At 47.2% G+C, this 64,772-nt stretch overlaps 19 protein-coding genes and 1 non-coding gene across 20 annotated transcripts; 13 read left to right on the forward strand and 7 right to left on the reverse strand.

Annotated features, from left to right (window-relative positions):
- The first annotated feature begins 787 nt into the window (after positions 1-787).
- EDB91DRAFT_201166 (uncharacterized protein) lies at positions 788-1,895 on the forward strand. Its single transcript, XM_041326404.1, has 4 exons — positions 788-885; positions 950-1,518; positions 1,576-1,712; positions 1,762-1,895. Exons 2-4 carry the CDS (start codon positions 1,104-1,106, stop codon positions 1,777-1,779), a joined length of 570 nt encoding a protein of 189 aa, XP_041169780.1. The 5' UTR covers positions 788-885; positions 950-1,103; the 3' UTR covers positions 1,780-1,895.
- On the reverse strand, positions 1,758-5,293 carry EDB91DRAFT_201137 (uncharacterized protein). Its single transcript, XM_041326403.1, has 14 exons — positions 5,126-5,293; positions 4,921-5,073; positions 4,727-4,873; positions 4,529-4,670; positions 4,289-4,477; positions 4,120-4,238; positions 3,963-4,072; positions 3,673-3,908; positions 3,406-3,606; positions 3,039-3,357; positions 2,901-2,986; positions 2,586-2,846; positions 2,407-2,537; positions 1,758-2,358 (listed from the first exon to the last, which is right to left on the reverse strand). The coding sequence occupies exons 1-14, from the start codon at positions 5,234-5,236 to the stop codon at positions 2,011-2,013; spliced, it is 2,553 nt and encodes an 850-aa protein (XP_041169781.1). The 5' UTR covers positions 5,237-5,293; the 3' UTR covers positions 1,758-2,010.
- A 108-nt stretch (positions 5,294-5,401) lies between these two features.
- Positions 5,402-6,990, reverse strand: EDB91DRAFT_1351311 (acyl-CoA N-acyltransferase). Its single transcript, XM_041326125.1, has 4 exons — positions 5,966-6,990; positions 5,818-5,917; positions 5,631-5,767; positions 5,402-5,580 (listed from the first exon to the last, which is right to left on the reverse strand). The coding sequence occupies exons 1-4, from the start codon at positions 6,929-6,931 to the stop codon at positions 5,503-5,505; spliced, it is 1,281 nt and encodes a 426-aa protein (XP_041169782.1). The 5' UTR covers positions 6,932-6,990; the 3' UTR covers positions 5,402-5,502.
- Positions 6,991-7,057: 67 nt separating this feature from the next.
- On the forward strand, positions 7,058-9,296 carry EDB91DRAFT_1351312 (Hsp70 protein-domain-containing protein). The gene is made up of 4 exons (XM_041326126.1): positions 7,058-7,226; positions 7,282-7,362; positions 7,418-7,500; positions 7,554-9,296. Exons 1-4 carry the CDS (start codon positions 7,104-7,106, stop codon positions 9,136-9,138), a joined length of 1,872 nt encoding a protein of 623 aa, XP_041169783.1. The 5' UTR covers positions 7,058-7,103; the 3' UTR covers positions 9,139-9,296.
- Positions 9,177-9,940, reverse strand: EDB91DRAFT_201205 (cytidine deaminase-like protein). Its single transcript, XM_041326405.1, has 4 exons — positions 9,618-9,940; positions 9,542-9,555; positions 9,299-9,479; positions 9,177-9,247 (listed from the first exon to the last, which is right to left on the reverse strand). The coding sequence occupies exons 1-4, from the start codon at positions 9,867-9,869 to the stop codon at positions 9,215-9,217; spliced, it is 480 nt and encodes a 159-aa protein (XP_041169784.1). The 5' UTR covers positions 9,870-9,940; the 3' UTR covers positions 9,177-9,214.
- Positions 9,941-11,394: 1,454 nt separating this feature from the next.
- On the forward strand, positions 11,395-11,498 carry EDB91DRAFT_t115. The gene has a single exon. It is a non-coding gene; the product is annotated as a tRNA-Met (tRNA).
- EDB91DRAFT_1088002 (uncharacterized protein) lies at positions 11,441-12,671 on the forward strand (the record flags this gene model as incomplete). Its single annotated transcript, XM_041316328.1, has 6 exons — positions 11,441-11,642; positions 11,740-11,812; positions 11,873-11,913; positions 12,093-12,184; positions 12,246-12,428; positions 12,570-12,671. 6 exons carry the CDS (start codon positions 11,441-11,443, stop codon positions 12,669-12,671), a joined length of 693 nt encoding a protein of 230 aa, XP_041169785.1.
- A 1,569-nt stretch (positions 12,672-14,240) lies between these two features.
- On the forward strand, positions 14,241-15,883 carry EDB91DRAFT_1174146 (uncharacterized protein). The gene is made up of 6 exons (XM_041320325.1): positions 14,241-14,385; positions 14,432-14,639; positions 14,693-14,865; positions 14,922-15,420; positions 15,475-15,525; positions 15,577-15,883. The coding sequence occupies exons 2-6, from the start codon at positions 14,553-14,555 to the stop codon at positions 15,589-15,591; spliced, it is 825 nt and encodes a 274-aa protein (XP_041169786.1). The 5' UTR covers positions 14,241-14,385; positions 14,432-14,552; the 3' UTR covers positions 15,592-15,883.
- Positions 15,884-18,220: 2,337 nt separating this feature from the next.
- Positions 18,221-20,535, forward strand: EDB91DRAFT_201295 (auxin efflux carrier). Its single transcript, XM_041326406.1, has 8 exons — positions 18,221-18,507; positions 18,555-18,642; positions 18,695-18,767; positions 18,839-18,979; positions 19,037-19,140; positions 19,189-20,018; positions 20,085-20,118; positions 20,169-20,535. The coding sequence occupies exons 1-8, from the start codon at positions 18,446-18,448 to the stop codon at positions 20,307-20,309; spliced, it is 1,473 nt and encodes a 490-aa protein (XP_041169787.1). The 5' UTR covers positions 18,221-18,445; the 3' UTR covers positions 20,310-20,535.
- A 101-nt stretch (positions 20,536-20,636) lies between these two features.
- EDB91DRAFT_1230500 (uncharacterized protein) lies at positions 20,637-21,596 on the reverse strand. The gene is made up of 2 exons (XM_041321053.1): positions 21,404-21,596; positions 20,637-21,354 (listed from the first exon to the last, which is right to left on the reverse strand). Exons 1-2 carry the CDS (start codon positions 21,560-21,562, stop codon positions 20,803-20,805), a joined length of 711 nt encoding a protein of 236 aa, XP_041169788.1. The 5' UTR covers positions 21,563-21,596; the 3' UTR covers positions 20,637-20,802.
- Positions 21,597-23,272: 1,676 nt separating this feature from the next.
- Positions 23,273-24,189, forward strand: EDB91DRAFT_1273197 (uncharacterized protein; the record flags this gene model as incomplete). Its single annotated transcript, XM_041324609.1, has 4 exons — positions 23,273-23,355; positions 23,396-23,520; positions 23,557-23,624; positions 23,782-24,189. The coding sequence occupies 4 exons, from the start codon at positions 23,273-23,275 to the stop codon at positions 24,187-24,189; spliced, it is 684 nt and encodes a 227-aa protein (XP_041169789.1).
- Positions 24,190-26,207: 2,018 nt separating this feature from the next.
- Positions 26,208-29,317, reverse strand: EDB91DRAFT_1273202 (uncharacterized protein; the record flags this gene model as incomplete). The annotated part of the gene is given in 8 exon segments (XM_041324610.1): positions 26,208-27,004; positions 27,047-27,332; positions 27,352-27,451; positions 27,507-27,845; positions 27,880-28,343; positions 28,396-28,714; positions 28,757-28,849; positions 28,899-29,317. The coding sequence occupies 8 exon segments, from the start codon at positions 29,315-29,317 to the stop codon at positions 26,208-26,210; spliced, it is 2,817 nt and encodes a 938-aa protein (XP_041169790.1).
- A 1,701-nt stretch (positions 29,318-31,018) lies between these two features.
- On the forward strand, positions 31,019-32,418 carry EDB91DRAFT_1174175 (uncharacterized protein). The gene is made up of 5 exons (XM_041320326.1): positions 31,019-31,452; positions 31,506-31,667; positions 31,727-31,879; positions 31,931-32,106; positions 32,161-32,418. Exons 1-5 carry the CDS (start codon positions 31,078-31,080, stop codon positions 32,294-32,296), a joined length of 1,002 nt encoding a protein of 333 aa, XP_041169791.1. The 5' UTR covers positions 31,019-31,077; the 3' UTR covers positions 32,297-32,418.
- A 355-nt stretch (positions 32,419-32,773) lies between these two features.
- On the reverse strand, positions 32,774-34,629 carry EDB91DRAFT_1255908 (cytochrome P450; the record flags this gene model as incomplete). Its single annotated transcript, XM_041324064.1, has 11 exons — positions 32,774-32,900; positions 32,950-32,974; positions 33,028-33,084; positions 33,137-33,326; positions 33,385-33,398; positions 33,464-33,569; positions 33,621-33,733; positions 33,792-33,943; positions 34,006-34,191; positions 34,244-34,373; positions 34,434-34,629. 11 exons carry the CDS (start codon positions 34,627-34,629, stop codon positions 32,774-32,776), a joined length of 1,296 nt encoding a protein of 431 aa, XP_041169792.1.
- Positions 34,630-35,175: 546 nt separating this feature from the next.
- EDB91DRAFT_201486 (uncharacterized protein) lies at positions 35,176-36,668 on the forward strand. Its single transcript, XM_041326407.1, has 2 exons — positions 35,176-35,385; positions 35,436-36,668. Exons 1-2 carry the CDS (start codon positions 35,326-35,328, stop codon positions 36,588-36,590), a joined length of 1,215 nt encoding a protein of 404 aa, XP_041169793.1. The 5' UTR covers positions 35,176-35,325; the 3' UTR covers positions 36,591-36,668.
- Positions 36,669-37,034: 366 nt separating this feature from the next.
- Positions 37,035-38,013, forward strand: EDB91DRAFT_1255910 (uncharacterized protein; the record flags this gene model as incomplete). The annotated part of the gene is made up of 2 exons (XM_041324065.1): positions 37,035-37,139; positions 37,198-38,013. 2 exons carry the CDS (start codon positions 37,035-37,037, stop codon positions 38,011-38,013), a joined length of 921 nt encoding a protein of 306 aa, XP_041169794.1.
- Positions 38,014-42,928: 4,915 nt separating this feature from the next.
- EDB91DRAFT_1033151 (uncharacterized protein) lies at positions 42,929-43,141 on the forward strand (the record flags this gene model as incomplete). Its single annotated transcript, XM_041312757.1, has 1 exon — positions 42,929-43,141. A coding segment is annotated over one exon (213 nt), but the record flags the coding sequence as incomplete, so codon positions are not given.
- A 5,394-nt stretch (positions 43,142-48,535) lies between these two features.
- On the reverse strand, positions 48,536-50,503 carry EDB91DRAFT_1255913 (uncharacterized protein; the record flags this gene model as incomplete). The annotated part of the gene is made up of 6 exons (XM_041324066.1): positions 48,536-48,548; positions 48,605-49,540; positions 49,593-49,724; positions 49,782-50,061; positions 50,117-50,150; positions 50,204-50,503. The coding sequence occupies 6 exons, from the start codon at positions 50,501-50,503 to the stop codon at positions 48,536-48,538; spliced, it is 1,695 nt and encodes a 564-aa protein (XP_041169796.1).
- Positions 50,504-52,020: 1,517 nt separating this feature from the next.
- EDB91DRAFT_1255915 (uncharacterized protein) lies at positions 52,021-52,801 on the forward strand (the record flags this gene model as incomplete). Its single annotated transcript, XM_041324067.1, has 3 exons — positions 52,021-52,100; positions 52,161-52,340; positions 52,396-52,801. The coding sequence occupies 3 exons, from the start codon at positions 52,021-52,023 to the stop codon at positions 52,799-52,801; spliced, it is 666 nt and encodes a 221-aa protein (XP_041169797.1).
- A 166-nt stretch (positions 52,802-52,967) lies between these two features.
- On the forward strand, positions 52,968-56,486 carry EDB91DRAFT_1240183 (uncharacterized protein; the record flags this gene model as incomplete). Its single annotated transcript, XM_041321973.1, has 13 exons — positions 52,968-53,312; positions 53,419-53,580; positions 53,632-53,707; positions 53,745-53,968; positions 54,060-54,374; positions 54,468-54,594; positions 54,622-54,665; positions 54,706-54,840; positions 54,910-55,063; positions 55,113-55,289; positions 55,342-55,480; positions 55,529-56,175; positions 56,260-56,486. The coding sequence occupies 13 exons, from the start codon at positions 52,968-52,970 to the stop codon at positions 56,484-56,486; spliced, it is 2,772 nt and encodes a 923-aa protein (XP_041169798.1).
- Between the last annotated feature and the right edge of the window lie 8,286 nt (positions 56,487-64,772).

A 64,772-nucleotide genomic window follows, 5' to 3' on the forward strand; every position in this document is an offset into this window, starting at 1 on the left:
AGCCCCGAATGAGATACAAAGGAATTCGTCACGTTGTCAATTTCGCAGTGCGCGAATCCGTCTGGCATTGGGTCGTCGAGATATTCCGGAGCAGGTGAGAGCACATCTGAAATGTGGCCGTCCTTCAAAACCACCGGGTCGTTGACATCTGGGCCTGCGAGGACGTTCAGAATATCGAAAGTTGCGTCAGCTGAGCAAGACAAACTAGCGACAGCCAGCTGCATAGCCGCGTCTTCGTCGCCGGGCGAGTTGTGGGATTTGCATTCGAGCAGGAAAGTGTACACACCTGAGGCTTCCGCAGTTTTCTTCTTCTCTGATGGTCGAACGTCCATAGAACTCTGCGCTGCGGCTTTCAGTGCTTTTTTCTCGAGCTTGGCAATCCTCTTTTGCTCTTTCTCCAACTACCGGTGCTCCCGTTGCTTCCACCTTGGTAGCCTCTTCCCTACTCCAGGGCACTCGTCAAGACAAGGCCGGCAGTTGCAGTGAACTTCGAGAACATCATACTCATACTACCGGTGATCAGTCAGCTGTTTTTCACTTCGAATAAAGAGATTTTACTCGCTCGTCCCTTTGCTTTGCTCTTTGACTTGCTCGGACTTGTCATGACGAAAAACGGGCGAGGGAAAAGGGTAACAGCAACAGGACTTGTCTCTTTTTTCCCTCTAAGTTCTCGACCGTTGCAAATCCCTGTTTACAACGAGTGTAATTGCGTTCGAGGATATATACTTACATCAAGTTTCCAAATGTTACTACAGGGCGTGCATGCATGGCATCAACAAGAGGTAGAAGATACGAACATAGCTCTCCTACCACACCTGGACTCGCGCCAACGGTCCTGCATTCGCGATGGTATTGTATATATAAGCAGAGAGGACATTGTCGTATGTAAGGTGAACATCTGTATTAGGCATAGGGTTGGCTTACACATGAATCCTCCGTATCCACACAGATAATCGCGCTGTCTAGAACCAGGCAAAACGCAGTGCTGTAGTGCCGCAGCAGTCGCAACAGTGCCACATCATTTTCCTCGTGCCCCCCTAAGCCGAATTCTAAATAACAACCAGCCACTTTATCCCAACTTCATCCAAAACAAACCCGCCACCATGCTCCCCGAGGAAACCAACATCACAACTATGCCAGTAGAGGACATGAATACTGCTATCACGCCTTCGGAGCAAACAAACCCTACTACTATGCCCTCAGAAACAACAACACCCGGACCCACCACTACGTCCCAACAGACAGGCGGGATAAAACTCATCAAACTCATCATCTTCACGTGGTTGATCGTCCTGGTGGCGGAAACAGTGATGTCTTATTCAACCTTGTCCACAGTGGACATTATTGTCGGTATGGGAGTGACCTGGTTGTTGGCAATCGGTCTCGCAACAACATCAGATGGCCGCATAGCTCTTAGTGACGACAGTGCCAGTCTCATCCTGCTATCCTTGGCTTTCTCCTCGCTATGGGTGGTTGGGGTGTCCAAATATGACCACGGCAACTTAGAGAATGGCGGAGGCGAGTCAGTGACAACATGCTCAGGAACCATTTACTAACGCTGTGGGTCTATCACAGGTATTGTGCGAGCAGCGATAGGTTTCATAGGTTTCATATTCTGGATAGGAGCATTTGGTGGGTCAGTTAGAGCCTGCAGGGATTGGAAGAGGCACAACCCACAGCAGCCTGGAAGTAATTCTGGATATGATGCCATAGTAAGCAATCTTATTCGTCATCAATGTCCAAGTTAATAATTCACTCAAGCCACAGGAAGTCATTTAGACTTGTCCAAGTGCACCCGGGCGAGCCGAGGTCTGCTGAGGAGAGTGACATTTCAAAACGCTGGTGGACCGATCACAAAGATCATGAGCGATTGATCCTTGACTGGTCTGAGGTGGTAACGAGGACCGCCTGAGGATAACTCTACATTCCGATCCAGCACGTGTAAACTAGAAATACACCTGAGCATTTCGTCTTTAGCACAACTTAGCTTTCGCCTGTTCACATCTTCTTTCACGCCCTCTCGAAAACATACATATACGCCAATTTCTTCAAATCCTCGACGCTCGTTCCATCCGCTCGCACAACCTTCTCGTCGTTGAAAAGAACCCAATCTCCACCACCATCATCCACATCCATCGCATCGCCTCTCGGCATACGAATGTGTGCAACATAGTGTCCCGAATGAACGCTTGGGCCTTTGTGTGATATGAAGGCCTTCAGCCTGTATCGAGCAGGCAAGCGGGATGAACCAGGTGGTGCCTTTGTGGCTTCTGAAGATGAAGTGGCGGGCGAGGTATCTTCACCAGTGTCATCGGGATGGTTAAATAGCCATTCGACGGCGCGTTCTACATCTCCGCCCTATGACGTTTTCAGAATGAGAGTCGAGACGAACCAGAAGTAACTCACAGTCTCCCTCAACGCCTTCTTAGCTTGCGCACTCGTAAAGCCCATATCAGCAAGCATCGCTACTTGCTCTGCGGGTGGTTCTGGTGCATTGCCATTTCCAGAACCTGATGTTTGGATGGGTGTGTTGATGTCTAAACATTCCGTTAACTAAGTTTCCGAGTGGGTTCATTTTGGCGCACCTGGGTCCTCCATGTGCATAATTAACCATTCCATGGCGACTTCAGCCCCAGCGTTGCCCGTTGAAATGAGAGCGTTCTGACAACTGACGGTAGGGAAGCCCATAGCCTCAAGCTGAGAGAGTGCTTCGGCGTCAACTTCGGGCTGTGAAGGACCTGAAGTATTGGAGCTATCTGGTAGCTCCACTTCGCCAGGTTGAAGTCCATGACCGAGGTAGTTATCGAGATTAAGTTCGTCATTCTCGGGAAGGATCACAGGTATATCTATGGTTCCCGGATGTTAGAATAATATCAAACGCCGGAACTGTCGGAGCTCACCTAGCTTCGTGGGGACCCAGTTCACAAGCTGGAACTTCTTTGCGTGCAACACCAGAACGTCAGGGAAAGTAGTAAACTGCATCTGCCTAATCCCACCAAAATTCAACCTTTGAGTGAACCAAATGCCATACTACATACCTGACGGCATGTACTTTTCCGCAGCCTCCCTCACACTGGTACTCCAGAGCTTCTTGTCCACTCGGTCCGAGCAATAGGTTCAAGCACTGCTCCAAAGAAACGGAACGGTACCGCTTCTTTCCGGGACCATCTTCGTCTGGGGTGCCTTGTTCCACCGCTCCCGGACCCGTATCCGCTTCGCCACCCGCGAGTTCATGAGCGGGTACACCAAGACTAAGGACATCCATCGTGTCCACGCGATACCTAACCCTGTGGCAGGACTGGCACTGAAGACGTTGCTCGAGGCCAAAGGCAAACGTTTCGGTTGGTTCAGATTCTTCTATACAAAAGTTAGCGAGAAGTGATGCTTGGGACAGCCCTTTGGTACCTGATACGCCGCGAGTATTTTGGTGATTGAATCGTCTAAGTACCGTCAATAGGTGACCGAAGAACTCTTCCGCATCCTGCTGGCGCATGGTGGCGAACTCAGCGTGTCCCTTACCAACGAGAGCCTTGAGTCCTGCTGGCTTCAGGCCCGCCTGCCAAGACGTATGTTCAGGTGTTGGGTGTGCGAGAGCGTTAGTCGGAGCTATGTAAACATGCGTCAGATGTCATGCACAGTCTACAATAGGATTGATCTCGTCTTTCAACATACCCTGTTCATGATCTGAGTGAGGCTTAGAGTACCGTCCGCTGAGTAAACCATCAGCAAGCTTGAACATCTGACATTCCAGGCAATCTGCAGGGAGGGCTTGAGTGCAGTTCGCCCAGTGAGTGGCTGCTCTCGGAGAGACATAAATGGAACTCGTGGCGGAAGGTCCTTTACCATAATAACGCATTTGGAAAAGGGGGAGTGAGAACAGAGTTTGGAGAACCGAGGCCATATAGCAACTGTGAGAAACGATCGTTGTAAATAACACTTCTTAAAAATCATATGAAACATGCCTGTTTCCGAGGTTACTGAGACCCGTAGCACCAGCACCAAAGATCGGCTGAAGCGCAGAACCGTCCTCGGCCGTGAGGGAGAAGTCAAACAGGAGATTTTGATCGATTTGCTGGTTTGAGAGTCAGATTTGAAATGAGAGCTTTAGAAGTTACTCACAAGTTCAGTCATACTCTTCTCAGTTTTCTTCTGTGCCGCTATATTGATACCAAAGGTATCGAGGTGGGTTGCAAGCTCTGGGTCGACACGGGCATCATTACATGCGTAGCAGTATACGTCTTCGAAATCTAGTCAGACACATATCACAAGGGCGCATAGAATGACTGACCAGCTCCGCCCTCAGGCGTAATAGTTCCAAGTTTTACGCATACAGGATGTTGGGTCACATTGAAATGTGCCAGCGCATGGCCGTTACCACCAGTGCTACCAAATTGGGCACGACCGCATCCAAGAGCACCACAAGTAAGGCAAAGCCAGAGATTTGAAGTGAGCTCGCAGGAGGCGCAATGAGCTAGACCTATGAGTTGGAATGAAAATACGCCCTTGATCGGAAGGAAAGTGTGATTACCTTCTTGTGGTATAGTCCCGCTCTGGAGCTGCTCCAGACAAAGTGTATGTTCGCAAGCGGTGATCTCCTCTTCCCATGCTTTAACTTCAGATTGACGTGCAGATGAAAGCGACAACATGACACCATCAGTTAGACGCTTGGTCTGTAGTAGTAATATCAATTGTGTCGATCAGACAAGTAGCAAGAGAGTATACTTGCATTTGCACCGTCGATCGCTACTTCTTTTCCATTTTGCAGATCACACTTCCAACACTTGAACACAGAGGTGTGCTCGTATTTGTCCTCTTCGCGCTCCTCATTTATGGCAAGCCTTTTCATTTTAGCCGGTGGCTCTTCTCCATCAGCCTAGCACGGTTATAGTGTACGTTGCACATAAATGCGTTGTCACTCACGCGATTCGAAACCTTCTTCTTCGGGGTACGCTTCACATTCAGAGTGAATGAATGTCCTGATCGGAGGAAATGGGTACGCGTATGATGACGATCTGAGTCGAGACATGATCCGTTAAAGCACAGCAAGCAAACATCGATGCCCGTAGGGCCATCCTGCATAGACGTGAACTCCGAATTTGTGTATCAGCCTCCTTAATCGACCCACCTGATTATCAAAGCATTGCGTACATTCCTCCCTATGAACTGACTGGCTTAGTTTTGGCTCTCTCAAGGCAGATATTTCGCGAGCATGAGGACAACTTGCAGAAGTTGACATCGTAGAAAATGCCCGTGTTCGTGGTCACTGGTGGTCGATTTGAAAGGTCAGAACTCGCAAGAGGTTTGGGACTTTGTCACGTGACCATCGCGCGTCAAGGGATTGTCGCAAGAGTCATTCCCACGATCGCGTACCATCTTGCGACGCTCTTCATACAGCCATACATGATCTGAAAGAAGGCAATCCTTGTTCTCGTGTTCACCAAACAAATAGTCTATCTCGACTAAGCCCGATTTCTATATTTACAGGATGTTTTACCAACATCCTCACAGTAAGTCTAGCCTGAAGAAGCGCTCTCTGGTTACGCACGTGAGTGCGGAGCGTTTATAGGGGAAGTCAAAGATCTGGACCTAGACTTCAGCAGACAGTTACAAGATTCTATACTCCGACTTACTGTTGCAATATGCATGGCAGAGTCAAAATCCACTTTGAGGATGGAAGCATTATCTGCTTTAGGCTCCCCCATGACATGTTCGGTGCGGGGGTCCGCCAAGAAGCAGTAGTGTATCAAAGCACGGTGCCACAAGTTAGCTAATTATTCTTGATAAGACCCCTCTTGCACGCAGTAGGATACAACTTACTTCGTTCGGTGCCACGGAACTTATCCTCTCCAACAAGGACATGGAGGCCCCTGTCCCAGTCCCCAAGACCGCCGGGAATGTAGGCCGCCACATGATTTTCCTTGCCTGCCATGTAAGCCCATTTTAAAGGAAAATTCAAGAAGCCCACCTTTAAATACGTGATCTCCGCATACCCCATGTGTTCGCCGTTCCAACTCATCATTACAGGCAAAACAGCAGGGTCATTCATTACGTTCGTGATATATGTTCTGTGCTTCTCCAGCGATCCGCGTTCTCCCCAGCCCCTGTTCACTCGCTCTGAATTGTGCCAACGATGAAACACATCCAGATGCTCTGAAGTTTCCGAGCCGCTCCTGAGATCAAAGTACTTGAACTCTAGAGTCTCTCCTATAGATGGACAAAATCGCCTTAATATTATCTCTCCCGGTTCGGGCTTCTGGGGACGGAGAGGGTGCACGGCAATGACGGTGGGTGTGCGGGTGAATGACTGGATATAAGGAAAGGGTGCAACTGAAAGTGGCGATATCGACGAGGGAGGTAACCAACCACGAGGGTGGTATCCTTGCGTTCCCGCACCTTGCCAGAACGTAGCTCTGTGCAAGTACATTTCCTCCTTTGAGGCTGTAGGCGCATGTGCCGTGCGCCCGAGACCAGATCGAAGTAAATACGAGCATAGCTCCTCGCAATTACTAATTTGTTGAGACAGTACGACCGGGATTGTTTCTTGAACGTGGTACAGAGTGAAAAGTGCGTACACAGTCGCCCACATATCTTTCACGGATATGTCGTGTCTAGGCGTCTGCGGCAAGCCGGATGAGGAAAGGAAGATCTCGATCACTGGGAAGGTTGGCACATGTGATGCTGTATGTTCGAATTCCGTACCGACAGCTGAAATGACGAGCTGTGCGGTTCGATCTAGAATACGATACTCACACACAACAAGACCATCGATATAAACCAATGTTGTCTGTGGTGTGGAGTCCACCAAGGCAGAACGAACCGTCATCACTGCACCATCTGGCAAGATAAACTCGTCCACCTTCTTGTCCGCGCTGACAGGATTGTCTGTGAGCGCATTTTGGATCGCTTGCAGACGTCGGACTGCGTGAACCATGGGGCCTTAGTATCCCGTAGTCAGAGCTTGAAAGAAAGAAGACGGTTATACGTTGATCTGATAAGATAAGTGTGCTAAAATGGCGTTCACACGTGACAGATTTTTTCTCGCCATGTGCCCTGCAAAGGATTTTTATCAGACCGTCCTCATACCCTTGAAACCTGCGTAGATCATGGCGCCCAACGGACTTATTCCCAATGGAACTGCAGAGGCTCCGATAGAGGTCCCCGCAGTGCCCTCTATTGTTGGCATCAATTTTGGTAATTCATATGCATCTATCGCAGTCTTAACCAAGGTGCGTTTGTTCCTGCTGCATCCCATAAAATCTTGGATACATTTTTGGACGACAGGAAGGTCTTTCTGAGTGTATAGCCAACGAGGATGGTGAACGCCAGATCGCTTGTGCCATCGCGTTTCATGGAGAGGAGATGGTATGTGGTATCCTATTTCGCGCTGATGCCACTTGCCCAAGTTTTGTCTTTTCAGTATATCGGAAACCAAGCAAGGCACCAGCTAGTCAAAAACTCTCAAAATACTATCACTGGATTCCGCAACCTTCTGGGCAAAAAGTGCGTTGTTTGACGATATCCATCATTGTACCCAGTCTGAGGGCATATGACAGGTTCTCCGAAGTACCACAGGCAGCTTTATCTGTCTCTGCGCCTGTCATACAACACCCTTCCATATCCGACACGCCAGCTTACAAGGTTAAGGTCCTGCAACCTGCACCTTCACCTCTTATAACTACCGCTACCCATACACCTGCGGCATCACAAGTTGCCACCCCACGCTCAGAGCCCATCGAGGTTGAGCGTATCCTAACTGTGTCCGAAGTGGCCACGATATTCCTCGGTTCGCTAGTGCAATCTGCAGAGGACTTCCTTGGGAAAAAAGTACTCGGTGCCGTAATCAGCATACCCTCGTGGTTCAATGACACCCAGAGAGAGGCGGTGATAAAAGCTGCAGAAGATGCTGGAATTCACGTTCTTCAGTTACTTGATGATGCAGGTGCCGTTGCCGTGTGCGATGCTGCAGGATCAGACGAGGTCCCCTCCGACCGAACGCAGCTCATCGTCGATCTTGGCGCATCATCCCTCGAACTGTCTCTCCTTTCTATCCGCGAGGGCCTCGCGTACTCACTCGCATCTCTCACTGACTCGTCTGTCGGTGGAGATGAGATCGATTCCAAGTTGATCAGATTCTTTGCAAAAGAATTCACCAAAAAAACCAAAACACCATTGGCTGTCGCACCAGCTTCAGATCCCCTTGATAAGCGGGCTGAAGCCAAACTCAGACTCGCAGTTGAGCACACAAAGCGTACGCTTAGCGCAAGCCCTGGCGCCGCTACATGCTCGGTGGAGTCGCTCAAAGATGGTCTCGATTACACCGGCTCCATCAACCGACTCCGATTTGACATGGAGGTGCGCTCGGTGTACAACAAGGTCTACACAAAGGTGAAGGAGCTTGTCGCGAGTGCGGGAATGGATCTATATGACGTCGACGAGATCGTGTATATCGGCGGTTGCGCATGCTTGCCGGGCCTGGATGCGACCTTAGTTGAAGGTTTCACCGAAAACGTCATCACGCCCTTCAAGGCTGGCACGGTCGCTGGCGGTGGCACTGGTGACCCAACCACTATTCTGGCACGTGGCTGTGCCCTCCAAGCGCAACTACTTGTCAACCTTGCCGGAGAAACAGAGGAGGTTCGCCAGGCATTCATCAAGGGTAATGGGACTAGCAGCGTCAGCGCTACGAGCCGCACTATCGGCCTTTTGGTCCCTCAGGTATCTGCAGAAGAGGGCAGCATGGGTGGAGTGTGGGTTCCTCTCATTTTGAAGGAGACACCCTTGCCATGCAGGCGCACTATCATTGCGGAGGTGAATGTCAGTGGGTCTGGAGATCAAGTTGGTTTCGAGCTCTGGGAAGTGAGCGAGGGAGTGAGGATCGATCACGTCAAGCCTCCAAAGATCGAAGATGATGAAGACGAGGACGAGGAGGAAGAATTAGAAGAGGTTAAAGAGAAGACCATCTCAAAAGAAGCTTTCTTGGCTTCATTGTCACTTTCGCCTTCCAACATTTCCAAAGGCAAGACGAAGGTTCAGGTGCAGGCAATCATTGGCGGCAATGGTGCTGTAGATCTCAGCATACGGGAGGTAACGAAGAATGGAATGGGAGAACCTGTGACGGTGACAGTTGGATCTTCATAATGGTACGTCTTGTGAGATTGCTGCGCCAAGGCATATGGACGTATGCATTTCACCAGGCAGGTGTAGACAGACTTTTCTACTGGATCTCACCGATATCCTCGTTCCATTCCTGCATATAGATCAATCATCGTACACATAATAGAACATTGTGACAACACACCTCCGGTTTTTCGACTATGAATTTCCCCATGAGTTCCTTGCATTCCGCATTATTAATCACAATGACCTCAACGCCTTGGCTTTTGAGTAGCTCTTCTCCGCCCACCCAGTTCTCGTTCTCTCCGATAACGACACGTGGAATCTTGTATAGTAGGATTGCGCCTGTGCACATACTACAAGGGCTATTCATCCGGTGAGTTATGAGTAATTAGTAGAGCTAGCACCGGATAACGATCATTCGCACCTCAAGGTCGTGTACTTCGTTCATACAAGCACCAACAAGATATCAGATATCGAATCATTCACATCAGAAGCCTCACCATCGTGGATCCTCTATACACTTCTGCCTTCAGTCTCCCTGCATCCTCCAGTGCGGCTATCTCTCCATGCAACGTAGCGGACGACTTCTGAATGCGTGAGTTGTGCGAACATCCCAGAACAACAGCATCTTTTGGATCCGTTGAAGACCCATGATAGACAAGGGCAGCGCCAATCGGGATCCCTCCTTCTTGATAACTCTTACGTGCCTTTGCTAAAGCTGTGGAGAGTCCGAGCTTATCTATACCGTCCATTGAGTGGTCTTGGAGTAAGGTGTTTGCGTTCCGTGTCCCACGTCCTGACAGGATGATTCATCGATGAGTGCTCACGGGACCTCGAGTCAGGGGTTAATTTCGGTCCGATGGTGGCTTGACGGTGGCAACAATTGTGTTGGTGAATATGGACATGCTTGCCTCGTCCTGCCAATGGAGAAGCTCTTCAAATCTGTCGTCTTTGGTTTGGTCGGGGTAGGACTTCTACCCTGAACCTTGTAAGACGGGGAATACTGCGTTCCTAATACCCAGTACATGATCACATGACAGTCATCACTTCTTTCACACTTCATAGTATTCTCTTTGGATGATGCTCTTTGGCAAGGATGGATGTGTCGTATCGTCTGCGGCTGCGGCACGACGGCTGATCACCGAATGTCCAGCATCTCCTGGCAAGTCGGACAGTACAATATGTAATAAATACAGCACATATACAATCAATAATACGATGTAGACTATATTAGAGCACTTGAAACTGTATCTCTGACCCCAATACATATATATGTTGTACATTCGAAAACTATGTATGGGTACACGCTGGAACACGTCATGATGGATATATAACTGGAGACACACCTCCGTCGTTACAACGACGCTACCATCCTCGCCATGACGTTCACTACTGCTCTGAACTCTGAATATCCTCCCGTCTCCGTGATGTCGGATGTGCACCTATCTTCAGGAATATCAGACACATTATCTGGGAATACTACATACCCAGTGGTTGCGTGCAATGTGTAGAAGGTCATCCTCTGTCCCATCGCACAGATACCACCATGAAGTCTCGGCAGGGTGGGGCCTGGCTCAAACGAAAAAAAACCGATCCTGGATCTGTTGATCCGCTCTCACACTGTCTACGAGGTTGTGCGTATGGCCGGTGGATTTTATTTCGAGGAAGAAGACGAGTAGGCGGTGATGTGACATCAGGTAGGTCACGAGGGGTTCTTCTGGAACAAAAGACTCCCTGGGAAGGCGAGGAATGGGACACTATGGCGCGACGGCATACCCATCTGACGGGCGAAACACTGCACCCAGGAGCTCGCCATACGGGCCGTAGAAAAACCTCTTGTCGACGATTGGGTGGCGATGAATATAAGTAAACTTGGTCAACCAAATCCCTGGGTGGTGTATTGGAGGCGCCATAACGTATCCCGAACCGCAGTAATAAACGCTACATCATGGATCGGACGAGGGAGTATAGCCAGGGAATACTCAACTGCCAAGCAAATATTAGGTCACTCGCCTATTAGAAAGGATATGAAAACACTTGACGGTGGGATTCTATTTAGGAGTAAGTATTGGAACGACTCAATTGTATTGGTATGTACGTAGACAATAAATATGTCGCTAGCATCTAGGCAAGAAAGAAGAAAAGAACAGACTCACCCTCAGGCCTCAGTCGTCGTGGAACGAATTGAGGGGAAGTGAATATTTGTATCCAGGTGACGTCATAGATGAAATAAAATAGTTTTGCATGGATTGAAGGATATATATTCTCTTTACGACAGCCCTGATGGCTCAGTTGGTTAGAGCGCAGGTCTCATATGTTAAATATGACCGAGGTATCTTCGGGCAATCCTGAGGTCGCAAGTTCGAACCTTGCTCAGGGCAGCTTTTTCTTCTGTTATGATCAGTTTTTGCCCCCAATTGGCGGAGCGCATATCGTTCTTTCGTCCATTCCCAAACAGTCAGGCCTAGCAGGACTCAGGAGACCAGGAAAGAGTTCGGGGTATGCGACGTCAAGATGGGGTGAGGGTTAGGCTGAGTACAGAATGCTCGCCCCCCATTTCAACCCTTCAAGTTATTTTTTGTACCAAGGTAAGTAGGTAATTACGGACTTGACTGACGATAGAGCAGTTTACGAAGCGAAAGATTAATCTAGCCCTTCCAGACCGAGTCTTTGTTTACGAAGACGGTGTTCTGAAGTGAGATAAGCTTGCCTCTCTTGTTCCTCCCGGTCTTGAAGTCTGGTATCGAACGGACAGCGTCAATTTCAATACCGTGTACATTACAAACGTATTCTTCGGTACGTTACTATAGGTTCAAGTTCGTTCAGTCAACAGTAGTCAGCGGACCATATTTGACTCCCCCAACCTCTGGCAACTACACCATTAAATCCTTGGTCTCAATCGCAAGGGCAACTGGTCAACACATGGACGGATGCGCATTATAGTTGTTATTTGGTCGTACACCAACTTGCCACAGTACCTGCATTTATGGTTCCAGCATTTCTTCGCAACTTCCCAACCCTCCGTGTTCCGCACGGTGGTTCCCATAGGTCTCTCGTCCATGTCTATGTACATGGCAAACTTCAACGCATGCCATGGATGATGGTCTATGACCTGGCGACATGCACAGCCCTGCGCGCTGCTTCCACTAGCGCACTTCATTGTCGATGCCCGTCACAAATGCGTCTCGCCGCAGGTCTATGACTCGGAGAAGATCATCGGTGGGTATACGCTTGAGAATCTGAACATGATCTTGCTGGTGGATGGAGATGGGAAGGCACGCTTTTACTGCGTGTCGGGGCTCTTCTTCCCGGTGATACCGCGCAGCAATGGCATATATTCATAAGGGATCTGCCAGGAAGAGAGGCAATGCGATAAGAGAGCGTATGACAGACATAGGTCCTAGCGTGTCGTATTTCTCGGCGGCGTAAAGCACACCCTCCATTTCCTTCAGGGAGTTCCGGCAGGGAACTTCCATTCCGCTAATCATACGGGAAAGCTTTTCGAGCACGCCGTCGTTCTCAATCAACCCGATGGGACTGGCCTCGGATGGTAGATTATAGCGCGAGCCGCTATCATCGACATTGGCCAGATAGAGCATAGATTAAAAGAAACCGCGTAACACGAATGAATGCATCCTTACAGTGTGTTCCTTCACTGGAGCGGTATACCACATCTGCCCCTGGAGAGTTGAAGAGAGGATGGTAGCTGACTGCTTGACTAGAGACATAACTAAAGTACCTCCATAAGTTGGCGTAGTCAGCCATTGAATTAGAATCGTTTATCGTTCAATAAGACGCAAGCATGTCAGAAGGGTGTGCTGAAGGTGGAAAAGTGTCAGAATCCTGCATGTTACACGACGACGCAAGGAAGAAATATGTCTACCGGAAATACAAAGGTGGGGAAATAATAAGTCAAATGAGAGCAACAAATCAACCTTACCCCCATGCTCGCACCAGACATGAAGATAAATGGCTTGTGTACGATGTTCATAATCTGCCCTGCAGCAATAATCCTTGTTACCAGCACTTATCACCGGGCAGGCAGAGAGTTGATGATCGGGTGAGGACAATACATATGGAAGGGTTGGCAAGGATGGTCGTGCTGAAGGCTGGACAACGGTGAGAGGGGCGTTCCATAGGACGCCTACGTGCTAAAGGTGGAAGACATGGGTGTGGCGGGTACCGACACTGACTCTGGAGAGTCGGAACGCTGGGAATCGACACTGCGAGGAAGGGGGCGAGGAAGATTAGGAAAAACGTGATGTATATCGTCGTCCATGCATGCAGCGTTGGGGTGTCATCAGCGGATCAGGTCAAGACCAGCGGTTGTGCCAGCACTTAGAACTCTTAGAGAGTGCAAAGTACTACAAAGTAAAGCACAGGCTTCAGAGCAGAGCACGAAATGTAAAAAAAATACATAGATGCACTACTGGCCACAAGTTCGCCGAACGTCCAACAGGTCTTGGCTCGGTTGGACCTCGCGTTGTCTGAAAAACTAAAATCACATTTTCGATATGCCCTGTCTGATGAAATCATGCTACGACTTGAACCTCTGTAAACAAGACAGACTAGAGGAAGAATATTAGACTCCCACAGCACGCGTTATTTCGACAATAATATCCGACAATCGCGTCAGAAGCGAAGCCGCAAAAGACGTGAAGAAGTTAACAAGCAAGCCAACGGAAATCCCAAGTGCAAATGGGGGAGACAATCCGAGGACATCGATATGGTCTGTCACGGTGAAGTGAGCCGTATGAGAAGGTCGCGTCGATCCAGTGTGAATGACATGTGCGAGGGCCAGTACTTCCCGCTGTAAACAAGTCTTTCGGGCATTGCCGATCACGGTGTACCAAATCTGACCACCACGACTTCAATTGCATTTTTTACGCCTGAGGTCCTTGTATCTGCCTTAGGGATTCGGAAATCTGGTAGATACAAGGAGCTCCTCACTTAAACAACGGTTTCCGCTGCTCAGCCAGACTGTACAGTACAGCACGTATCTTGTTTCATATTCCATATTCTGACTCATCTCGTATTGTAAATGTCTGGTAAACTAATGATCAGCGCGTCCCTTTAAGGCAACAGTCCGCAGCAATTGAATGAATGAGATCACACATGATCACCTCGTGTTTATGCTGTCTTGTTTTTGATTCAGCTCCATGGATGTGATCCAGTGGCGGAACAGGTCACGAATGGCCTTTCCTTCCTGAGGATCTTTGTCCGAATCAACGGACACAAGGCTTCCAAATCCTAGGATTACGGGACTCGGTGCGTGTTCCAGCTTATCATCCCTTGATATTTCTGAAGGAACTAGAGTGGCCGATTTGGTCTCCAAGCGCTAGAGTCGCACATAAAATGGCCGCGTCGTCCCCGCGAACTCAGACCAATTTTGAAACTATCCTCATACGCAATCACCACCTACACTTGTATCCACCATGACAACTAACGGCTCTCAGAATGGTGTCTCGCGGATGGTTCATCATCCAGATTATTATTTCAAAGACGGTAATATCACCTTTCTCGTACGCCACACTCTTTGTGTCTCTCGCTCGCATTGATCGCCACATGCGAACAGGTAGAAGACACACTCTTTCGTGTTCACAGGCACTTTTTCGAGTGCGAATCGCAATTTTTCATCAAGGAGTTTGCAAAAGCCCCCCAGGCAGGAACATCTGATTCCAGCGCATTTCGCCTCAACAAAGTGACCAGCGCCGATTTCGCGAAGCTGCTGTGGGTATGGTACAGCCCGTAAGTCTTTATTTCAATTTCATCCCACAGGCATCATAATTAACCACTGTATGCAGGACGTACAGACGCGAAAGCAAACCAAAAGACCATTGGCTCGTCGTCCTCGAACTCTCCACAACCTGGGAATTCCCTGAAATGAAGAAACTAGCCGTCGACGAGCTCCAAAACCTCGACATCGAACCCGTTGAGAAAATCATTACGTACGACAAATACAACATCAACAAATCGCTGCTCTTGCCTGCATTCAAGCTCCTGTGCAAGCGGCCGAACCGAATGTCAACCGAGGAGGGTGAGCAGCTAAAGATGCACACTGTCCTCGGGATACACGAGGCTCGAGAACGTGCGATCAGGAGAGCAGCGGAGAGCGGGTGTCTTAGCCCGACCTCCGCTGATGCAGATGACGAGGAGCTAGAAAAAATATTGAATGATGTGTTTAATCTCAACGCTCACGCCACTACTAGCCAGGGCACGCAGCCGCAGGAGCAGGTGCCTATCATTAACCCTCCGAAGCCAGGTGCGAATGGAACCACGACTAAGTCATCTGCCTCAGGTTCGGTACGTAAATGTCTTCCGTTTGAGATCGTGTGTTGTGCAACTGACCGAGGATAGTCGACTCAGGATGATAATAAGCAGAAAGGAGCCGACAATAACAAAGGGACGGTATGTTACGTGATTTACTAAACGTTCTTCACTGATGCTCGAGAAATATAGAAAAAGACCAAATGAGCGAGGAGTCGACATTGAATGATGATAGTTGCTCGATTGAACTCTGGACTTGCGCGATGGAGAAGCGAGCGGAGCGCGCGCTGGCCTTTTTATTCATTCCCACCTTCATCGAGTCTGTCATAACAGCATTAGTCACGTATATCGTCCTCTTTGTATGATAATTTGATTTCTTGATTCTTAAGCGCATGACAACCGTGACTGTATACTCTTCTGCATTACCGTCGAAACGCCACTCTGCTTTCGGATGTGGTCATTGAACCGTACACCCACTGACAGCACTGTGTTGCAAGCAGCTCTCTTCGTCTGGACACGAAAGTCAGACCAAGTTCAACGAGGCTCTCGTGGTCTCAGCATTGCTCGCAGTGTGTCGCCTATCCCCAATAATGACGTCTCGTTTCAGTTCTCTATTTGTACCATGCTGTGTTTCAAGGCTATTTTTTTTTGGTAAGCTTTGTAGTCCTGCAGGAGCTAGGCTCCCTCTGTCAGGAACGTAGTCGTCGGTTCTGCCTCAAGCGTCTTCGTGCTACCTTTCCCGCGTCCGGATCTCTCTGACCACTCAGAAACCTTGTGTTCTACTCCGAAGGCTGGTAGGTTTCGCCAAGTTCCAGTTCCCTCATGTACTTAATGTGCCTCCGTCATCGGCAGCTGACGACTTCCAACCTTCCAATCCAGTGGTGTTGCGCAGTAGAACCCTTCCACTGGCCAGTACTTACAACGCATATGTTTGCAGGCAACTTAACGTCACCAGATCCAGCTCGGATTTCTTCACAGAATGCGAGTTCCCGCAGCGGCAACGTCATAGTTCCCCTTCTACTCCGTCGGAGATACTCGTGTTGTGCATTCAGAAGATTCAGCGCAGGTGTAATTATAAACGCGAATACGGTGCCAGTAGACGCCAGGTATGAGTCTTTAACGCGCTGGGTTCACTCCTTCCACTCCTTCCAATTGCTATGCGCCATCATTTTGTTCTCCTGCGGAATCCTGACAGCCAAGCACACCACCCCAATCAAGATTCCCAATTCTCGGAGCCCGGAACCGGGAGCACCGTACATCAAACAGGCGCCAATGGAAGACATGGCTAGCTCAATGTAGCTTGGGTGTCTCACCACTGAGCACAGTTTGCTTCTTATGAGCTTGTGTCCGTCTCGGATAGCTAGCTCATACGTGAAGGAACGACCCAGTGTTCTGTAGCACTACCAACGAATGTAGCCCGACACCACAATCCGAGTTATCAAGCTCCCAAAAACCGATTCCGTAGTGAGTTTGCTTGCCCTAGTTCCCCCAGGGCACCCACGACTCTTGGTGGTATGCAATGCTGGCAGGATATAACGCGTCAGAACGATTGCAGTCTCAGCAGCAGCCACTAGCCATATTGTACCCTAACTGTTCGTCACTGGGCTCGCATCCGCTCGAATAGGCACAGATTTCACCTTCAGAAAGCGCAGCACATTCGGGTGTGCTCAGAGAAGCCTCTCCATTGAATTTGGGGTCACCTACCCGATCTCCTTTGGCGGCATCTGGAGCGGTGAAAACCAATTGCAGCTGTAAAAATAAAGGGGAGCTTTGCGAGGGATGTCACGGGTGATCGAGAAGTGCTTGCCAGCCAATCAAGTTGTATGCCATCAGATTCATAAGTTAAGCGCTTGCTTAGCATGTTCCTGCATTCAATATTTTTAACATCAAAGTCGGTTTGCAAGCGTAAGACTCTACTAGTCGACGCCACTCGAAGGGAGCGTTGTGTTCAGTACCAGCAGTGCTCAGCTTTTGACTGGAGTCGACTTTTATGACAAGACATAATCCTGAGTATTCTGACTGGGTGATACTTGAGTAGTAGGCTGATAGTATAAGGTGAAGCGAAGTTGAAACGTACGTACGTCAATCCGGCTGGAAGCGGCTTTGCAATTTGAGTCTCCATGACTCGCTTTAGTTCTCTTTCATTACTAAGCTCCTGCCCAGCGTACTCCAACTCTGAGGCAACACTAATACGGTTCAACCCCAGGAGCGCTTTGGTTTGTGACTCCTGTAAAAACCATGAAAGAACTGTGCGGTAATAAGCGCTGTGGATAAACAGCCAGGTAAAACCTCGCGCTGGTCATGTGTAGGCCTCGAGGCAGACTGTCACCTGAAGCACTGGCAAGTCAGGTAAGTGTGCGTAATACACACCATCTGGATTAATGACATTGCACAACATGATCTTGGAGGACTGAAGTAGGTTTGCTAGGGTCGCTTCAGCTGAGACAGGCGCCAGTGAGGCCTTCCACGTATGATTGCATTGCGAAGAGCAAATAAGAGCACGAACGCCATTAATTCTGTCGCGCGGTCCACGCATTGCAAGTTTATTCGACAGGCTGATACGGCCAGGTCGGAAGGAGGTGACAGCAGGTTCCACGAATTTCGACAGCATGTATTGTCACTGCATTCGCTGGATGCTGGGTTCTAGTGCTGACCAAGTGGCGACTTGTGGGGGCTGAGGGTGCTTCCAATGGCCAATGGTGCGCACGGGAGCCTCACGAATCACATATTGGATCGCGCGAGTGAATATCACCTACATGCCATAGACAGACTCACAGTCCAACCGCGTCACCGGTCCTCCCGCCTTCTCGAGTCCTCGTGCTCATTTCCGTAATCACTGGCCGCTCACCCTGTCTCTTGCTCCGCAACTTCTGGCTGATGCATTTGTTCATGATGGCTCAAATTACCGATTCATGTCAACAAATAGAGGTCTTTGTATGTCTCCTAGCATGGGTATCCGATCTATGCGGGACTTCCTTTACGCGATGACAAGGCTCTATCCATGACAATACATAAGAAACCTCGTACGAAGATGCTGATCTGAATTGCGCAACATCTACCTATGACTGGCAGCATACCTTTCGGAACTTTGTTATGGGTAGCTGCGAGACCTCTTCTCAGACTGTGGGTTTGATTACCTTCCGTTTCATATTGCGCTGAATGTTCGTTAGTTTCATATGCGTAGCGTGTGGATATGGCATTACAAAGGCTGATTGTTTTTCTGCAAATGCGGCTCGTGGCGCTGGGCAAGTGGTTTTGGTCAGTATGTCCCGTTTTTTCTGGAAGAATGGAACTGAACGACAGGATCCAGAACATTACTTTGCCTAGCATGATTTTCTCGAGGGCTGCATCCGTTTTGAACGCGGAGAATGATAAAGCTTTGGGTTCGTTGTTTTCCTAAAATGCGCTGTCATATTACAGTTGACGTATATGCACATGCGCACGATTTCTTCAGGACCGTTGTTCGTGATCGCGATCATCTACATGGCGATGGGCTTCGCGTTATCTCTGTCTATCAAGAAATTTTTCTGGGTTCCACACCGGTTTCGGTACGGTGTAATTGTCGCAGGAGGTTGGGCGGGTATCGGTGACATAAGTAGGAACACATTTTTTATATTTCGTGACATTCGCTGACTGTGGCATCTCGGGATAGCGAATTCGGTCATAACGGACATGATGGCCTCCTTCCCCTTCGACGGAGAACACGACCAGGACCTCGCAGTAGCATACAGTAGCGCGTTTTTTCTCATCTTCTACGTGAGTTCTGCATAGATTTTGTTGTATACCGCTGAATTGCACCATAAGATATCATTATTTACGTTCGGGCGCAAGCTGATCGAGATGGATTTTACTGGGCCTGACATAGATGACAGGGAAGTACAGCAGCTACGTTGGGCCAAACGTTGCGAGCTGCTGGCGGGTTTTTTACGTCATGTAAAATGCCTTCTCGGCGTACCCTCTTCCGAAAACGACGCGGAAGCGGGGGGAAAATATGACCTAGAGGCACGCAAGGTAGATGTCTACAGTGATCTAATGACCGACAAAAGTCTCCCGCCGCAAATATTATCGCTGGAAGATTCGCAGGCCGTTTCCGCTCTAGCGTCGTCACCCACTGTGCAGCACGACATGCTGTCGGGCCGACCCAATTTGGCCATATGCGATGAACTACATATCATACCACCATCCACAGAGAACTCCTCGGCAAACCAACCCCGCCCTGTCATGCAATACACGTCCAGGTTCCTTAACTATCTTTTATCCCCTGTCTTTTCGTCCATGGTCGTCTCCCTCATCGTGTCTAGAATATCGGTTCTGAAAGCCCTATTCATCCCTAATGTATCAGGAACAAACATTCCGCCAGCTCCTGATGGGCAACCACCACTGGCATTCATCATGGATGCAGCAACATTATTGGGAGATGCCAATTCTCCTCTTGGAATGATTATTCTTGGATCTGCACTTGCGAGGATGAGTATTCCTCGCAGACGCTGGACTTCACTACCTTTTGGTGCCATTACAGCTCTTGCTGTCGGCAAGCAGCTTATCATGCCAGCCTTCGGAATTCTTATCTGCGACGGCTTTACTCGGACAGGGTTCATTGACCCTGAAGATAAAGTGTTCAGATTTGTATGCATGTTCGTCTAATTTTTCTATGCGCTGCATATGCTTTTAGTTGACCGGGTCATAATGTCATATAACAGTTTCGTATCATGTCTACCCATATCATCAACGCAGGTGAGATCTTAACAGAATGTCTCTTTTGTATGCTAAGGAATTATTTCCAGTTTCTCCTGATGCAAGCATGCTCGGACAGTGACACAAGTACAACAGAGCACCTCGTTGCATTCCTACTGGCACAGTATATTCTTATGTTTTGGGTGACGACCATGTTGATGGCCTTTACAATCAACCTTCTCTTTGGCTAGACGGCTACTTTTATGCCTGGTGCACACGAGTACTGTACAGGAGGTACTTAACCCCTTAGATGATAAATATCTTACTGCACTGTTGAGGCTGAAAATTTATATTAATGTATTTGGACATATACGACGGCATGATACATCTAGATTTCATGTGCCGTTGGTAATTATGGTGGCCTCGAGGGATGAGCGCTGGCGTGTCATGCAATGCCAATTTGTAGTTCTTCAGGAGTCATATAGACGAAGTTTTCAGTTCTTTTTTAAGTGTCCTCGTGGTTTCCCGCGTTCTGATTTCTTTGTTCTGTATTTTATGTGCCCGGCAACTTCCGACCTTCCAATCCAGCAGTGTTGCCTTGCCTCTGGCCAGTACAATCTCCTCCAGAGTGCAAGTTTCCTCAGCAACGCCATGGTTCCCCTTCTTCTCCGTTGGAGATACTCCAAAGAGAGTTGTGCATTCAGATGGTTCAGCTCAAGTGTAATTATGAAAGCAAACATGGTGCTAGTAGATGCCGGGTATGAGTCGATATTTCACGCGCTGGGCCCACTCCTCCCACTCCTTCCCAATGCTCTGCGCCATCAGTTTGTCCTCGTGCGGAATCCTTACAGCCAAGCACGCCACCACGATCACCATCAACGCTGTCCATATCTTCGCAACTCCACTCACGAATGGCAGGCCGAGAATTCCTGATTCTCGGAGCCAGGAGCCAGGAGCACCGTATGTCAAACACGCGCCAGCGAAAGATATGGCTAGCCCTGTGTAGCTTGGGTGTCTCACCACCGAGTAGGGTCCGCTTGTTATAAGTTTGTGATCGTCTCGGATAGATAGCTCATACGTGAAGAAGCGTCCCAACGTTCTGTAGCACTTCCAACGAATGTAGCTTGACATCACAACCATCAAGCTCCCCAAAACTGATATCGTAGTGAGTTTGCTTGCGTCAGGGGTCCCTAGTTTCCCCAGCACATCCGCGATTCCCGGCGATATGTGATGCGGCGGAATGTAACGTGTCAAAATGACTGCAGTCTCAGCAGCAGTCACAAGCCATATTGTACCCTAGCTAGTCGTCAAACTCATGTCTATTTCGAATATGCACGGAGCTCACTTTCAGAAAGCGCGGCACGAGCACACTAAAGGGTGTGAGAAGTCTCTCTATTGCACTTGGAATCACGACCCGATCTCGTTCAGCGGCATCTGGAGCAGTAACAGAGATATGAAAACCAACTGCAGCTACAAAAATTAATGGGAGCTTTGCGAGGGACATCGTGGGTGATCGGTGAGTTAAGTGCTTATCGTGTGTCATATATAGGGGAACACATAGCACGACCCTGCATTCAATATTTTAAAGTACTACCAAAGTCAGTTTACAAACGTAAGATTCTACCAATCACTTGAAAGGAAGCGTCGTGTTCCGTGCCAGCCTGCTAAGCCCTTGACTAGACTTTCTATGATGAGACAGAATCATCCAGAGTATTCTGTAATTACCACCTAGTAGTAGACAATGGTGCATAACTGGGCACAAAGACCCGCTAATATAGAAGATAGCCGAGAAGAGGATCGGGTTAGAAGCTCATGGAGATGGTGAGTTGTCCCACCTGGGCGTGATATACGAACCATATATAAGCTGGGAGCGGCTTATCGTCATGACTCGTTTTACTTCTCTTCCATTAGCTCCAGTCCAGCGAACTTGAGTTTTTAGCCTGCACTGATATGACCCTGTTTGACCGCGGGAGCGATGTGGTTTGCGACCACGATGATCCATTCAGACGTCGCAGCCCTGTAAGCGAATAAAGAGCCAGGTAGAGCCTCGTGCTGGTCATGTGTGGGCCTCGAGGCAAGACCCTGAATCAAGAATACACACCAATCGAATTGGTCGAAGTTCCACTCTCAAAGTGCTTTTGAGCAGTTCGCTTTTGGTTTAGTTCGGGTTTGCATTCGTAAGCACACATTTTTGGTTATGTGTTCAGCATCTCCACCAATCGCATAAGTGCGCTACTGAAGTCGTAAGCGTTCATTTCAGTGGTTTTGCAGATGGCGTCATGGGACACAAATTTATAATTTCCTTTACTCTACCAATATGAGTTTTGTGTGTTCGGGCTTCGGGACACGCCAACAGATTCTGCAACAATTATTGTCATCTGAATGAAAGCTGAATGAATAAAACAGTGAACCCGCCCCCTCAAGATGTTGCAGCCCCTGCTAGGGGCGTCCCCGCATGTAGCTTCCCCATTTGCGCCACCCAGCCCCCACCACCCCAATATTACCATTGCCGGTGTCACAGTCTCCCCATGGCGTTGGAGGCTCTCTTCATGGACGCATCGGAAATGCTATGAAGAGTTTCGGGTCTCGATCAAAGAGAGAAACTGTGGGCGCTGTCGGTCAGCAAGGGTCAGCATGACGTCGACGAGAACTAGTACATACTAGTATGGATTGAATTTAAGAGTTGAAGCTTTCCACGTAGGATTGCGAAGAGCAGATGAGAACATCACATCGAACGCCTGGCAGTTCTATCGCGAGGCTGTCAGTGGCTATGCCAACGTTAGTATGCACAGTACACAAGGTAGGCTTGAAGCTTGAAGATTGAAGATTGATCCGGTAAGAGCGAGCGCAGAAGAAAACGAGGTATAATTACGTAATAGGCTGATGGCGTAACTTGAAATTTTTAAATGGTAAGTACACTTGTTAGGAGTCGTTGCTTACCCATCCAGCCTGCAGCCTTAGCCACTAGTACTAACGTACGCGCGCGCTGGGCAATACTGTCCTGTCTACTAGACCAGATTCAATTACGGTGTGTCTCACCAAATTGCTCTCACGTCACATACCAATAGATTTCCTATGTCCTTGGTGTATGCTGACCTCGAGCCACGAGCGCTGCATGCTCGGTAGCGGTCGCCTTAAACCTGGTGTTGATACACGCAGCCACGTCGTTATGTAAAGATAACAGGATGAACAGACGTGTCCTCTCAACTTCACCATGACCTTCCTAGTACACTTGACTATCCTGTTTCTACATTGCGGCGTTTGTTTGCGCCTCACTGCCGAGTCTCAATTGTACAAGTATCCGTATACTCGACGTCAGTGACTGTCCATCCCGCAGTAGCACCAGAACCTTGTGGGACATCATCTGGAGCTGCGCCGCAACTCTGTTCGCATGTACTTGGACTGTGATTCATCCGAATATTCCGGGTATGAACGAGGGGAAAGTTGCCATCACCTCTCGTCGTTGATTAATTATGGTCATGGCTTTGATCGCACCAGAACTCATAATCACCTGGGCTGCGCGGCAGTTTTTCAGTACTCGTGCAGCTGCAAAGGACTTCAATGATGTCCTTTGGTTCAGAGCTTGCCCAGGCCCACGCCGGCAGTCTGAATATATTAGAGAGTACAGCTGCATCGGTTGGTGAAATTCCAGAATCAAATGAAAGACACAGCCGAAGCCCAAGCACTCCTGCCCAAACCTTCAAGGTCTAGAGGTTAGTGAAGTACATCCTCGGACTTGTCGGTCAACGCCGAGCGGCAACTGAACATTCGACCGATGCCTTCGCAGGATGGACGGTGGTACATGGATTCTTCGCGTGGACGGGTGGATTCATGCTTTATGTCGCTAATAAGCCTCGAGCCACTCTTACACCTGATGAGCTTCTGCAATTTGTTCGTGGAGGATCCGTGGACATGCTTGTCATCACAGAGGCAGACATAGAAGATCGAAGCAAGAGTGATATACTATCTAAAGGCATCACTGTGCTTCAGCTGGTGTGGTTCGTTCTCCAGCTTGTCACCCGTTACGTCCAGAACCTTTCGATAACACTGCTTGAAATCGACACCCTAGCGGTAGCCGCTCTTACCTGCATTGCCTATCGTTTGTGGTGGAAGAAGCCTAAGGATGTGTAACGTCCTTATATCGTTCATTGGAAAATAACAGTATCATCATGCAGTTTAACCTACGAGCATGTCATCAGTGTTCTTGCCTGAAATTGCTCTGATTCGCATGCATTCTAGCAAGGCATTTTCAGCATTCTCCAAGGCAGGCTGGCGTCTATGTTTGCTATATCTCATCCGTCTTTTTTCAGTCTTATGGGTGGTGGTGCGGATATTTCTCCCCATGCTGTCCGTTCACGTCGGGTTTCATTGTAGGTGGCTACGGTAAATATAATGGTGACATCACACTTCTCATTGGATGTTTTAGTGGGATGGTGTTTCAGATGCACGCGGAGTAGATATTATGGCGTGCGGCTTCTCTTGTGATGGCATGTGCACCGATATACCTGTTCGGCTTTACCTTGTTCGATGAGCATGCGATATGGAAACATGCGTTGGGGCAGCGAATCGACCGCTCATTCCTTTGGCAACATATTCTTCCATATTGCTTTGCAAGTACTGCAGTTATCAGCTGTCTCGCATATGTTGCTGCACGTGTTACATTACATAAATCAGTATCCAACGACATTAATATTGGTCTAACAACCACATATCTTTCCCCACGCAGTATATGTGAGCCAAGGTTGTTTGGTGTCCAATTCAAGTGCGTTGCCCAAAAATGGCAAGGGACGGGGACCAGGCGGCAGAGGTAAAGGGCAGACACGTCTGCGAGTCAGGCGCAAAGCGGCAACTATGGCAATAACACACGGGATTCCTAAAGCGAGAATATGACTTAAGAACATCGGGAGGGATTATAGTCGACAACATGACATGTTTGTTCGTTCGCCTTATAAAGGGGTTTTCAATATCCGACAAAGTAAGTTAGAGGTCAACGTTCAACGCCATCATACCCAAATCATGCTAGGCAGTATTTATCAAGTACTCATGTACCCATCTATGGCTAGAAATTTGTAAGGACCATATTCGCTCAAAACAGGTCTAAGCTGTTCACCTATGAGATGCCGTGCTGTCTTCGATACATCCTTTGTCTCACTCCGGGACAAGTATAGCCTTGTCGTTTCGCTATCTGCAATCTCTGTCGAGAAATCATATGCTCATGCCGTACATACCAGGTCACAAACCTCAATGCAGAAGCCATGATTTTATAGCAATCAGACCGCTGTCTGCATACTAGTAGGCCTTCATGTGGCGTGTTTCATTATGCACGATCATTTCATAACGGAGTCAGGGTGTTCAGATATTCCCACCACTTACCACTGTGGTATGTATCCTTGAAGATCATGGGAATGCTTCGCCAGTTGCATCGCTCTGCTACACATCTAATTGTGAGGCATCATCCGAAGAAGGACCTGCACTCTTCTGTGACGACTCGTTCAATGACATGCTTCATAAGGCGGAACGGGCCTACTTCGATTTTTCGATTACGGAGACGAAGCACTGTTCAATCATATGTCGTAATAGATATCGAGAATACACCACCAAGTGTCTACTTCAAATTCATCATCGCTCGAAGCTGCTCTTCCCTCGCTGTATTCACGCTTTCAAACGAGCACCGAAAAGGTTTCGGTTGACTTCAGACTCAAAGTTAGCCGCAGGTTTCGAGCATACATTCTAGGTCACTTACATCACCAAGCCTGTGGTAAATTCCGGTTTCACCTCAATCCTGTCTCCGTTAGAGTCGTTGGCATGATCAATGCGCAAGACGGCGAGTATGGCAGCAGTCGCTGTCCACAGACCGTTCTCCGCAAACCAACGACCTGCCAAGGGTATATGTAATTCCTAATATTACCAGATGAACCATTAGCCTACCAGGACAAATGCGCCTGCATCAGTAAAAAACCCTAAATGCCATAGCCCGAGTGACAGCTATATAGCACTATGTAGGCACAGTAGCACTATGTAGTCACACCTTACACTACATTGTCCTATATAGTGTTATATAGTCTAAAGGCAAGCTATATGCGGCTATATAGTTACCACCCGTGCTACAGGTAGCTACAGGTAGCTACAGGAGCTACACGTCGTTGTATCTAATTACTTATAACACATGCGCAAAACATTTCGCCATCGATGAACTCGTTGAAATAAAAATCGTTCGCCACCTCGTATGCATTTCCGCTTCTCAACCTCAGATCTACTGTTGGTCCCATCTTCGGTATAAGGTGGCACGGCCGCACGATTTCGTCAACGTGGATTACAGCGGCGTTGCGGCAAAGTTGTCGTGTTGAGCGCGAGACCTGTCGCATTCGAGAAACAGGGTCTGGTGGTTTGAAAGGAGTGAACCACTCGACGTAGGCGAGGGCTCTGGAATATGCGCCGAACTGGCGAGGTAGGGTGAAAATAGCGCGAACTTGGGCTACACGTACACCTGCAACAAGACGATTATCAAAATTGACCGCTGAGAAACCCGGAAAAAAAATACCTTCAAGAGTATGGAAGTTAGAAGAGCGAGGCCTGTCTGCTATCAAGGCCATGTCAAACCGGGCTGGGATACCAGGCTTCCGGCCTGACGGCAACATTTCTGGTGTTGCCCTGATCCGCCTTCGCTGTGGCACGTCGCTAACTCGTAAATCAGGTGGCGTCACGATCACCACTTGACGATAAAGATCGAATCGGTCTTGAAGTCCAGGGACTATGGTGTTGCGCGGGAGATTCTTGAGCAAGAAGGATCGGAGAGCAGGGAGGAACTCGGTAGCACCGTGTGCTGTTATGATGGTTCCAACGGATTGGTGAGGATGTGCGGGGGCTTTCGCAAGGACATGTGTTGCTTGAAGTGGTTCAGCGGCGGGAAGATTTGGTGTTTCTGACTCCGAGTCCGTGTCCGAATCTGCGTCGAAGTTGTATGGGTTTGAATGACATCCGGTGAGACCCGCAGGTGACTTGGAGCGAGGCTGTTGGGACAACCAATCCAGGTATGCGCTACGTAAAAATACGGCTTCTTGGCGTTGGAGCCACAAAGCCATTTGTTCTTCGTAGTCCCGTTTGTTGCTAGCACGGTATGAATCTTTTGCGAAATCAATGTGTAAGCGCTCTGGAAGTTCAGTATTAAAGCCGTCAGCTGCGCCAAACAACGTGATCGACTGGACGTAATGAGAGAGCTGGTGTAGTTTCGGAATGTTGAAATGCTCTCGAACAGCGAGCCTCCTTGAGGATGTCTTTGTTAGTGTGAAATACAGTCAGGGCGGTTTGTAGGGCTTCGAGGGACTCAGTCGTCTGAACTTGAAGCTGGGCAAAATACGAGAAGTCGAGAATAGATCGTGCAACTACCAAAACACTGACTGCAAGGCATGACATCAAAACATCATCTTAACGACTCGTTAAACACTCACCTAGGTACTGCTCCGCTCAATAAGCCAACAAATACTCTCTGCATCTCTTTGTGTTCACGTCCCGTCCACTGCTTCACACTCGATATCCCTTTCTTGAAGTGTCGAAGGCCGGGATAATTCGGGATCGCCTTGAAACGTGAGTCCATTTCATCCTCCCCAATGATATCGATGCACCACTTCACAAGGTGGTCTTTGAACACACCCTTGTGAAGTTGATGCAAAAGGTCGGGCGTGAACGCTAGAAAAATGTCCGCGTGAGGGAGATCAGCCCAAAATGGTTTGTAAACGGCACGTAAACCATTGGCCTCGAATTCCGGAGGATGCTGACCAATCTTGCGCCTGTGCAAAATATCTTTTGTTGACTCTGGATCACGCATTGCCTGAGTTGAGTGCATCCCCTCGCTCATTTGCTGCTACAAGGCACTTCGGACATCGGTTCTCTTTGCAACAACTGACCAAGCACTGTTCCGGGAAATCGGCAACGTATGCTGCAAGAATTGGGTAGACACGACGAACCCACGAGTCCGCACACACCATTTCAACACCGTCATTTCCAGCACCGATGAGAGGTTCAAGCAGTAGAGCCATGCAATGGTGGAACAGCCTGTATCCAGCCAAGGAGCGTGCATCGGGGGTGAAACAGTCCAGTTTGCCTGCTGGTAAGTAACCAATCAGGACTGTTGCTCGTGCTGATGCTTGGCGCCGTTTTGCTTTAGTGATGTTTCCAATGGACATATACACCGGCCACGCCGATTTATCCCCTCGGAACTGCGACAAGGACGTTTTGTCTGAAGATAGAATGATTGGTGCTATCGTGGCACCTTCTGGCAAGGCTTTCTGTGTGCGAGGTCAGTCCGTTACTTTGTTGCTCTCTCTCAAATAGTCTTACCTGTTTATCGCCCCACCAGTCTGCTGTCCACATCTCGTCGATCACCCTATCTTGCCCTGCACGGTCTGCATATGCTTTGGCAGGTGAGTAGGCCATATCTTCTTTGAAGGCAGGGTTGCCAATGAGCTCTTTCACGCACTCTACAGGATCGCGGCACCACAACTCAACCTCCTCTTGCAACATCTCGCCGTTCTCATCCTCGCAGTTACCACGCACAGTCACCTTCTTACAACTCCATCCTGGCCCGTGTGGAAGTTCGTCCACGCACTGCAAGAATGAGCAGTTGTTATGAAACGAAAGTTTCAGTGCGGTTTTGTGTCTGGTTAGGGTATCAATATTGTAAGTTCAAATTTTGATTAACACTTTCAAACTTACAATGGGCAGTTTTAGGAATTCGTCGGTTCGCGTCTGACCGAGGTTCTTGACGAGCCACTGGGCCAGATCCCATTCTTCCCTGGTGAGTGATATTAGTAGATGCTATGCCAGCGCATTCGAGCACTTACGCATCCTCGAAAGGCGACCATGGATCCTCACCCTCTTCCTCTTGGTACGTTCTATATCTTTCAAAATTCGTCTCCCCCTCACGCAGTGCCCAGCCAGCATCCGACTGAGGTTCGAAATATCGCCCGTTATTGGGGAACAACATCCCATCCTCATCCTCGACTTCCTCAACTGTAGTCCGTCGAGTTTTGCGGAGCGCTGGGTTATTGTCGGTATCTGGAGACGGGCGCGAGTGTACATGACCCGCCGGTGCTGCATCTTGATGGGGGAAGTCAACATCTGGTGCGTCGTCTAAGTTCTCTGCCTCTACATCTTCGATCATTGATGCCCACTGCCGTCGACATTCAGGACGTCCTGCAACGTGTCTCTTGAGACCCTCGTGTGTAGTTGTTACCTTCCCACAGAATACACAGTGGGGCATGGCTTGTCTGGTGCGAGTGTCAAGTCGTATTGTACCGGCCCTAAGTGTCTTGACGGCACACAAAATGGAAAAAAACACTTGACCCTCAAGTGAGTCCGATTCAGCCCCGACCGAGTCCAATTCCGCCCTTGTGACCAACTACTGTCAGGGACGCAGTTCATACTCGAACGCCACCATTCCTTACGCCACATAATATGGAGTTTGACCCGAACATCCAGGAAAAAGGCGATCCACATGAGAGGTTTTGCCGTTCGCAGCATGAAAAAGGCGATCCACATGGTGCGCCGTTATTCCGAATGACACTTGACTAAAACTAACTGACTACTAAGACTACTAAGCTAGGGTAGTAATGCCATGAGCCGCCAGTAAGAGCTCCAAAAGTTGAACCTTGCGTGACTCTTCGCACCGCTTTTTCTCTGCATTCCAACGCACAGTTATCATCTCCCGCACCAAATTTTGGTGAGCAACAGGACCTTTCATGTGCTCTGAGAGCTGCGCTTTGCATGTCTCTTTGCAAAGCCTAATCTCTGCATCCCAGCGCTCTAATACAAGTGTTCGCAGGTAGGTCTGCGATGTTTTAATGGGCCCTGGGGTTTGGCGATATGGCAGCCAATGGAAACTGAATCTCAAGAGCAGGCGGTACCTCCCTTGGAGTATGAGGTACCTCCCGTCCCGGAGCACAGGACAACATGAAAGGGACGACTTGGAGGAGGTAACAGGATGTTCGGCTTCACATCGTCTGATTCGTTCGATGGCATGAGCGCTGGGCTACAACATCGGTAAGTGTGAGGCGAGCATTCGACAAGCCAGCCACTTACTATTTATTCATCTTGGCTGTAGTATCGATCTCGCTGTAGTATCGATTGTATGTTGGAAAGGAAAGTCATCCCCGTCCCTCTTATTTATGCCATTATATTGACACCGCTTCGTCAGTTGAAAACTTTAACTTCGTGATCAACAAAACTCGATCAACAAAACTCAAAATTTGTTTGTTGATCCGACAGCCACTGTAGGGTTTTTAAAGGCATGCATACCCCCTCCTTCTGTTGTCGTTATTTCTACTGACTACCGTCTATCATGGCCGCAAAAGCCCCCTCCAAAAAGGGAACTAAAACGGCACTTTTGAAGGCCCAGGAGGAAGTATGTGCAGAGATGGTGTCGACCGCGGGACGCACTGCAAGTGGTCGTCAACGTCGGCCAACCGAGAAAGAGACATATCGAAGTAAGTTATATCAAGCCCGACATGAATGCTCGCGCTCATTAAAATGTTTCTGCTTAACAGTTACAAAAGCTCGTCGAGGAGCAGACCGCCAAAAAGCCTTACAAACGAAGATGCAGAAGCGCGACTTAAAGGCACTGCGCACTACATACCAGACACATCCCGAGGAATTTGATAGCGAGCCTGCTGGGCTTCTTAGCGATGTTGACAGGGACGAAGACAGCATGGTCAGTGTCTTATTTGTCCATGCGCTCCATGTTACTCACAAGTACATAATAGTTTTCGGACCGCTGTGTACCTACAAGACTATCCAATCAACAGGCACTCACATTCAGTATGAGCAAGACCCCTCCAACTGTCTTGGCCCGAAAACCCACGAGTAAGATCCGTACGAAGCCACAGAAAGGTACAATGTCTCTGCCAGTGTGTATCTTGGACTAACACACTTTTTCAGCGCCCTCACCTGTTGTGACTTCGGATGACGACAGTGACGGTGAGGGCAGCAGGCGACAGCCATGATTCGAACAAGTTTGTCGATCGCATGGACGAGACTGAGAACGGGTCTGATTATGGCGCGGACAACACTGCCAATGATCATGATGAAGTGGCCAAAGCTTCTTCAACACCAGTTGTCGGCACCAAGCGCCAACTGGAGGACTCGGAGGTCCTCAATACTGACCCGAAGTTCAAGAAAGGTCCAAATGGAACACGCCAACGGTTAAAGGCTAGCGATTTCGACGACATCACTAAGGATTTGCTCACTACTGCCACATCTATCTACCGCTGTCTAGTTGTGACTCGCGCACCTTTTCCAGAGACACTGATCGTTGAGACGAAGTTAGCAAAGGATGCCTGGCGTGAGGCGTCTAACATGGCAGAGCTTACCATCCAACTTACCCCTTCTCTCGTCAAAATGGTACGTCTCATGTCCACAGTCCTTGCCCTACTTGATTTAATGTTGCCATATAGATGACGAGGCGCACATCACATGTGCGCGGGGAGCTTAAAACAAAGATGCGCGTACTGACGGCCTCGTTCTTTGGGTTCCGTGCAAGCAGATCTATACTCGCCATCAAGGCAAACCGTGACCTGGCCGAGTCTCTCAAGGAAGGATCACGTTTTGTTTTCAAGGTGCGTGTTTAAATTCAATTTCACGATTTTTAGTCAACATCTGACTGGCGGAGTAAAAGGACTGGGAAATGAAACGTGGCATATACAAGACCGAATTAATCCAGTCGGCGGTCAACGATATGTGGTTTACAAACCGAAGCGACGAGGGTATAGTATATGCTAAATACTTTGATCCTTTACCCGTTCAAACCATTGCACTTATACTCACAGCGGTGAGTGTATTCAGTGATTCTGATGTTCATACTGCAACTGAGGTCTGACAGATTGAATGCTGCATCGATGAGTGGATGACTGGTGTAAAGGAGGACATCAAATTTTCGTCGGTGGCTTACTCCCCGGTCTACCTTATCCATCTCAAATCCCTGCGGCGGTTCGAGGAGCGGACTGCTGCTTACAAACTGCTCGGTAAAATTGGTGTCAATCTTCTCGACATCGCTCGGTATGTTTCTGATTACTTATGTCGTTCATCATCCAAACTGACTTTCATAAAAAGGATGCACGCTGGTGTGGATCCACTTATGGCAGCAGTGACTATTGATAGCTTTACCGATGATGTTTTCGATGATGCGATTCGAGAGTACGAAGACGAGGCTCGAGAAGCACAAGAAGGGGGTGGTGACTCGGATTGAGGCGGCTTTCGAGAGTACGAAGACGAGGCTCGAGAAGCACAAAGGGGGTGGTGATTGAGGCGGCTGTATCTCGAGGATTGTATGCATGCTCACGCACTATAGCACCTTAATTGATTCGATTTTGTTGATAACCGGTTAGCGGCGCGATTGGTATTGCGGGAGCTACAGTACTAGTAGCAGTGTGTAGCTACCTGTAGCTCGAACGAGCAAATGCTAGCACTATTTCTATTGCACCCTGTAGCAACTTGTAGTAACTTGTAGCACCTGTAGCACCTGTAGTCAGTTGCTACAACGAGCTACAGGAGTTGCCGTAGCACTATATAGTCAGCTGTGTGGCTATATAGCCGCCTATAGTAGGCACTTGACACATTGTGCTACAGGTACTACCTTGACTATATAGCACCCTGTAGTCAAGTGTATTTTTCCTGATGTGTATGAGTCAGTGAACAACTCAAAATGATAGTAAGTGTGGGGTATTTACCTGCCATGACCAAAGGCAACATGGTTGATGAAAGGATCCTTCAGCTGCCCACCAGCTGTCAGATGGCGACTAGGATCGAAGCGCGATGCATCTGGAAATAAGTCTTCGTCCCGAGACAGTGCCCTGAGTCATGCTCAGCTCAAGCAATTGGACGCACTGCACCGCATCATACCACTGGTTAACCATTACCATCGCACCTAATCGAACTGAAGGTAAGTCAACGGCAACCTTGACACATACGACTTCAAACCTTTGGGTATAAAGTACCCGCCGTAATTATCATCATTTAATGCCGCATGTGGTACTCCTGTTCAAGGGGTCAGCCATGTAAACGCAGGGTTATATTACTGCAGATCGACCTAGAGGGGCGATAGGATACCATCTCAGGATCTCACGGAGAATGGCATCAAGGTAGGGTAGTGAAGCCCTATCATCAAGGCATGGCATTTTATCATGCCTCACGACTTGATTTATTTCTGCTCGAGCCTGGGCTTGGACGTCAGGATAGAGTACCATAGCCAACAGGAATGTCTGCAATGTGGACGTAGTCTGTGGGACATCAAGGTGAGGGGAAGCGATGATTGGCACTCCCAAAGTAATGCCTCACCGTGTCTATACCGGCTGAGATGCGGTATCCGCGTCAAATGATGAGTCCCATCCTGCATCCTGCTGAAAAAAACTCTTACCTGTGTACCCCGTCAACGCAACTGCCTTCATCGTGTCTTCGTCAGCGTTGTCGTCAGCTTGACTGAGGAAGTCGGCGACCAATGAATGCGAAGCAGTACCATTCGCCTACAGGCAAGCAGATCAGGCAAAACGCCCATCCTCAATGCGCAAACGTACCACCTGTGCCTTCACCTTGTTAAAGGGCTCGTTCAAAAGCTGCCGAGATAATTCTCTACTGCGTGCCATCAGGGCATAGGCTCCGCTAAAGCACCAATTTGGCAACTCTTCGACTGCAACCGACGTGCTGAAGGTTCAAATCGACGTCATCGACAGCATCGGCGCACTCACGAACAGGAAAGGCTGTGAACATGACAGCTCTCTCGGGAGAAATAATACGCCTGCCAATATCAGCGAGTTCACTTGCGCGGGCAAGAAATGGGTCTTCGTTTCCGTGAGCAGTGTGTCCGTATGTCACGGTTATGATCAGGGATGCCGCATATCTGTCACAGTTTTTGGCGTTAACCGGACCAGACGTCACAAAACCAATGAATTGGGCACCAACGCTTGAGTGTGTTTCTGCAAGTCACTGGTATTCAAAAGATTGATGACTAGTTCATTGGCGTGGCGAGAGTACATCTCGCGGTATGAGGCAGAGGCTTCGGCCCTAAGGACTTGATGGAAGATCTTGCGATGTCGTCGCAAAGTCTCGCCATACGGAAGGAGCCCCGTGTTGAAAGCCAGTCCAGCTCTGCCTCGTCAGCTGATCAAAAACTGGCTGAACGATAACCAGCAAGACATACAATTTATTGGTGCGAATGACAGGGCGATCCGAATAGATCGCAGAACGCTTGTCCAACAACTCTCGCGCAATCGATTCGGAGTTGATGATGATGAAGTCGATCCCAAGAATCCGGGAGTGAATAATATTTCCTATGATCAAGTATGAAATAAAATCGGAGCATTTGACGAAGAGGTTATCGGTCTACCAACCATACGTCTTTCCCCACATAGTATAGGTGAGCCAAGGTCGTTCTGTGTCCAATTGAAGAGCATTACCCAAAAATGGTAAGGGACGAGGGCCAGGCGGCAGAGGTAAAGGGTAGACGCGTCTGCGAGTTAGACGCAAAGCGGCAACCAGAAAAATAATACTCAGGATCCCTACAGCGAGAATATGAGTGTAGAGCATGGGCAGGAGTTCTAGCTGAAACCAAGACATGTTCGTTCGCCTTATCAAGGAGATAGAGGAATTCTAAACCCAGGAAGAAGACATTTATTAAGGACTAACGTATCCATCCATTGTTAGAAATCTGTAAGGACTGTAATCGCTCAAAAATGTAGCAAAAGGGTTTAAGTTGCTCACCTTGCAGTGAGACCGGCCCTCTAAGTTGAACAGGACATGCCACCGCACCCAGTAACCTTAAATTACGGCATCGTCTAGTGAAAGGCATCTGCCGTAGCAGGTCATAGCCATGGTCTTTTGAGGATACCACAGTGGTAAGTAGTGGATGTGTCTGAACACCCTGATGGACCATTATGAAATGATTATCGTACGTAATGAACACGCCACACAAAAGGCCCTACTATGTAGAAAGCGTCGGTACGAGACGAATGTGGGTTGCTCCCGTCAGTTGACGCGATTCCGTTGCACAAATGATTCGTATCAGATTTCCAGAATCTCTACTATCGTGGGCAGATGATCAGTATCACGTTCGACCCATATCCGACCGTGTTGCTTACCGAAGTATCAGATGCGAATGGAATTCAAGCCTCTAGTAGCCTTTTGCACAGGTCATCGCCACGCAAGACAACATGCGCCATCATGCCACCTTAATACGAAGGAACAATTGTCTTCCTTCGATTGGTCTGGCTAGGGGAGACTATCATGCCACTGGTGACCAGTGGTGGACCACCTTGGACCACCAGTCAAAGTGGCAATCAAAGTGTGATTAACAAAGACGCACGCTACTGAGCTGGCCCACTAATCCATTTTAGGCACGGTCGACGATAACAGCACGGTCGACCCGTCAAACCCGTCCACAGTATTCGGGGTATAAAAATGAACCTCGCAGAGTCTGTAGAGGTCACCACAAATCGTTGGCTACATCTTGTATTTCTTTCTCAACTCCAGTTATACTCCACACTATCTTAGAAAATATGTCTACAACAAACGTCATGACGCGTTCCAATAGCACTACTTCGATGAGCATCACCGACGCTCTGAGACTCTCCCCCACCAACAGACTTACCCCTGCTGAGCGAAAGGCCTTCGGTAAATCAGACTCCAAGGCTGCCAAGGTCCTCGGTATTACACTCACGCGCAATCACGAGAGGCAGGCAAACCAAGATCGGAGACTTGCTCTACTCCCATCCCCAGATCAAGAGAATGATCATCGCGGTAACACCCGAGGAGAAACGATGGCTCTCGTAGATGTAAAGCGTCCATGTAGCCGCAATGCAAGTGACGTCACAATCGTTGGACCACTTAAGGACCTTGGCCGTGGGCTTGCATCAGGTATGGGGATGAACTTCGTAAAGAAGCGAAACCATAAGCGCAGAGTCGCTGAGGAATATACGCAACGCGTGGTCCTGGGGCCCTCGCGCTCCAACGAGTCACCCGGCAAGGAAGAATCGTCGACTGCCGGTAGCGATGACAGTGTATACTCGTTCTTGGAGCTAGACAAGACTGAAGACACCGAAACGCCCCCAATTGCAGGCGAGTTTCTGGCCCTGGAGGGAAATGATGAAGAAGGGGAAGATGATCTATTCGGCAATTTCCCAACATCTGGCTTTGTTTGGGACGTTGATAATCCGTTCGCGACACCTCCTACTACCGCTCTTCAGCGATATTTCGAAGAAATGCGGCTCAGTGAAGCCACTGGACCATTGGATCCCTCGCCAGTCGCACCTATAACTAATCTCGAGGCATCATCCGAAGAAGAAGGTCCTGAACTCTTCTCTGACGACTCGTTCGACGACATCCTTCGACCGGCGGAACGGGCCTACCTCGATTTTTTGATTACCCAAGACGAAGCCGAAGAGCAGCCGATGGAGATGAGAAGGGAAAGAAGGGCAGCATTGCGGTCCAGGAACAAGATACTGGATGTGTTGGGTGCCGAGGCGCAACAAGCTGTCGATGGGCGATGCTAAACTGTTATTACAGCTGTTTGCAAAACTAATGTCAATCACAAAAATTTCGCCACTTCCTTGACCAAAAAGGAAATCGATCCAGCGAGAAGAAAAACTATGTAACTTAGTAAGCAGGTCTTCCAGGCGTTGCTGGTCGTGTAAGGTAGGGTCACTACAAAATCGACCAACCTCACGTGACAAATGTATTGAAAGCGTGACAGAACTGCAAAACTGATGAAGGCTCTAGGATAACATGAAGGAGAGAAAATCGGAAACCTGTGGATGATGGAGCACGCTATGTAGTACAGTTCACAGGGACCCGATTCATTAAAAAGTGCATGTAGTGTAACTTATGGACATTAGATGGGATTGTGGCATTTATCAAAGTGAGATTGCCAAGAACTTTGCATCACCGTTGGCCAGCAATTACATTCCACCTCATCTGGTTCCATTACCCTCACCAAGATGGCTCCACGCAGCAAGAGGAACCGCGCGAGCATTGCAAATCTTCAATGCAGATGTCAAGAGCCGGGTCTACACAAGGGAAACAAAGAGAACCGGAACTTGAACGTGAGTTTAGTGTTACCTTTTTGCGGCATGCTTCGGAGATTGACGGCTTTTTGTCCAGACTCCCCTTGTCTTTATGTGGGCCTCAACTGACATATGTGCTGGAGCTGGAGATGAAACAGATATCAGAGATACTAGCTTGCCAACTCACACATCACCTGTGTCTTGTGTCCTTGCTGATATGGAAATTTGCTCGAATGTTGAAAGAACTGTGCCACTTGCTCCTACCAACTTTGAATCAGTGAATATGATCATTGATGACGACTCAGAGAGGACATCACTTCCAACATCTCACAATGAGTCCAATCCACCACATCTTCCCAACCGCTACTCAGCATTCATGTCAGATTGCCCTGATGATGATGATACTTACCTAGATCATGAGTCCGTCAGGTCTCTTGCTGATGATCTCAGTTGTGTAGATGGCAATTTCGGTGACAGCGATCAACATGATGAATCAGCTGAATCCAGTTGGCAGGATCTGGAGGCAGGCAAAAAAGATGTCGAATACACCACCAGCGCTGCATGTCAATACCGAGCTCTTATCCATGTGGCCCCCACTCTTCCTGTTGCGGAAAAAGCACTCGATGATCTAAAGCTCATCTTGAAGCCGTTGCGGAAGAATGGAGTGGGACAGATATGGGTAGACTTGCCTTTCTTGCTCTGGGAGTGCCTAGAGCAGATCAAAACATTTTTGGGAATGTTTATCAGCAAGTTGAAGAAGGCGGATATGCTCAGAAAGGGGTCCTCACCTCAGTGGATGGCAGCATCATTGGCAACAGCTAATGTGCATCAGAAAGGCATATATTATGCACGCCAACTACATGCATGGGCCAAGGCATTTATCATGGACAGTGATGATCTCCCTTTCAACTGATATGGCCGATTGAAAATATCGAAGCTTGACACTGAAGAGCTCACAAATGAGCTTCACCTGCACCTACAATCGGTCAGGAGATATGTCAAGGCAGGGGATCTCGTCACGTACCTCTCTGACAAAGAAGCCCAGAGCCGTTTTGGACTCAAATCAACCATTTCCCTCATGACGGCAAAGAAATGGATGCATACACTTGGGTATTGCTGGCGCACTGACCATCGTGGTCAGTATGTTGATGGACATGAATGAGGAGATGTGGTTAATTATCGCCAGAACATTTTCATTCCGGAAATGGTGGCATTACAAGCTTGAATGAGACGGTGGATAAGTGATGGACTCACATCGGAGATCAATTTGGAACCACACGAACGTCCCGTCGAAGTTTGGCTGCAGGATGAAGTCACGTTCTATGCAAATGATAGGCATCATTCCGGATGGCATCATCTCAATGCAGGTTCCGATCCTCGTCCAAAGGGGGAAGGGACATCAATCATGATTTCTGATTTCATTTCTGCAGATCGAGGATGGTGCAGATCATGAGATGGGAAAGAGAGTGCAAGAGTTGTCTTTTGAGCAGGGAAGTTGTGAGATGGATGGTACACAAGTGAAGACATGCTGAAACAGGTGACGAAGGTCATGGACATCCTGGAAAATAATTATCCAGAGTCAGATCATGTCCTCATATTTGATAACACATTGACACACCTGAAACGAGCAGATGATGCCCTATCTGCACGGGAGACACCCAAGGGAATCCAGGAATGGGGAGTTGAGATGACGTTGTTGGGAGAAAATGGAAAACCAATCCATGGGCGGGATGGGAAAATTCTAAAAATGAAGGTGCGGATGCAAGATGGGCAATTCGCTGATGGATGAACACAGCCGTTTTATTTCCCACCCGGCCATGAGCATGCGGGAAAGTTCAAGGGCATGGCGGAGATTCTGCGGGAGAGAGGGTACAATATTTCGAAGCTGAAGGCCCAGTGCACGAAGTTCAGGTGCCCAGAGGGGGCCACTCAATGTTGTTGTCAAAGAATCCTCTTCAATGAGCCAGATTTCATTGGTGTCCCAAGTCTCCTGGAAGAACACTGCCTCGCACGGCACTTCAAGCTAATCATATTGCCGAAGTTTCACTGTGAACTCAACTTCATCGAACAATGTTGGGGATATGCTAAAAGACTTTACTGATTATATCCACCCACCAAGGAGGACAAAGAGATGGAAACCAATGTTCATAAGGCACTGAACTCTGTTCCTATTGAGTGCATGCATTGGTAAGTATTGCTACTGGTGTTTGAAAGAGTCAAACTCACACAGTTACAGGTTTTCGAACCGGTCCTTATGGTTCCTAGACGCATATTGGAAAGGTCTGAACAGAAAGCAAGTAGCATGGGCAAACAGGAAATATTGAGGTCACCGCACTCTTCCGGACAGTATTTTACAAGAACTTGGTGACAACCAGATCACATAGACTCGACTTGACTCGGAATAATATAGTTAATAGCTAAATAGTACATACACTCGATACTTTGCTTCTTACATACATCCATAAGTACCTATATCTTACATCTAATACATCTAATCTCCTTGCATAGCCAGTGGCACCGCCCATGCCTCCACCGTGCCTTGCATCTCGTCAGCTGTCACACCATGTCATGGTTGGTCGATTTTGTAGTGACCCTACCTTACCTTCATGTCATTCTAATCACGACGATCATATCTTCATGCTGAGCTCATTGTGCCTATCGGGTGATCAATCTGGTAGACCCAAGGAGCTCCTCACCTGGATGACAAGTCATCGCTTCCCCTACTCTGTGTACATTAAAGTCTCATATAATCCCTTCTTTACCCTCAATACTCTCAGCTTCAGAGTTGCAGGGCTGTCGTTGCCGGTGGTGTACTTCCCTTCTTTCATGATCTTCTTGCATCTGACCACACCTGACCACTGTGCTCAGCAACTTCAGTTGTATTTTCATGTCAGCTGAGGCAGGCCATAGAGTTTGAAAAGCATGGCGTGAGTTAGGTATTGAGAGCCGAATGAGCGAGGGGCAAGCTGCAAAGCCTTCCACATCGGAAGCAAATGGTAGCATCACAATTCTCCATGCATAACAAACATCATTAGGATCTTTTGCGAGGTCCATGCATGCAAATATATCGGCTCCACAAGTATAGACAGCGTGCATTGCCACTATTGCATTCGCTAGGGCCTGGGGAGGACACTGATCTGGCACTGGGGGTCTGGGGTCTGATGTGCTGGGCAATGGGGAAGAGTGCACACGGGAGAAACCGGAACCTTTGGATAATTAAAATCATTCATCGAAATCATTCATTGCAGTGGGTACTCAACTTGTGGTTCATGACTGTTTTCCACTGAGTCGTACTCACACCAACCATCTGATGCAGCACAAATATGTCGTCCTTCCAGCCTGCAGCTCCAGCCAAGCCTTAGCCACATTCATAAAGCGCTCTTGCTAGTGCCAGAGCACGTACATGCGGCCCCAGGGAGCACTGGGCAACCCTGTCCTGTCCAGACCAGATTCAATTACAATGATGATACAATCATCCAATCAATCCAAATGTAGTTGCATGTCTCAAGATCTCATGTCCCATACTGCAGACTTCCACATTGGACGTATGAAGGCAGTCTAAATCTAGGTTCCTGTGCCATTGGTGAGTATGGTGGCCTCAATGTATGAGCACTAGTGCTTAAACCTGGTGTGCCAGTGCAATGGTATACATGCATTATACATGCAGTCACACCATCAAAGAGAGCAGGATGAATACGCCAACTTCACTATGACCCACCTACACTGGGCTATCCTGTTATACATTCTGTTTGTTTTCGCCTCACTGCCGAGTCTCAATGGTACCAGTATCCCTACACTCGACACCAGCAACACTCCATCCAGCAGCAACATCAGAACCTTATGTGTCATCATCTGGAGCTGTGCTGCAACTCTATTCGCATGTACATAGACTGCGATTCACCCAAATATTCCGACATAAGAACGACTGTTGCCTTGCATAGGATGGACAATTACTCATGGGTTCTTCATGTGGATGGGTGGATTCATTCTCTATGTCAATAAGAAGCCACAAGTAGTGTTTGAAAGTCCGGTCCAGTCCGGTTTTTTGTCTATTTTAGATGCAACTGGACCCTGGACCAGTCTTTGTTTTCTCACTGGCAACCTAAAGACTGGACTGGACTGCATGCAACCGGTTGCCACCAGTTGCGGTGATATCATGCAGTCGGTCCAGACCGGTCTATACAGCAACCTGGTCCATGTACACTGAAAAAATAAAATGCCTCATGGATAACACGACTGGTCAATTGTTTTTTGGTATATACATTAGTATGTGTGCTAGTAATCAGCATCCCTCTCCCCTTCTACTGTCAATGTCACCCCGTAAATCCGCACGTCAAAGAAAACCAACAGCAAAGGCTAGTGCCAATACACTAATACCATGGCCTCGCAATCCAAAAAGCCGTGCACCTAACACTAAGCCCTCACCAAAGAAGAGTCGAAAACGACGAGCTCCAAGTCCTGAGAGCAGCTGACAGCAAGGAAGATTCAGACAGTGATGTCAGCACGACAGTGAATAAATGTACCTGCCAAAAAAAAGGCAGCTGCATCCAAATGAGCACGGCGTCAGAGTGCAGCATCTATCGAGATTGTGAATGATGCACCTGATGTAAGTGAGCCAGAGGTTCTCGATGTTGAAGCACTGGACCAGGAGAATGAGGATGGGGATGAAGATGAAGACGATGCTGGACTGGACGATAAGAATGTACGATTTTGCGATCTGCTAAAGATAGTATATCAGCTCACCATCAGCAACGACAGGACGATGTCCCAGTCCAAGAAACAGACAAAAAAGAACAGCGCAGATGACCTACTCACCATCTTTTCAGAATGTATCACTGTTAAGTTTTGTAGTCCAGATGGTGAAGTCAGCTACCAAGGTTGGACGCTGGTGCATAGAGTGCAGGTCAGTAACTTGTAGCCTATAGTATTAATACAAGCTTACATGTCGAATCACAGAAAGGATCATGTATTTGTGAAAAAGCATGGTGAGAGGAAAGTGTTTCATGTGGGGTCCAATTTGTTGTGTCGTCAGCACATCTGCAGCCATTATGAGTTGTATCAGGAATGGTGCTTGCAGCAGGAGATATGAGAACATCATCATTCAGTTCTGCGGGTGTTGCTGAGGCAGAGAGATGCAGCGAAGACGAAAGAGCAACAGCAGAATCTGGATGGTGTCAGTCCAGAAACAACCAAGGACGAAAGAGTTCTCATGAAGGAATGTATTGCATGCAGTTGCTGAGTTCATTGTTTGTGATGACCAGGTAAGAGATAGTATTGATGGGAATATATGGGTGGCATTATAGCTGATGCAGTTGACAATAGTCGCTCACAGTAGCAGATAAAGTCACATTTCGCAATTGCTTAGTAGCAATGTGACCAAATGCGACCAAGCTTGATTTGCCTTCAACTCACAATATTATGACCTATGTACACAATTCCTTTATCGACTTCTTTTCAAAGCTCAAGTCTGATGTCCAGGTATGTTTTCTTCTCTATATAATATATTTGCTGACATACTACATAAATATACAGAACCCACTAGTGGGACATGTTTCAACTACCACTGACCTTTGGTCTGTTGACCAGACCAAAGTGGCATTTTTTGGACTGACTGCCCATTGGATCGAAGCGGCCTCAACATGGACACTTCATTCTCGCATCATTGCTTTCAAAGGCATCTCTGGCATGCACTCTGGGGATAATCTGGGTCGCTATTTCATTGGATTATGTGAACGAGCTGGAATCATTTCAGGACAATCATCTAAGGTACGTTCCTGCATCCCATTTTTTTCGAGTTAGTTTATTTCAACTTTCCATAGCTTTTCTGTGTTACCGCTGATAACACCAGCAACAATGATATGACCTGTGACAAGATTGAGCAGATTCTTCACTGCCGTCACATCTACTCTTTCGATACCAATAAACAACGCCTCCCATGCCTCGCCCATGTCATCAACCTTGCTGTTGTGGCCCTCATGTCATCAATCACCAAAATTGCCAATGTAGCGACTACAACGGCCATATGGGAATATGATCCTACACTACCTGATAATCACATCCTTGGGGACTCGCTGGATGTCGTGGCTGCTGTGCGAACCCTCACCATTAAGGTATGTCATCATGTTCATTCTATTCCAATGATTCTAAATGTACATTGCAGATTCAATGCTCTGGCCAACGTATTGAGTACTTTGAAACACTTCAATGCAACTGCGGCATTGAAATACCGCTCAAGATCCCGCTTCACAGTAATGTCCGGTGGGGGACTGCTGAGGGTATGCTGGGTCGAGCATATGAGCTTTGCCAGGTGTGTGGCAACATTCTTTTCACATCTTTACCAGTGTGCACTGACTTCATTCGTAGTCCATCAATATGTTTGTGAAGTCAGTGGATGAGCTTTTCGGGCCAGTAACTACAATCCGGCATCCTGGAAGTCCTGCAAAGCATATTCCTGTGGAAAGCATTCACAATTGGGCCTGTGGATTGGGAACACATTAACACTACTTGCAACATTGTCTCTGACGCCAACAACATTCAGCAGTATTTCTCCTCAGGAACTACAACCTACCCTCTGGCGAGCAATCCCAGCCATCGAAGAACTGCAGACTGCATGGGAAGCCAAGTGTGATGATCCAAAGTATGCTCTCTTCAAGCCAGCGATTGAGCTCAGACTGGAAAAGGTCAACAAGTACTATAGAAGGTTCGATGAAAAACCAGTTTATGTCCTGGCCCTTGGTACGTTAGTTCTCCCCTGCTCTATCATATTGCTGATACGTTCTATAGTCCTGCATCCATATTATAAACTCGACTACATCAAGATGGCCTGGGGAGGTCCTAAGGAGCAAGAACTCAAATGCGCTGCTGGTAACCCTAATGCTGTAGACTGGCATGATGAAGCACTGAAGATCGTTGAGAAGACCATGTGAGAGTATTCAAAATGTATGCCCACAGGTGCCACCACTTCACTCCTTGTCTCCCATCAATCCGCTTGCATCTACTGAAACACTCGAGTCCGAGTTTGATCGTCATCGACGCACACTAGTTGACGAAGCTGCCCGTCAACAACGTTCTGGATGGGCTGCTGAGTTGCGGCAGTATCTACACGATGTCCCTGATGATGTCTCAAAGGACGCTGACATCATTCAGTGGTGGTCGGTAGGTTGTTCCTTCATTTCAATTGGAATCTCATTGTTAATATAGTTAATCAGAATCATGCATCTAACTTTCCGATACTCGCCAAGATCGCTATGGATGTTTGTGCAGTGCCAGCATCTTCTATACCCTGTGAATGGCTGTTCTCAGCAGGGTGCAGAGACTGCCACCAATTGCCGGTCTCATTTAGGTTCAGACCAATTTGAACAGTTGCAGGTCATGAAGTTCGCTTGGCGGAAATCCGTTGTTGATCACGCTGCTTCCAACTCATCAAGCATCGAAGAGGTCTTACTTACTGACTACGCAGATCTCCTTCGCCTGGATGATCAAGCAGTGGAGTGGGAGCATGGAGAAGATGAGGTGGCTGGATCATACTAGTAGCTTGAATATGTTTTCCATACCATGTAGTTTGTCCATTTGATATGCAACCGGTTGCACTGTAGACTGGTTGCAACCGGTTTTTGAGCGGTTCATTACCTGTGCCCAAATGAAGCAACTGCCAACCGGACCGGTAAAGACTGACATACAACTGCAACTGCAGTCCAGTTCAAAAAAGTTGCGGTCCAGTTCAGTTGCTGGTCTTTTTCCGGTCCAGCAACTGGACTTTCAAACACTAGCCACAAGCCACTCTTACACCTGATGAACTTCTGTCCTTTGTTTGTAAGGGATGCATGGATATGCCTGTCATCACTGAGGCGGACATAGAAGACCGAAGCAACAGTCCACCAGAGCCTCACATACCTCCAGGCGAAACTGAATACTTCACCACAGAACCTAATTCATATGGCATATTTCACTCGTATCCATATTCCTTTCCGACCTTTGATCCTGACAACCTCACCTCTCTCTCGCATGTATCGGACTCAGTGCATTTCCCAAAGACAGCTGATCAGACGGGTGCACGTCCATGGTGGTCTGGGTTTGGCTCCTCCGTCACGTCAGTAAAGGATGACTTCTTCATACCGTTCTTGAATGCCACTGTTTTTCGGTTGATGTGCTGGTTTTATAGTGGCTCAAACATGAAGTCCCCAGTGGAGCTTGATCGCCTCATTAATGAGGTCATTCTTGCCGAGGACTTTGATAAGGCTCACCTTGCTGGGTTCTGAGCCACAAAGGAGGTCGACCATCTTGACAACTACCAAGGAGACCCTGTGTCATATACCTGATCCGACCGCTCCAATACTAATATCCGCTCCACTTTCCGACCCCTCCGCCCCATTCATCCTCCGCTCCGTCCTATCACAAGTCCACATTCCGCCCTACGCTTCCGCTCAACCGCTCAACCGGTCCCCTTCCATAAATCTCTCCATTCAACTGGACCTCTTTCCCCTTTTAGGTATATGCTCTCCTTTTCGGTACATAGACCCTCACTTCCGGATCACCGGTAATTCCTATTACTGCCCGATCGCTGATCCGACGCGTACATATTGATATCCACTCCAACTTATGTCTTCGCCTATGTAAAGTACTTACAAACTATATCCTTGGTACATAGCTTTACTACATAGATATCCTGATCACTGCCTCACACATAGAAGTATATAACATATCCTGTACTTAGATATTTTGCCTTAGTCTTAATATTACTTGTCTTCTTGCAGTTATATCCTGTGAGGATTCTCAGTAGGACCTTGCCTCCTCTGGACATAAGTCTCAACTTGTTGTCACCTCCGACCCTCTGACCCTCCACTCTGACTTAGAGCCGTGCTCTAAGTCTTTCCCTTATTACCCCACCCCTATCAATATCCTCCTATCACCCCCTTCCCTATCCTCTGCATTATCCTCCAACATCTCCGCTCCTATCAAAATATCTCCCTAGTTCCTATCCACCCTCCACATTGTTCCCCGCCTTCTCTGCTCTGCTCCTAGTCGGTCCACCGCTAGCAGCTCTTACTCCCCGACCCCCAAAGTGGACCCAAGCGGTCCACTCGCCCTACTGTTGGACAACATCGGACCCGCTCCAAATTCAGGGCACATACTCGGCTAAGGGCGCAGCGCAAGAGCTGAAGCCAAGCCCCGACCCCTCTGCCTCTTGAGCCGGCACTGGTACCTAACACCCCGCAGATATCCATTCATCATTCCTGGCTACTGATGGCTGGAGGGAGACATGTGTGAAAATACGTCTACCAGCAGATGGTGTTAAGCACTCATCTGAGGCAGTGGCACCAGAATTCGACTGTACCAGGGCTATTTTACCGTCCTCCTCTTGAGGTCATTAAGACTGCCTTTCGTGAAGCGTCTGCAGAGCGCTTCCATTTGACCCCATTCAAAACATTCTTCCAACCGTCACCTGATGAGCCTGCAGAACGTGTATACTCCGAAATCTACTCTTTGCTGGCTATGCTCAAAGCACACGAGGCTATCAAAGCAAATCCCCCTGTTCCAGATTGCAACCTCGAGACCGTCATTGCTGCAGTCATGCTCTGGTCAGACTCAACACACCTCGCTAGCTTCGGGAGTGCTTCCTTATGGCCAATATACCTATTCCTTGGTAATAAATCTAAATATGTTCGTGGAAAACCTTCGTCCTTTGCAGCACACCACCTAGCATATATACCAAAAGTAAGTCTAACCATTGTTTGTCTGCTGCAATCTTTGCCATAATCTAATTCATGTATTTTTTCAAGCTCACCGATACCATTCATGACTACTATTGTCGGGTGTTTGGCAAGGCTGCGACAGCGGAGATATTGACTTACTGCCTCCAGGAACTGATGCAAGCCATCTGGCTTCTTCTGATGGACGACGACTTCATGCACGCCTACAAATTTGGTGTCATTATTGAGTGCCTTGATGGGATAAGGCGACAAGTCTTTCCACGCTTCTTTTCATACTCAGCCGACTACCCAGAGAAGTACATTGAAGCCACTGACCTTCCCATTTGTACTAATGCGGAGATACTAGGACCCTTCTATCCTGCATCAAATTTCTCGCTCAGTGCCCCTGTCTTCGGTGTTTGATTCAAAAGGACAAAATCAAAGAGCTAGGTACAAAGGCTGGCAGGCGTTGGCGTGAAAACTATCAACGCGAAGACAGTGGTGGCTTGCAAGGCAGGATTAGGATAATCCGTGACTGGTTATATGTCAAGGGCATGAACATCATGAGTGTCTTCATGAAAAGGATACTGGGTCCAAATTCACTTACTGCCTCGACGGTATACATCTATCTTCACTCGAACATCTTGCTGGGTGCTGACTAGATCAACAGAATGCTTTTTCTACACGTCTTAGGTGTTTTGGCTTCAATTTTTATTCACTCTTTGTGCTGGATTTGCTTCACGAGTTTGAACTCAGTGTCTGGAAGGCTGTCTTCACACACCTCCTTCACATTCTGCATGCCTATGGTCACGCAGGCCATGTTGTCGATATAATATATCATTTTACTTTCATTGGAGTAAATCTGTGATATATCCCTGCCTTTGATCTAACACACAGGGTAATGATATATCACTGTATGCCCTGCACATTTGGGTGGGCTATTCTTAGCATGCACCTGGTCACAGTCTGATTTGGGTTTCGGGTTTCGGGTAGCTTCGGTTTGGAAAATCAGGGATCTAGATCTCTAAATCTCCACTTGTCTCTGCATAGCCACACCATTTCTATGGCCAACTGGATTTAGCCAAGAACTATGGCATTATCTGCTTCATCAAATAATCAGACATCATGTGACATCATGCTCTGCCTCAACTCCTGCCCATCACCTTTCCCGCCCTGTGCCTGTTTTCATGACCAGCTTTGGAAAGTTCTTGCCACTAGTGGCGGCAGTGAGCAGGGGTAGGAAATAGTGACGAATTACACTTCCAGAGATGTCCTCAAAAGTTCTGACTCTATGTAGACACGTCCACCTCATTTTTCAGTCTCATTGTGTCTACGCGAAGTCAATTGCTATATCATGCCACCACAATGAATATAACAAAACGTCTCAGCCAACCCAGGCAGCATTTCTCAAGTGTAGTAGCTCACAGATGCTCACTAGTGACTAGCCTGACTTGTTCGATTTTTTTTTGTGTGCCGTTGGACTCACGTGATCTTAAGTTCAACTTTGTCACTACCTTGCGCGCTGTTGGACACAATCTTATGTTCAATAGTTTCCGACATACAAATTTCAGAATGTTCAGGAAGTGTTTGTTCATTGTGATGCTTGTAGATAGATGACAAGATTTTGATGGGTCACATTAACTGACATTAAGAAAACAATTGTCATCACAATAACTACAAGTTCTAGGTTACAAATAGGACAGAGTATCGAGGCATAGTCTAATATACTGCAAGGAATGTGAAATATCAATTTTTAGACCTACACATCAATGTTTAGCAGGATGAAATGGTACTGAAAATTGGTGGAAGACATACTTTTTCCCAGTGGTTGCTTCCGCCGTGCCTTTGCACTTGCGTTTGGAAGTGACTGCTTTGGTGTTATCACCAATCTTGTTGGCATCTTGCACTCTTGTTGATGGTTGTGTCATGGGCGCTGAGCGTCTTCCAGGAGCACTAGAAACTGGTGGAACACTTGCTGCAGGAAGCAGAGTGTCCGGTGCAGTGCCAAGAGCACTAGAAACTAGTGGAACACTTGCTGCAGGAAGCAGAGTGTCCGGTGCAGTGCCAAGAGCACTAGAAACTAGTGGAACACTTGCTGCAGGAAGCAGAGTGTCCGGTGCAGTAGGAATCAACTTTGAAGTGGTGTCTGTAAGACGTGCAGGTGCACTGGAAACAGGTGGAAAATAATATGAGTCAGTGGCAGCTGGGGTGAATACACCAATCGAGCTGTCCAGGCCCTGCACGGGTGGCTTGATAAGTGATTCAGCAATAGCCGGAGGAGGGCTTGTGAATGGCGGAGTGAATGGCGGAGCAGCCCGCATGGGTGAGTCTTTAAATGATTCAGTGATAGTCAAAGGAGGGTTTATGAGTGGCGGAGCAGCCATTTGCATGTCCTGGCTTTGATTAGGCCACCATTGACCATTTATGCCATCAGCCGTCAGTGGACGAAGGGAAGAGATGAATGCATCAATCTCAGCATCAGAGACTGGAACATTGGGGTCCATGAGAGAGTCGTGAGGGAAGATGTGCATTCCAGGAACTTCGGGGCCTGAGTCGTTCTGGGCGTTTGGTGGTGCGAGGTCAGAAGTCGCTGGAGGAGACAGATTGGCACTCGATGAAGACTTGGATGACTTGGAAACTTGACCAAAAACACTTCTCAAGTGCTTTTCAAATGGCGCTAGGTACTGTTCATGAAAGTCAGGGTTGGAAGCCTTGAAGCTGAGGCCGTCTCGACCTTTGCCATGGTGAAAACTGTAAGGGTAAAATGAGATCCAGTTTGGAAATAATATTAACATCCATTTACCTTAGAGTCATGATATCCCCTTCACACATGGGGTCAGGACCCCCCATGACAAGGGTATAATGCCAGCCACCAGTCAGCACCGCCAGGTCTTCACAAATCTGTCCCAAGACAATGGGCAGTTCTTGAATGGCACTATATCAACACAGATCAATATTTACTACAAAGGCGAAACACAACAAAAAAAAAAACCAGGAAATTTCCTCTTTGGTATGTGTTTTAGACACAACACTTGCTAATCTCCTGGCAGTGTTGATCTGTGTGGTCTCCTCACAAATCTCCGCCTTCACATCTTCTGGCTCAGCGGCAAAACAACTGTTTGTGTACTTCTGCACAACAGCGATTCTCTTCTTGGAATCGAGGTGATTCTCCTGGACGTTGTCCTCTACTAGTGGTTGAATCTTCGTTTTGTAGTGTGATTTTGAGTAGACCTCAATTTCCTTCAGGTCACAAACACCACGAGCATGCTGGCCTAGAAGCTGAGCAAGAGCTTTGCCTGTTGACTGTGGTGCCTGGTGTCGTTTTACTTTTTGTGTTATTCCGGAACCATTCTCTCAATTTCTAATCATGTCTTTAGCAACTACTCTTTCAGGATAACTGACAAATGAACTTACTTTCCATCGGATTTCATTTGCCCCTTCAAGCTCAGCTTCTTGTTCTGGTGTAAGTGGCAGTGGGCTGATCTCGTCACTGTTAGTGTCACCACTGTCATCATCCTGATGAACATTTTCACGCGGAGGTTTCCCAGTTGGTCCCCAATATCTGAGGCATTCTGGAAATTGACTAAACCACCTCGGATACAGGAGCTCATAGAAACAAGTTAATTTTTGCTCTTTCTGCATCTTAAGAAACTCAGGTAGCTCGTTTTGAAGCCACTCAAGCTCTTCTGGTGTGGTCCATCGAGGAGGCGCCATCTACGACTAATATCCATTAGCCTGACAACCCCTTTGATATGATAAAAAATGACACACTAGATATTTTTATGATTGAGTTCGTTCCTTTCAGTCAATTGGTGAGTTATTGGGAGCGAACTAATATTCAACTGAGGCCATTCATTCTCTAGCCAATCACAATTTTAGCAGATGTTTCCGAAGCGTCTAGACCAGCTAAATTTTCCCAGTTTCTCCCCACCCTTTACTTCCTAACGCTAGTACTATAGCCCTTTTTCCCAGACATGAACCAAGACTGATGGCTCCATCAAATGCTGAATGTCATGGGCGCTGCTGTGCAAATGCTGCCACACCCATGCTTTACTGGTTGAGCAGTTTCTATGGGCCATTTACCTTGTGCAAAGCGGACAAGGTAAGTTTAGTTTAGCAGATCATTGTAGCGCTCATTATAAACAGACTTCAACAGTTGGACCAATGGTTTCACCGCAACCTATTGGCTGGGAATGCAGCCAATGCAACCCTGATGATGCTGATTGTTTAGTTCATGCTTTTCATTGTAGGTGCTGCATCTACAGGTCAGTAATTTAAATTTAGATTCAATATCACAGACTCATGAGCATGCGCACAGCCCAATGACCTTGTGATGCCGGATCACCAGTAACACCTGACGAAGACGTACCTGCCAATGAAGCGAACAATCCGTCATTGGGGAGTGACGACATCAGCTACTCACAGCCCCGCCAAATTCGCACTTACTATGAGGATAGTAGTGATGATGAAGCTTCTGCTCCTTGCGGAGAAGGCATTCCGGAGACCGGTGAGGAAGCACCTGATTGCGATGTTGAAGAGGCTCCTGGACGTGAGACAGACAATATTTAATCAGTGTTTTGGATGTCATTTCTTGTTACCTTTGTGTTGTATATACCGTCAATGTGTTCAAGTTGAAATTGGTGTTGCTTTTTTGGACTGACTGCACTTGATCACACTAATTCAGTGCTCAATCACACTAATTTGCTCGATCAATGGCTGAAGCGCTGAATGGTGGTAGGACTTTTATTTAAACTCGATGTAGATCATGTAGAAAGACTGTACATTTGTGATTAACATATTAATATGCCCAATATAACAAGTGGCCTTTGAATGGGTGATCCATTTATTGCAGGGATATGATATCAATAGGTGTGTGTTTAAAATGGTCTGACTGCAAGTGTGTTACAATGAGGGACTAATTCAGTGCTTGATGGCTGAATGTGGTGGTAGGACTTTTATTTAATTCAATGTATCTCAAGTAGAAATCGTGTACATTCATATTTTCAATGTGAAAAATGGCCTTGACTTGTTTGTTTGAACGGGTGATCCATTTATCGCAGGGCTATGACATCAATACTATATATCAATTCGACATATAGGAGTTTTGGTCCTACCAAAATGCCAACATTGTAGTTTTGCCACGCTCGATGCAAAGATTCATTAACGTTCATTGCTTCTTTTCAGTTTTCAATCAACACTACTGCTGCCACAATTACTACTCTCTAGTCAAAATGGCTCGACCCCTTATTCATAAAACAACCCAGGCAAAAATAGTCGCCACACATGAAAAGCGAGCCCACTACTATGCCAAGTATGTTTAGCCTTTCCATTAATTTCTGATGGTTCCTGACAAATGATGGTAAAGTCACAGAGATATCATTCTCAAGAGACACTGGGAGCTCTGTAGCTCCAAAAGCAAGGAAGCACAGGCAGAGGCAAAACACTCAAAGGAACTCTGCAAAGCTATTGCAAAAGCTTTGTGTGTTAGCGACACTGACTCCGAGTCCGACGATGAATCCGACAACTCATCAGATGAGGACGAAAATAAGCTGTATGTTTTGTTTATAAATAGACATAAGATAACACATGAAATTAATGTTCAACAGATATGATCTTCCAGAATGCTTACTGGTCATTAAAAACATCAAGGACGACATGTTGAAAATGATCGGCAATGACCCTTGCGCATTCACCCAGGGCATCTTACAGGTCTATGTCCAGAGCATGACGGTGGATGATTGCTCCACCAACAGGGATATCTCCATCATAGAATCTGCAATGGCCAAGGTTCAAAAATCACTCGACAATACAATTCCCACGCAAGATCAGATACTCAACTTTTGTGGTATCTCACCTGAGTGGCATGCTGCTGACTCTGTTGTGCGTTTCTTGAAGACCATGCTTACTTATTTAGAGGACTTGCTATGTCTGGCAGTTTATGAAGGCGTTTCTGGGCTCACTGAAGCTCACATGTTGGGGGAACTGATGTATCAGAAAGGTGTCTGGATTTGATTTTTGAACTAATGTATATCTACAACTTCATTACATGTCTTGCTATGTAGCCATGAAAATTTCTTGCTTCATCAATGTTGGCGGTTTTTGGACCAGTCATTAGTAAGCCACTAGCACACTACCTAGCACACCGCCTCACCTTGCCACTTCACAATTTTGCCGAGTCATGGCCAAGACCAACAAACGACGAACTGAGCTCGAGCGATACTGCCAGGCATTCTATGCTCACAACAAGGCTGCTGAGTGGGCAGCACGTCGTCTGGAAAATGATACCCTGCAAGAGAATTGTGACGAGCACCAGCACAGACATGCTAGCTTTGAGCAGAGCTTGAACAGTTGCCTTTCAGTGTCCACTGCATATTACACAGTGTCCGATCCATCCAAACAACCCCAGGAAGGAGACACAGTAGACAACACTTTGATTGAGGAGTTTGATTTTTCAGATATCCAAGCTGACCACTATTTCAATGACAATTCTGAGGAACCGATCACACGGAAACGGACAGCAGGGGTATGATTGTGATATTCTGACATAGATCTGGTTTCATTTTGATCTTTTTCCATAGGATGATCCTCTCTGTGTGTGGCAATCTGATGCTGAACTATTTCTTGAAGAGTTCATTCGCCTTGAGGGCCGCGGAAGACACACTCAAGATAGCTGCTTCTGTGGCAGTGATGAACCATCCCTGTATAGATGCAAGGACTGTCACGGTGTTGAACTAGTGTGCCACCAGTGTGTCCTATACATCCATCAGTGGCAACGGTGTCACTGTATCAAAGTACAATTCTTTTGTTTCAAAATCTCTACTTGCTCACAAAATTCGTTGCAGCATTGGAATAGAAGTTTTTTTCAAAAGACATCACTTAAATCCCTTGGGCTATGCATTCAGCTTGGACACCACATTGGTCTATGATGCAGCAAACCAACTCTGGCGTCGACGAGTGAATGATTTTGTCATCATTGACGTCAATGGTGTTCATGCCATTGGGCTTGATTTCTGTGGTTGCCAAACTGCTCAAGTCCATGTCACTCAACTTCTCCAAGTCCATTTATTCCCTGCAACAACAGTCAAACCTAAGACCGCCGCAACATTCCGCGCACTTGAACACTTTCAGATCCTGTCCTTCGAATCAAAAGTGTCTGCCTTCGAGTTTTATCAGATGGTGGTGCTATTGACTGACAACACAGGCATTCACATCCCAAAGGCATGTTTTTTCTATGCTTGCCTGCTGGACAACTACTAACAAGCAAATCCAGGACCATTATGAAGCTTTCCTCCGCATGATACGAGAATGGCGCTTTTTGAAGCAAGTCAAACAGTCCGGCCAGGGCCATCATCCTGGATCCATTGCTGCTATGGAGCCTGGTTCCTGTGCGGTTACATGTCCTGCTTGCCCCCATCCCGGAAAAAACTTACCAGATGGATGGGAAAATGCTCCACCTGAGTCAAGGTTCTTGTATGCGCTCTTCCTTGTGATTGATGCAAATTTTCGACTTGCTCGGCGGAATGTCTCCTCAGACGCTGTTGATCCTGGACTCAACCACGGCTATTCATTTTTTGTCAAGGAGACGGTGTACAAATCTTTTTAAATTCATGCGGAGGAACACCTTAAGAGGTGAGTCAGAATCATCAAAGTGAGATGGCTGTTAACTTGTTTTATTTAGAAAAGTACATGTTCAAGTCACAATGCAATCAATCTGGCTGATACCAAGGCGTCACGTGGTCTCGCAGCGACCGGCGCTGGCACAATAGATTGTGCACAACACAATTTCAAGCGCCCAAACTCGGTTGGTGACTTACAAAAAGGCGAAAGGTAAGCATTCAGATTGTCCGTATTGTATTTGCTTTTAACATATTCACAGGTATATCAATATGGATTACATGTTCTTTTCGAGCATGCAGACAGCATCAATGCTCCAGGTGATCAACATATCCTACGACATTGCATGCCAATGGAGCAAGAACCTCTGGACTCACATGTCCGCATTCCCTCAGCAGTATCACCTGGATCACGACACGAAAACCATAACATTTCTAGTACCAAAGTTCCATCTTCCCGCTCACATCTTGAGTTGTCAGACTACCTACTGATTCAATTTCATCAAGGGGGTCGGAAGAACCGACGGTGAAGCCCTGGAACGCGGATGGGCCAACATTAATCCCATTGCAACTAGCACTCGTGAGATGGGTCCTGGTTCAAGGCGCGACACCCTCAATGACCATTTCAATGGCTGGAACTGGAAGAAAGTGTGCTTGATGGGTAAGTCATGTTAACTAGAATGATAATTCTTGTGTTTCATTTGGTTTAGGTAAAATTCTTGCCCGTAAGCTCAAGGCTGCCTTACTGGAGGTTCTCGAGCGCAGGTGTGACTTAAACAACTTTGAGGCTGCACTCAATTCCAGCCAGTTAGCTTGCTGGAAGGAGGACATTGTGGCTTGGGAAGCTGACCATTCCAAACCAAATCCCTTCGAACTAAAGGTCACCGGTGAGTCTATTCCTGCATGTGTGATTGTCCCTATCTAATTGAGTATCATAAGCCGTGAGCCAAGCATCGGTTCGATTAGCATCGTCAAAGGCTGAGGCAGACGATATAGAACATGGCACGAGCATGTCTCTCCATGATGATATATCACCTTCGATGCTCATTTTGTCTGGGCTAGATCTCGAAGACCAGCAGTACATCATTTATTCATTGTTGCAAAGATTATTCTAAACTTTTCTTAGGCGATGTCTTGCGTTTGAGGCCAGGAAGATCGGACAACATCCCACCAATGCTCAACAAGTAACGCTGTTGCAACACATCAACTCCCTTCGTCGATGCATTGACACGTGGTCGCATGTACAACTATTGTACATGCTGTGTGTGTCACGACTTCGTTCATCTGACGACATTGCTACCAAACAGAAGGTTCACAAAATCATTCTATTCCTCCCATCTGCGATACCCTCTAATTTACCCTGTGAGGAGCGCTTGTTGAATCACGAATGGGATTTGCACGAGGCACAGGCCAACAATGCGCTGAACAACATTTGCTGTGTCCTCAACATGAAATATCACCTGTATAAGTACAAAGACACTTTTATTCGCGGTCAACGTGCCAACACTCGCACAACTGGAGTAATCAACAATGCGGACAATCTGATTGATGCCCTCGCTGCCAAATACAACGCAGTGCACAATGCACTTGTCAAGCTAGCGCCAAGGTTGCACAAGGATGACAACTGGCTACTCACTTTCAAGCCGCTCAATTGTGCAAAAGATGCTGTCCTGCTGAGACAAGACAATGGGGCAACAGTCAGCCAGCAAACAGTGTCCTGGATCTGGAAGACACATGGAGTGTCCGATAACACAGAGTATGGCTTACAGGACTGTGAGTACACGTAATATGTTTTTTTCTTGTTTATTGAATCTGTTACAGCCTTGCGTGTTGAATGGTGCAGGGCCAGAGCTTGAGCACATCGATGGGAAGAAGCGGTGCAGCCAGTGTGTGAAGAAATGAGGTGTGTGCTTGCTTTCTTTGAGTGGCAGGCTGTTTGGTGGGACATGCAGGGTTCACGTCGCACTTTTGGGTCACCAGAGATAGCAGAAGGTGCAGTTGCATATGCGCATTGGCAGGCTTCACTGCAACGGAGCCTGGCTTTTCATTTTAGGTCTATATGGGGGGCTATTCCATCGTCTTAATGTCCCATTATAATGGACTCAGTTTGGTATGTCTATGGCTGTTTTTTCACCCAAATACTACTTGTTGTGTTTGTTTTCAAACATATCTGAATTGGGAATGAAGATCAGTAAGGTACTTATTCATACAAGATCTCGAATTGTCAGATCGAACTGTTCCTGTCAAACAAAGCATGATCGCTGATCACAGTATCTGTAAGTGGACAGTGGTGTAGCATGCAGTATGCGGTGATGTATCACCACATCAAGCCAAGTATGCAGTGATATATCACCACGTCAAGCCAACAGCACATGTTAAGCCAACGGCGCTGATATAACATGACCTCTCGCTGATGACAACAACTGATATATTATATGCCCAGGATGTTGTGGGTCACAATCACATAGGAAGATTGAACGAGAGGTACATGTGCTGAGTTGCTTATTTCAGACTATCATCTAGGTATTGACAAGTTCCGACATTTGGACGAGGCACAATCCGGCAATTCAGTTCCAATGCATCAGCAATGAAACGACTTGCTGCTAGAGATTTTGAGGACTTACTCCAGGTAAACTGGCTGATGTGGAGCAACCAGTGACTATCTAACTATTTGTTTAGTGTGCGATACCAGTTTTTGAGGGGCTACTTCCATCGCCATGGAATGAAATGTTAATTGACCTTCTCTTTGAGCTTGCCACATGGCATGGACTCGCAAAGCTTCGCATGCACACAGATACGACTCTTGGATTTCTCAACACCTCAACAACATGTCTTGGAAAATATCTCCGACAATTTATGTCAGAAACTGCAAAAGAGTTCACAACCCATGACCTTCCTAGTGAGGAAGCTGCCCTGCGAGCTTCACAAGGCCCTGAGCAGCTGCAAAAGGTGGTAACATGATGTCCTCGAGAGCTAGTATGTCCAGTGGAGCAAAAACCCGATATTTTAACTTTCAGACCTACAAACTCCATGCACTTGGTGACTATGTCTCCATGATTAGGCGCTTTGGTACTACTGATAACAATTCTACTCAACTCGTATGTACACACTCTAAATGTCAACAGTTCCTAATACATTTTACCAGGGCGAGCTTGAACACCAGTCGTGTGAAATGTTTCTATCCACGGGTCAGTAAGGCAAAGTTCACATCCGGAATCGCAAAACAACAGCACCGAGAGAGAATTTTGTTTCGACTGGCAGAATGTGAGCTGCCTGCAAAGTCGAAGAAAGGCAAGGCCAAGGCCACTGGCATGGTCCAACATCACACTACGGCTCAATAAAAGGACCTTCCCAGTGTCACTTTCGAAGAGTCAGAGCCATTAGTGTTCTCTGATCCGAAAGCACACTATCACATCACCACAAGCACAAGGTACTTTTTAAATGTACCTCAATGGCTTGGGAGGAATGCAAATGATCCTGCACTAGAGGTATTCACTGATCTCACTTTTGTATACTACCTTTTGATGTCATTCATTCACAGGATTTTCTTCCTCACCTCAAAGATCATCTGCTCGTTCATATTCTCAGGACATGAGTATGACGGTGATGAAGCAGAGTTTGCTTCAAAGGAATGAGCCCAGGTGCTCTTCATAAATGATTGCATTTTCGGCCACAAGGTACTTCAGACACCAGATACAGGTAGAAGGATGTATCTTTATGGCTCATTATCCTAAAAGTCCGATACATCTTATTCTGTAGTTATCCACTATATTCCAATACATCCTATGCTGTAATTATCCACTATATTGGACATCTCCATTTGGGAATGTGATGCATTACTTAGTACAGCCACTCACAGGCGCATTTTCAGCCACCTACTGTGGGAACTTCTCCACAACACCCAAAACATAGCCCATTTTGGGTATTCTCCACAATATCAACCTTTCCCACACCTAGTGTTGTTCCGGCCTGGCTTGGCTCGAAAGCCCCGGCTTCAGGCCTGGCTGCAGATGGCCAGGGCTTTCAGAAATCATAGGCCGGGCCAAAGCCCTCAACCATGGCTTGGCCCTGGCCTGCCTGCCTGGCCTGCCTGCCTGAGCCATGGCCCGAGTAGGAAAAATGAGCAGGTCAATGACATGAATGAATAATGGTAAATAAAACAAAATTCAATCAATATATATGTCATCCTCATCCTCCTCCAGTAGCAAGACATCCCAACCATCTTCTTCGTCATCACCCTCACTCGCCAGGTTTTCATTACCATCCAGTTCAACATCAAACTCGTCAGCTTCCTCAGTGGACGATGATGGACCAGGCAGGCAGAAGAGAAGGTCGTGACGAATGGCACACTTGACACATTGCAGTGCCTCAACAATGTCACATTTGAGGCGATTATGATGCTTGCTGATGGTAATACCCCCCTGCGAGCAGGCACGTTCGCTTGAAATGGATGATGCCATGATGGACAAGTAATCCTGAGCGATGGAGGACCACACTGGTCCATATCTGTGAGCATTCATCTATCAAAAAGTAAGCATCAGTAACAAGGAATGAGCTGGAATATAATATTATATACGTACACCCCACTATGTGACTGTACTCATTCCGGATGGCAGTTTTGCCTTGACAGTGTTGATGTAGTGTTTGAAATCGGCATACCAGGGTCTGGAAGGATCAACATTGGCTGCTGATGCACCAAAACCGAGGTCATTGTCTTTGTCCTTGCTCTGGGTCTCACAAATTAGTTTTTTGAGGCCATTAACTTTGCCTTTCTTGATAGATGCTTGCACCGGTATCGCTGATCTTCCCATTGCAAGATAGCGAGTTTTAAACTAAGTCCTGGATCAATAATACAAAATGAATCGCAACATAATTGAACGTGCCTCTAGTTCCACACAGGCAAGGACCTCGTCTTGCAGGTCTTCAGGCCAGTGTTTCTTAAAATATGCCATCTTGCCCATCGGATCAAGTACTGTACGGAAACATCAGTGGCACGCAGAACAGAATGAACAGGATGAGATGTACACATAGCCATGATGTATGCTGGTGAGTGAGTTGTCTTTTCATAGTACTGGTCAATCTTTTGCGCAGCAGCATGGAGTGCAGTTGAAAAACGGGCATACTTTGGTTGGCCTGCTTGAGACGACCAGGCTCGATGAAGTATCTCGAGGGCAGAAATAGCTAGATGAAGTGTAGTCCCCTTGTCTGATGAGAAAGCCTGTTGAGCTACATCTGCATACTGAAGCAACAAATTAGCGGTAGACTTGTGTGGATGTGAAACAGAACATACTGAGAGTAGATCAGCAAACTGACCGACGCAGGTCTGTTCAGTCAAGGTCAACCAGAGGTAATCAATTTTGGCACATTTTTCCAGATTACGTTCTTGTGTGCCTATCTCGTACACAAAAACATCGACATGCTGGGGCCCAGGATCAAATTCATCAAATACCTCATGAATATTAGACTCACCTCCTTACTGCCTTCCGCACGATTGATCATTACATATGTTGAAGACCAGCGAACCTTCATATCGAGAAGGAGCTGTGTGGGGTTCAAGATGCCAGCCTTAGCTTGAATAGTCTTGTAAAGCTCTTTTCATTTGGCCGATGAGCATTCCTTTACACAGATCGAGCGAATAAGTCCAATATCATCATGGTCACCTTGAATTGACATGTCAGGATCCAAAGCATGGGAGTCATGCGGATTGTAGTGGGGAGCCTTGCTGTATGTGCTAATGAGGAGTTGTGTACTGAGATTGATAATGTGCACTAGGCAGCTACAGTCGTAATGTGAGGGTACACCCGACACGAAATAATATCAGACTTACTTGATCCTGCGAGCCTGCCATGGAAATTCCTTTTTATATTGGACTTCATACAGTTGAGCAAACTCTTCAAGCATTGTACTGTTGTTAGCAGCATTGTCGCAAGTAATGTGGCCGAGCTATAAAAAAAATCCTATCAAACTACGAATCGTTTAGTCACAATAGCATACCTTATGTACAATACAAAGACAGTCCAGAATCTTGAAAAGAGTCCCACCAAGCCACTTGCCGTTGTGTGAATTATTGACTTGCATGAAGCCGAGTAGTGCACTTTCGCACTCCCATTGTGTAGCCGTCTTTGCTTCAATCCAAAGACCTGTCACAGCGAAGTAAGCATCAACATTACCAGCCTGCCAGGCATCACAGGTTGTGTTTATCATGCCGCTAACAGCATCACTATTGAGCTTCTCCTTGAACCTTGTAAGATTATTCTTAAATATCCTCATAATCTTGGCTCAAGTCGCCTTCCTGCCCGGGATCTTGACACCATGGGTTGCTTGGGCAGCAACATCAATCATTTCCTTGAATTTTGGATGCTCGAATGCTTGAATAGGCTAGATAACATGAGTCAAATGATAATGTTACTGCAAGAGGGTGGGAGATATACCTGGTCAGTGGCAACAAGCCATTCAATAGCAGCCTGCTTGAACAAACCATCTGAGTATGGGACAATTCGTTCGGCAACCTTTCATTCAGTCAGATGGGAGGTAATGACATGTTGGTCATCTTCGGCCTTTTCCTTGCGACCCTTGACGTCACCAGGCAACATGGACTCGAAGGAGTTTTGCTTTGCCCACATACAATATTTGCCCTATGTAACACGTCAATACAAAGATGGGTAGAGCACAACCAGTAACTCACTGCAAAGTTGGCCTCAGTGTGTCAATGAAGAGTAGTTGTTTCATTGACAAGTATGCATTGTTTTCTATCAGCTGATCAGTAGGTGAGTATGGCAAAGGATGAGCAGACTTACCGGCAAACCTTGCACTTGCAGTGCTTCTTGACTTTGCTGTTAGACCCAGCGTGATCGAATGTAGCACCGAAAAATGCTTCAACATCAGCAGTTCTGAGCTCACATGTTGACCCTGCATCCACGATCGACTGGACATCGATGTCAATGAGGATGCCATCCTCACCCACTGGCTCTGTGTCTGTTCTCACAGCGAGTTTGCAAGGTTTTTTTGCTAACGGGTAAATGTAAGTCAAATCAAATCATTGAGGGTAAAATAAACTTACGTTTTGGATTTGTGCGCGCATTTTCACGCTCATCAGATGGAACATCATCCAAAATTAGTTCAATGTGGGGGCGTTTGCCATTAGATGTAGATGCGGTGGGCTGGGTTGTTGCAGGCTCTAGCAATGGACCTGGGGTGGCAGTCCATTTATTCTCGGTAGTAGACTTCGCAGCCTCTGCAGCATGAAACTTGTTGATAGCTTTTGTCTGTGATGTGAGGGCCGCCTTCTCTGAGTGCTGGAGAAGTGCAGCTGTTGGTTTTGTCCATCGTATGGGACAAAGACACTCATTGCCATTGATGGAGGCTGAGTCTGGGTTGATCATGTGAGGGCACTGGCAGTAGGCGGTAGGAAGTAGGGAGAGATGCACATACAATAACAGATCAGCAAACAATATAAGTTTGCACATGTACAGCAACAGATCAGCAAACAATATAAGTTTGACAGACCATCAAGCCTCCGGACAACGACATAGTGCATCAAAGGACCTGTTCTGACACTGGAGTGAGTAATGTCGATGCTACAAAGTGCATGATCAAAAGAAACATGGCGACTCACTCATCCGAAGGATGCAGAAATACTTTAATAGGCCTATCTCAACAATCCTGACATATTCCTGTCTGATCCTTGCCATGAAAAGACTTGATATATGTACTAGAAGTTAACTATAAACAGTTTGGATAGTTTGTGTAATGGAAAAACCTTAAATATGCGAAAATATGCAGTAGTATAGCCAGGAGGAGATATTCCATTCTAGAGAAGGATTCTGTTGCTATTCTCATACAGCTATGTGATTTATATATTCTAGATATCAATAGGAACAGGCGCCCTACCAACCTGGAGGGCTGGAGCTGCAGGAAAAAATTTCCCATGGGGTGAACCACCAGGAGAGGGTAAGCACATAGCACCACAGGGACTGATCCTGTTGACCTAGGCTCCTGATATGTTGCATATACTATTGAAGGGATTTTGGGGATCATATTTACAAGTCTATATACCTAAAGCTCAAAAAATGTGTAGCTATTTCTATTTAATGCTAGTACAGCACAGTACATGATATAGGGCGCTCTAGGAGGTAAAATAAGGGCTGGGATAGGTACATATATGTTTACAAACATATTCTAAACACGCTAGAGTACCCCAATACTGGAGGGGCAAAAATGCGAAACAGTTTTTGATATGTTTTCTATTATGTCACACTTGCAGAGGCTCTGTACCAGGTATTGGTGCAAAAATAAAGAGAAAAAGCGGTCTATTATATTCTATTATGTGTATATAACCTATACTACTACATAAATGCAAGCTGTAACTAATTGTGATGTGGTTGGTGAGCCAGGGATGGATGGGGAGGGTGTGGGAAAGGTTGATATTGTGGAGAATACCCAAAATGGGCTATGTTTTGGGTGTTATGGAGAAGTTCCCACAGTAGGTGGCCGAAAATGCGAACATGCGGGCCCATACAGCAAGACCTGTAACCCAGAACGCAGGATACACTCCCCATGGACAGTTAACAATTAGAGTAGATGATGTATCGGACTTTTTTGGCTAATAGTCCATAAAAGATATATCTATATGACACTATTGGCTGCTTTGGATAAACTACACTACATATGACCTTTGCCGTGCTCAAGACTCGCTTAATCCACAAACTCATGCCGATGTAATGGTCCTCACGCATGAGGGTGACCATCCATATTGGTATGCCCACATCCTTGGGGTTTTTCACGTCAATGTTGTGTACACAGGTGGAGATGCACCTGGCTTTAACTCACCCCAGCAAATGGACTTTGTGTGGGTTAGATGGTTCAGTCATGACCCGAACAACTACCAATCAGGCTGGAAGGCAAAACACCTCCACCAACTTGGGTTTATTCCTGGCAATGAACCAGGTGCATTTGGATTCCTGGATCCATGTAATAGCCCCACTCAATTCCATTTTATTTCGCCCATTTTATTTTTTGTGAATGAGTATCTATTGCTGTGTGAACAAGCAAGTGAGTAAAAAATAAAATGATATATTTGTGTTTGTTCAACACTCGTCATTGCGGAGTTTCAACAATGCAAGTGTGGGGATGCTACTCGAAATCTCCAGGTATAATCATCATAGGTCACGCGTCATGGCGCGTTTACGATGTCTCGGACGCCGGCCACTGAAGCACTATCAGTCTAAGCTAAACAGCTTGAGGTCCTTGCCATTGCACAACTCGCCACAGCAGAAGATGATGATGACGAACTTCTCGGCCTTGTTCTTGCAGGCCTCGCAGCAGACTATAGATGGAAATCGCGAAACAAGAAATACAGCATGTGTGGAGAATACAACCAACCAAAGTCTAAGGACTTCTTTGATATTCTACTTGGACAGGCTAGTGAACAGCAGTTCAAAGCCTGGTTTCGGTAACAAAAAATTTTCACTTATGTGTTCTACATTTTCAACAACTAACTAACAACTAATAAAATGCGCAGAGAATCATTCTGGCATCTCCACAACTTGATATGTGGTGACCCGATTTTCATTAGCACCAGCAACCGTCCTCAGCGCCCCATTTATTACCAACTGGCTACATTCTTGTGCCGTCTGGGTGCTGAGAGTGGCCTCAAAACTGCGGGTGTGATGTCCATTGCAGAGGGTTCAGTCTATATCTATTGTTATCGAGTTTGTCAGGCAATTCGAAATATTCCAAGTGCTCATCTAGCTTGGCTGGGAGAGCAACGGAGGCAGTTTCTCTCTGCTGAAATGGCGGGCTGGGGTTTTCCTGGGTGTATTGGCATTGCTGATGGCAGTTATATCCGACTTGAAAACAAACCAACAGAGAATGGGTTCGCATATTGGTGTTGCAAGAAGTTTTATGCAGTACGTCTCTGCACTGTTTCTTAACACTGTTGAATAGTTGAACAATCTCAAATGTTAGATTATTGTACAGGCAACTTGTGATCATTGGGCAATTTTTATGTCTTACGACTTTGGATGGCCAGGCTTGGTTCAAGATAGCCAGGTGTTCAAAAATTCTCACCTGTGGAGGCACAAAGTAGACTACTTTCAACAACACAAATATATTCTTGTTGACAATCCCTCCGTATCTTTGTTGAACATGCCTTCGGTCGCTTGAAGGGTCGTTTTCCACTCCTCCGTGGTATGACAGGATTTGACTTACCAGATATCTTCTGAATGGTCGAAGCTGCAATGATCCTTCATAATGTCTTGGAGGAATTTGGTGACGACCCAACAACAATCAAGGGTTTTAATGGTACGGAGGATAAAAATGTGAATGATGTCCGAGGTGAAGGTCCAGTCCAGATGGCAGGGGTCAATGCT

The sequence above is a fragment of the Suillus paluster genome, assembly GCF_016628075.1.
Source record: "Suillus paluster strain FC165 chromosome Unknown EDB91scaffold_161, whole genome shotgun sequence".
NCBI lineage: Eukaryota > Fungi > Basidiomycota > Agaricomycetes > Boletales > Suillaceae > Suillus > Suillus paluster.

What these genes read in the sequence shown, in the direction of transcription:
- EDB91DRAFT_201166 (XM_041326404.1), top strand. Translation starts at nt 1,104, where the DNA reads ATGCTCCCCGAGGAAACCAACATCACAACTATGCCAGTAGAGGACATG. An exon ending in CAACTTAGAGAATGGCGGAG is followed by an intron (nt 1,519 to 1,575) that starts GCGAGTCAGTGA and finishes GGTCTATCACAG; the next exon opens with GTATTGTGCGAGCAGCGATA.
- EDB91DRAFT_201137 (XM_041326403.1), bottom strand. Translation starts at nt 5,236, where the DNA reads ATGTCAACTTCTGCAAGTTGTCCTCATGCTCGCGAAATATCTGCCTTG. An exon ending in TAGCGATCGACGGTGCAAAT is followed by an intron (nt 4,671 to 4,726) that starts GCAAGTATACTC and finishes TTACTACTACAG; the next exon opens with ACCAAGCGTCTAACTGATGG. An exon ending in AGAAGGCGTTGAGGGAGACT is followed by an intron (nt 2,359 to 2,406) that starts GTGAGTTACTTC and finishes AAAACGTCATAG; the next exon opens with GGCGGAGATGTAGAACGCGC.
- EDB91DRAFT_1351311 (XM_041326125.1), bottom strand. Translation starts at nt 6,931, where the DNA reads ATGGTTCACGCAGTCCGACGTCTGCAAGCGATCCAAAATGCGCTCACA. An exon ending in GTTCCGTGGCACCGAACGAA is followed by an intron (nt 5,768 to 5,817) that starts GTAAGTTGTATC and finishes AAGAATAATTAG; the next exon opens with CTAACTTGTGGCACCGTGCT. An exon ending in CTGCCATGCATATTGCAACA is followed by an intron (nt 5,581 to 5,630) that starts GTAAGTCGGAGT and finishes GTCTAGGTCCAG; the next exon opens with ATCTTTGACTTCCCCTATAA.
- EDB91DRAFT_1351312 (XM_041326126.1), top strand. Translation starts at nt 7,104, where the DNA reads ATGGCGCCCAACGGACTTATTCCCAATGGAACTGCAGAGGCTCCGATA. An exon ending in CGTTTCATGGAGAGGAGATG is followed by an intron (nt 7,363 to 7,417) that starts GTATGTGGTATC and finishes TTGTCTTTTCAG; the next exon opens with TATATCGGAAACCAAGCAAG. An exon ending in CGCAACCTTCTGGGCAAAAA is followed by an intron (nt 7,501 to 7,553) that starts GTGCGTTGTTTG and finishes GGCATATGACAG; the next exon opens with GTTCTCCGAAGTACCACAGG.
- EDB91DRAFT_201205 (XM_041326405.1), bottom strand. Translation starts at nt 9,869, where the DNA reads ATGGACGGTATAGATAAGCTCGGACTCTCCACAGCTTTAGCAAAGGCA. An exon ending in TCATAGTCGAAAAACCGGAG is followed by an intron (nt 9,248 to 9,298) that starts GTGTGTTGTCAC and finishes ATCTATATGCAG; the next exon opens with GAATGGAACGAGGATATCGG.
- EDB91DRAFT_1174146 (XM_041320325.1), top strand. Translation starts at nt 14,553, where the DNA reads ATGACAACTAACGGCTCTCAGAATGGTGTCTCGCGGATGGTTCATCAT. An exon ending in CTGTGGGTATGGTACAGCCC is followed by an intron (nt 14,866 to 14,921) that starts GTAAGTCTTTAT and finishes CACTGTATGCAG; the next exon opens with GACGTACAGACGCGAAAGCA. An exon ending in AGTCATCTGCCTCAGGTTCG is followed by an intron (nt 15,421 to 15,474) that starts GTACGTAAATGT and finishes GACCGAGGATAG; the next exon opens with TCGACTCAGGATGATAATAA.
- EDB91DRAFT_201295 (XM_041326406.1), top strand. Translation starts at nt 18,446, where the DNA reads ATGACTGGCAGCATACCTTTCGGAACTTTGTTATGGGTAGCTGCGAGA. An exon ending in GCGAGACCTCTTCTCAGACT is followed by an intron (nt 18,508 to 18,554) that starts GTGGGTTTGATT and finishes AATGTTCGTTAG; the next exon opens with TTTCATATGCGTAGCGTGTG. An exon ending in CGTTTTTTCTCATCTTCTAC is followed by an intron (nt 19,141 to 19,188) that starts GTGAGTTCTGCA and finishes TTGCACCATAAG; the next exon opens with ATATCATTATTTACGTTCGG.
- EDB91DRAFT_1230500 (XM_041321053.1), bottom strand. Translation starts at nt 21,562, where the DNA reads ATGTCCCTCGCAAAGCTCCCATTAATTTTTGTAGCTGCAGTTGGTTTT. An exon ending in TCGTGCCGCGCTTTCTGAAA is followed by an intron (nt 21,355 to 21,403) that starts GTGAGCTCCGTG and finishes ACGACTAGCTAG; the next exon opens with GGTACAATATGGCTTGTGAC.
- EDB91DRAFT_1174175 (XM_041320326.1), top strand. Translation starts at nt 31,078, where the DNA reads ATGGACGAGACTGAGAACGGGTCTGATTATGGCGCGGACAACACTGCC. An exon ending in GATCACGTTTTGTTTTCAAG is followed by an intron (nt 31,668 to 31,726) that starts GTGCGTGTTTAA and finishes GCGGAGTAAAAG; the next exon opens with GACTGGGAAATGAAACGTGG. An exon ending in TTGCACTTATACTCACAGCG is followed by an intron (nt 31,880 to 31,930) that starts GTGAGTGTATTC and finishes GAGGTCTGACAG; the next exon opens with ATTGAATGCTGCATCGATGA.
- EDB91DRAFT_201486 (XM_041326407.1), top strand. Translation starts at nt 35,326, where the DNA reads ATGCCACTGGTGACCAGTGGTGGACCACCTTGGACCACCAGTCAAAGT. An exon ending in GTCAAAGTGGCAATCAAAGT is followed by an intron (nt 35,386 to 35,435) that starts GTGATTAACAAA and finishes AATCCATTTTAG; the next exon opens with GCACGGTCGACGATAACAGC.